General features: G+C 41.1%; 1 protein-coding gene across 1 annotated transcript; it reads right to left on the bottom strand.

The window, feature by feature from the left end:
* Positions 1–29,880: 29,880 nt before the first annotated feature.
* Positions 29,881–35,024, bottom strand: LOC148039905 (protein LYK5-like). The gene has a single exon (XM_087695067.1). It carries the CDS (start codon positions 34,786–34,788, stop codon positions 32,824–32,826), a length of 1,965 nt encoding a protein of 654 aa, XP_087551193.1. The 5' UTR covers positions 34,789–35,024; the 3' UTR covers positions 29,881–32,823.
* Between the last annotated feature and the right edge of the window lie 37,065 nt (positions 35,025–72,089).

Below are 72,089 nucleotides of genomic sequence, written 5' to 3'. Positions count from 1 at the left end.
CGATACCTGTCCGCACCGCACTTGGGACATGTGACCAACAATTCAAACTCTCCCCGGAAGAGAACACAATCATTGGGGCAAGCATGAATGCAATTATAATCCATGCCTAGCTTTTGCAGCACTTGTATTGCATCATCATGAGACTCAGGCATCGTGTTTTAGGTAGGCAAAATGTAAGATTTCAACGTTCTACAAATTGCAATGAAGCACGTTATTAGAGTACTACATAGCACATTTTAATGGCTTTCAATAAAGAAACATACACATTGTAATATACCTGAATAGCTCTGTCACACTCGCATCGCTCCATCCATACTTTGTTTGTATGCTCAATAATGCAAGAAGTGTCTTCAAACGGGATACCCAACTCCCATCATACAATGGAATGGCAGCCTTCGCAATTAAAGAGCTTGGGATTTCGAGTCCGTCGGAAGCAATGATTCGATCATGTCCTCTAACTCGGGCTCCAAAAAAGCAGGAGGATCGTCCATGTCTCCAGCATTCTCACCCATAGAAGGAGGTTGAGAGTTATCACATTCTATGAGACAGTTAGTTATCTCGAACGGCATTTGTATAGAGCGCGGACGAACCCGTCTTACTGGACGCAAGAGATCTGCGGACTGCAATGTATCGACATGGCCCTAACCCTGTAAAGGATGGTAAGGAGCTAACTTCTAAGATAACCCCAAACTGTTATACTTAAATCAATTACATGTCATATAGTATGTAATGAGAGAGAACTTACTGCAATCTCGTAATTCAAGACTGCTTGGTCGATTATCTCAACTTGAAACTCTCCATACAGTTGCACATGCTCTATGGACAAACGACGTTTTTGACGAATGGCCAATTTGCATTGCATGCATGGACAGAGGACACGTTGATTGAGCCAAGCCTCACGATCAATATATATATATATGTTTTGTTTGTTTGTTTGTTTGTGTGTGTGTGTGTGTGTGTGTGTGTGTTTTTTTTTTTTTGGTATATTGGGACCACTCCACTATATATATTTCATGTCTTTTTCTTTTAAATTTTCGTACCTATCTCTTTGAGTTCGGCTCTAAACTTATCTATCTTTGAGGTCGGCTCTAAACTATGCTCACACACATACATTTTCGTACCTACATTGCAAAGAATAAAAACCAACACAAGAAAAAATTCGAAAACACTCGCTTCCATTTCTCTCTCTTTCAACACTTCTTAACCTACATTGCAAAGCAACACAAAGCAACACAAAGATCAAAGAGAAACCAACACTTTCTAACCTACATTGCAAAGCAAAACAAAGATTGTAAAGAAACCAAAACAGGGCATACCATCGTGCTCTCTTCTTCTTCCATGGCCTCTTCGTGCGGGCAATGCTCCTCTCCTCGCGTGTGGCTCGCGGCTTGCTTCCTTGCTCACCTCCCTTGCTCACCTCCCTCTCTTTCTCACCTCCCTTTCTCTTTCTCTTTGCCTTCGCGCGCTCATTTGAAAGAAACGTTCAAGTTTCCACGAAATGTTACCGCAATAAGTTGTCGCTATTAGCGTTGGTATTTGCGTCGCTAAAAACGTTGCTATTTGCGTCACTAAATATCGATGCTAATAGCGACATTTTTAGCGATGCAGATAGCGACGCTAGTACCGACGCTGAAAAAAAACGTCACTACTTAGCGTCGCTATATGTGTGTACCCTTGTAGTGTTTGTTCATTAAAACTGATAATCGGCGGCAAGAAGGCGTGCTGGGAGGCGTCAAATCCGTGGAGGACATGAATATGTCCTAAAAATTCACGACGGATTCAGAAGCTTAAAGCTTCTTAGCTTTCCAAGTCTACTAAGGCTCCCAAATCTCCCAAGTTTTCTTACTTCTCCAAGCTTACTTACTTCTGCAAGTCCACAGAAGTCAAAACAGACTTATCTCAATTACTCCCATAAAGACTGTTCCTGTGCAGAAGCACAGAATTACAGAATTACTCCCTGGAAGACTCTATTCACACACTTAGACTTGCTGAACCAGTTTCAGCAAATGCAGAAGGTCATACGCAGTTTCTACGAAGACAACAAACCCCACAACCGTAAAAGACAAAGATTATAAAAGTTAAAAAAAAACATATAAGCCTTGTATACTCGACTTTGAGCTACGCTCATCCCGCTAATCAGATTTTGAGAGTGTTGCTGAGATATCGAGCTCCACTCGTGATATGCCAGGGTGACCGTTGTGCATTTATGTCACCGACTTGTCAGTTGCAGATGCGGTTGGTACACCGCCCATGAATAATAGCTAGATGATAGCTATCCTTATCTACTCTAGTTCGTGGCTCAATTAGTATACCACCTTAGTTAGTTGAGTTTGGTTTGAGATCCATATATAGGGTTCTTCTATTTCTATGTACTTGAGTTATTTTTGGCTTACACAACTAAGAAGAGGAAAACTGTTTTTAGCCTCCACCTTTGTGTGTATTCCCCCATTGTGCAAGCAAGAAAGCTACAAGTGAGACTCCTTCCTTCTCTCCCACAATCTTGACATGGTATCAGAGCCTTGTTCGTGGTAAGGAGCTCAAGAAAGCAAACCAAGTTCGCGGTGTTCTGGTAAGAGGAAGAGTGTTGCTTTCATTTTTCTGTTTTGGGAGCAAGTCTCTGCAAGTAGCATAGCCAGAAAGTACAAGAGTGCATTGTCTCAGATTGAGACGCCCTTCGCAGTGTAGCAAGAGGGCAGTATATGCTGCGGGAGAGGGATTTAGGCCTTGGTTGCTCTGTTTTTTTAATTTGAGGCCATTTCGGAGCTTGTTTTGGAGGCGGAAGTTTTCTGCACGCACTCAGGAAAAGGCCCTGTTTTATGCTGTGCAACCACTGTTCTACAGGTCGGTGAAAAGTTACTATAGAAATTGCATCGTATGCCTGTGCGCAGAGACATTGGGAGTTACAGAATCAATCTTGTTGCCTGTTGATGCAAAATCGTCACTAGGAAGTGACTGTGTGGTCAAATACCACTTTTGTCAGTTTTGCAGATTTGCCCTTGTGAGGCTGAAGCTGTGTTCTTTTCAGTGACAGAATTTTTTGCAGTGTTCTGCAATGGCGTCTGATTCTCTTTCACAGATTGTCACTGAAAAGCTTGACAAGAACAACTTCCAAGCATGGAAGTTTAGAATGACGAATTTCCTTATGGAAAAAGGATATTGGGATTCGTTGCAGGAAATGAAGAAGAACCAGTTCTTCCTGATGTTCCCAATCAACAGCAAATGCAAGCATTTAAAGCATGGCATGAGAGAGCCAGGAAAGTTATGTACTGGTTGTCTATCAGCATTTTAGACTCTATGATTGTGCATATTCAAGATGGAAGTACGCCAAAGGAGGCATGGGATACTTTGTCAAAAATGTATAGCACAAATACGCAAGCCAAGAAAATGCAGCTCAAGCAAGAGTTGCACAATGTGCAAAGAGAAAATATGAGCATCAATGACTACCACATGAAGGTGAAGAAGATTGCAGATGCACTTGCCTCCATTGGGTCGCCAGTGGAAGATAATGATTTAGTTTCTATGACCTTGAATAGTCTAGGAAAGGATTATGCACAGTTTCGAATATCCATTTCCGTCCGTGAAAGATTTCCTGATTTTGAGGAGTTGATTGCTCTTCTAATTTCTGAGGAGCAGAGAAATGGTGGTGCATCTTCTTCAGGAGGAACTTCAAAAGAAGATGTCTTCTACTCAAATGCTGGAAGAGGTAGAGGCAGAGGTAGAGGAGGCCGATCTGGAGGCCGTGGGGTAGAAATCAGAATATGCAGCAAACTCAAGAAAACCAGTCCTATGGAGGAGGACATGGTAACTCTAGAGGCTGGGGGAGCCAAAGAGGTCGTGGTGGATGGCAAAGAGGCCAAAATGCAAACAACAATGTTGATTGCTACTACTGTGGTAAAATGGATCATATGGCTAAAGACTACTATAAAAAGCAGAATGATATCATGAATGGAAAATTGCAACAAGGGAATTATGCATCTTCTAGTAGACAGGGCAATGACAGAAATGAGCATTTGTTTATGGTGCAACACATGAACAATTCTGTGACAAGTGCAGAAGAAAGCAACGATGTATGGTATGTTGACTCAGGTGCATCAAACCACATGACAGGTCATGCAGAATGGATGGAGGATACAAGGAAAATGGAAAAACCAGGATTTGTGGAGACTGGTGATGATACTACACATCCTATTGTGCAGATTGGAAAAATTCCTTTGTCTATGCAGGATGGGAAAAAGAAATACATGTTCGATGTATTTCATGTCCCGAATATCACCAAGAATCTGGTTTCTGTTGGTCAAATGGTTGAGCAGGGCTTGCAGGTCAGATTTAATCCTCATGGATGCTTTGTTGAGGATATAAAAAATAAAGGTTGCTTGATAGCAAAAGAAAAGAAGAAGGGCAGAATATTTACGTTGGATGCTGACATGCCTGAATTGAGTGCAGCAATGTTTGCACATGGGACCGATGTAGTTGCAGATATTGATATCTGGCATAAATGCATTGGTCATGTTAATGTACAATGACTTAAATCAATGCAAGCCCAAAATATTGCTCCAAGATTGCCTAAATTCAAGGTTGCAGAAATATATAAGGTATGTGAACCTGTCAATTTGAAAAACAGGCAAGAAAACCATTTCCTAGACATGTTCAAGAGAGTAAGAAGCCATTGGAATTAATCCACTCTGATGTGTGGACTACTAAAGCTGCATCTCTTGGAGGCTGTCATTATTTTGTCACTTTTATTGATGACTATAGCAAAAAAGTTTGAGTGTATTTTATGAAAAAGAAAAGTGAAGTTTTTGAGCATTTCAAAACTTTTAAAGCTATGGTTGAAAAAGAAACAGGCTTGCAAATAAAATGCCTAAGGTCAGATGGAGGGGGAGAGCACCTCTCAAATGAGTTTGCAAGGTTCCTGTAGGAGCATGGCATAAAGCAGCAATATTCATGCGGTCATACCCCACAACAAAATGGAATTGCAGAAAGGAAAAATAGGCATATTGGAGAGGTATCTTGTGCCATGCTCAATGAAAAAGACTTGCCAGATTTTTACTGGGCTGAAGCAGTTGCTACAACAGTCTACATAGTGAACAGGACTCCCACTGCAGCAATACATGGGATGACTCCAGAGGAGAGGTATACTGGTAGGAAACCAAATATTTCTCATTTGAAGCTTTTTGGTTGCATTGCCTATGTTCATGTGCCAGATGAGTTGAGATCCAAGTTGGATCCAAAAGCTGAGAAATGCATCTTTATTGGTTACTCTCTGCACAGTAGAAAGGGTATATATGCTATAACCCTTCTACTCGTAAGTTTACAGTGAGCAGAGATGTTTTTTATGAGATGAGTAGCTGGTATAAACCAGTAAATGTGATTGATGATGTAGATGCACAAAATGGCAATGCTGCACAGAATTCATAGCAGCAGTCACAAAATATTAGTGGACCTGGAGCGTCCTCTAGCAGTGGTTCACATTCTTCGCCATGGACAGGCAGATTGAGATCAAGAGAATCTTCTCAAAGCAATGCAGATAGTGGTATTCAGGTATCACAAAAAGGAAAAGAGAAGGTAGATCAACCCATGTTTGATGTGAATGCATGTCACTCTTATGTGGATGGTGAATCCAATGGCTCAGAACAGAGCATTGATGATGAGTTGGGTATTCCTTCTATTGTTACACCTGGAGTAAGGAAGACTAGGGATGTTTTGAGAGGACCTAGGAGTGAACCTACTTTGCGCAGGTCTACCAGAGCTAGGTATCCTGTGGATAGACTGAAATATGATGGATTTACAGCCATTCACTATGCCTATATGGTCAAAGTGATACAGGAACCAGAACCCACTTCTTTTGAGCAAGCCATGGGAAAAGAAAAATGGGAGAAGCACAATGCAGATGGTTCTGTGAACAGATACAAGGCAAGATTAGTAGTCAAGGGGTATGCACAAATATATGGTATTGATTATGAAGAAACATTCAGTCCAGTTGCAAGGATGGCAACCGTAAGAGCAATCATTGCTATGGCTGCATCAAAGGGATGGTCTTTACATTAGATGGATGTAAAGAATGCCTTCTTGCATGGTGATTTGCAAGAAGAGGTCTATATGGAGCAGCCACTAGGTTATGTGCATGTTGTTCATCCTGAGTTTGTTTGCAGGTTGAAGAAAGCCTTGTATGGCTTGAAGCAAGCACCTAGAGCATGGTCTGACAAGATAGGACAGTATCTTGTCACTATTGGCTTTCAGATTTCCAAGGCAAATTTCTCACTTTATGTGAGAAAAACAGAGAAAGGTATTATGTTGCTTGTCATTTATGTTGATGACTTGATTATCACAGGTGACAGTGATGAAGATATCCTTCATGTGAAAATTCTATTGAAGCAGAAATTTGAGATGAAGGATTTGGGAGAGCTACGTTATTTCTTGGGCATTGAGGTGATTAGATTACCAAGTGGGATATGGTTCTTGCAGAGGCAGTATGGATTGGACATGCTGTCCAAATATGGGATGATAGGCTGTAAGCCTATTTCAGTTCCTTTGGAGCAGAATGTGAATTTGAGCACAGATGCAGGTGAGCTTCTCGAAGACCCTACTATGTACAGACGCATAGTAGGAAGTTTGATTTATATGACTATTACCAGGCCAGATTTGAACTATGCTATTGGATTGGTAAGTCAATTTATGCAAACTCCAAGGAAACCACATTTGGATGCGGCTAGACGCATACTCAGGTATGTGAAGTCCACATTGCAGTATGGACTATTTATGAGACTGGGGTTCATATACAGTTGCATGGATACACTGATGCTGATTGGGCTGGTAGTATTTTTGACAGACGATCTACCAGTGGATATGTGTTCTCTTTTGGGAGTGCTACAGTCACTTGGAGCAGCAAGAAACAGCCTACAGTTGCCTTGTCGAGCACAGAGGCTGAGTACAGGGGCGCAGCAATGGCTGCATGTGAGGTAGCTTGGTTGCATAAGCTACTTTATGATATGCATTAGCCTACAGATGGGCCAGTTGTCATTTATTGTGACAACATGAGTAGTATACACTTGGCAAATAACCCAGTCTATCATGCTAGAACAAAGCACATTGAGGTGCATTATCACTATGTGCGGGAGAGGGTTTTACTAGGTCTTATTGATCTAGTTTATGTCAGCACAGAGGATCACGTAGCTGACATATTTACGAAGGCATTGGGCGCAGAGAAGCTACGCAAGTTCAGAGACCTACTTGGTGTGCAGGAATTGGGATTGAGCTCGAGGGGGAGTGTTGAGATATCGAGCTCCACTCGTGATATGCCAGGGTGACCATTGTGCATTTATGTCACCGACTTGTCAATTTGCAGATGCGGTTGGTACACTGCCCATGAATAATAGCTAGATGATAGCTATCCTTATCTACTCTAGTTCGTGGCTCAGTTAGTATGCCACCTTACTTAGTTGAGTTTGGTTTGAGACCCATATATAGTGTTCTTCTATTTCTATGTACTTGAGTTCTTTTTAGCTTATACAACTAAGAAGAGGAAAACTATTTTCAGCCTCCACCTTTGTGTGTATTCCCCCATTGTGCAAGCAAGAAAGCTACAAGTGAGACTCCTTCCTTCTCTCCCACAATCTTGACAAGTGTGAGGTCTTTTGGATTTTTACAGGATGACGGAACAAAATATGGACGATTTGATGGGCTGAAGGTGATCTTCCTCAACCAACGATGGAATAAAAATTGGATTTGATTATGATGCAGCTTAATAAAGAACGAAGAGCCCGACAAGCCTTGCAAGTTCAATTGGCCAATTTGCAACAATCTACCACTGACAAAGATGGACCGCAATCCAAAGATCTTATACGACGTACCATCGATGCGACACTCAAAGCTCAATCCATCCGCAAAGAAACAAAGATAAGTAAAAGAAACTTCAAATTTCGTACTTTCAATGGATCCCGAGATGGAAAGACTGTACTTGCATTTATCAGTCAGTTTGATGATTACTTTCATGAAGAGACATATGCTGAGAAAGACAAAATTAAATGTGTCACTAATCATATGGAGCATCTCTATGGACTGTGGTTTGCAAGAACATTGATTGTCCCACTACCTGGGAGAGTTTCCAAAAGAAGTTTTTGCAGAATTTCCTTCCTCCTCAATTCCATGAAAAAGCCATAAAGCAATGGGATCTTCTACAGCAAAGAGATCGTGAACCTATTTCCCAATACACTGAACGTTTTTGGAATGCCCTACTGCAACTACGCATGCTCGAAGATGTACCTAAAGCGACTCACAAACACAAGTTTATGTCTGGCTTACTTGGACATTACTATGCTAAAGTCAATATGTTCAAGCCAACAACCCTTGAAGATGCAATTTCTTTGGCTCATGACACTGAAGACAAGATTCGAGGAAGAGACAAGCATCCACAACAATTTCAAACTAATGGTAACTATGGTTCCAAGCAATTCAATTCAAATTTTAGAAGATTCAATCAAAGTCGTTTTCTTCCATCTTCATTCCGTAAGTCTTGGACAAGACCACTTGCTTTGCCATCAAATACCAATCCAAACCCTAAGCCATCCTCACAGCTAAATCCCAATATTCCTAGACTTCCTGCCATTGCCAACAATGTATCTAAAGCCAAACCTATAGTTTGTTACAAATGCCATCAACCTGGACACCTAGCAGCCAATTGCCAATCAAAGAAACCACCTGTCCATATTAATTATCTTGGAACAATGGAAGATGAAGAACGTGAGGAAATGCCTGAATTTACAGAAGATGAAGACGACATTGGTACTACTTCGGATATTTTGCCAGGTATGCCAACTCCACATTCTTTGTTGACAATGAAATGTTTAGTGCATGGTAAAGAAAATATTATTTTGCATGATGATGGTAGCACACATGATTTTATTTCTGCAAAGTTAGTGAAAGAATTGAATTTACAAACTGTTTCTACACATTATCGCATTAAAGCAGCATTCTTAGACACAATATATAATGGAACACAAGAGGTACATAACTTAGAAATTAAAATTGGTGAATACACTGAACGTAGAAATTTTCTAGTTGTACCTTTGCAGTCTAGTGATATTATCCTAGGTATGCCTTTGCGTCTTCAGTATAATCCTGACATAGATTATTCTACTCATTCAATTAAAATTTATTTTCAAGGAAAACAAATTACATTGCATGGTATGCATGCATCTAATAATTTTCCACTACTTACTCATACTCAAGCTAAACGTGCATTACGTAAAAGTAGCAAATCTTATTTAATTTGGGTGAATGAACTTTAAGCTAAAGAAAAACATATGCATCCTAGGCATACACAATTTCTTGCTCAATTTAAAGATTGTTTTGCTGATGATTTACCACTTGGATGACCACCTTCACGTCCTGAAGATCACAAAATAGATTTAATTCTTGGTATACAACCACCATGTAAAGCACTGTATAGGCATAACCAAATTGAACAGAAAGAAATTCAAAATCAAATAGAGGAATTGTTAAACAGAGGATTAATTAGACCTAGTAGTTCTCCATTTGGCACACCTGTTTAATTAGTAAAGAAAAAGAATAATACTTATCGCATGTGCATTGATTATCGTGCTCTAAATAAAATTACTGTTAAGAATAGATATCCAATTCCTAGGGTAGATGATTTTATGGATAAACTACAAGGTTCTGCCATATTTAGTAAGATAGATCTTAAATCTGGTTATCATCAAGTGAGATTGGATAAATCTGATATATTCAAAACTTCATTTAGAACACAATTTGGACATTATGAATTTCTAGTGATGCCTTTTGGTTTAACTAATGCACCTGCTACATTTAGTCGAATGATGAATCGCATATTTCTGAAATATCAGCATTGTGTTATAGTATTCTTTGATGATATATTTGTATTTAGTAAAAATGAGAATGAGCATTATGAACATCTATCTTTAGTTTTCAAGTTGTTAAAAGATAATCAATTGTATGATAATCCAGAAAAGAGTGAATTCTTTCAAACAGAAATTGAATATCTAGGACATATTCTTTCATCAGAAGGTATTAAGGTTGACCCTAAAAAGATAGAAGCAATTTTAAATTGGCCTATACCCAAAAATATGCATGAGTTACGTTCTTTTCTAGGTCTTGCTAGTCTTTCCAGAAAGTTTGTGGGAAAATTTTCATTACTTGCATTGCCTTTGACTAAACTTTTTAAGAAAGGTATTGTTTATGACTGGTCTGATAATCAACAAAAATCTTTTGATTTATTGAAATATGCATTAACCCATGCTCCTGTATTACAACTACCTGATTTCAATAGACCATTCTTTTTAGTAGTTACTGATGCTAGTGGATTTGGAATAGGAGTCGTACTTATGCAAGATAATAATCCCATAGCCTATTCTAGCTGTAAACTGAAACCATCTGAACTTAAATATTCTACATATGATAAAGAATTGCTAGCTGTAGTACAAGCCTTACGTCAATGGAAACATTACTTAATGGATTCTGAGTTTATAATTAAGACTGACCAACAAAGTATTAGACATCACCTTAGTCAACCCCAAATATCTGACCAACATATTAAATGGGCAGCTTTCATTCAAAGTTTTCATCCCCTTATACAATATCAACCAGGAAAAGAGAATGTAGTAGTCGATGCTTTAAGTAGAAGACCGACAATTCATAATATCTCTGTCATATCATTTGATTCCCTTATCCTTATGAAATATACTTATCATCAGGATATTACTTTTCAAGCTAATTGGAATAAATTAGTTGCAAATAATTGGATTCCTATTGATTCACTGTCTTACAATAATGGATTCATGTTTTATGAAAATAGATTATGTGTTACAGTTCCATTTAGATATTTTGTTTTGAATGAGATTCATTGTCCTCCATATCAAGGTCATAGAGGTATTATATCTACTTTGCGTACATTGACTGAAGATTTTTATTGGCCACATATGGAGGGGACGCCTATCCTTTTCGGGCGTTTTGTTAATTTAGTGTGTACGTGGGTGATTCCATAGCGGGTGATTCCGCAAAATACATATTTAATTAATAAACGTTTATGAGTTTAGAGTGCGCACTCATGATAAATTAAGGTTAGGATTGATTTCTAACCAATTGATTTATTTATGTAGCTGAAGACTGCTAGGTATTCACTTTTGTCGGTTTAATTGTATTATTTTACTAATGATTGTGAATGCTTCAGTTGATGTGTAGAGATAGCAGCAGTGGCGGAGGAAAGCATTGGAGGATAGCGTGTATTCCAGTTATCATCAATATTTTGATGGGTGCATACCTTAGACATGGCGCCTATATTTTGTCGCGCCTATTTATCAAGGTGTTTGATATTTATTTATTATTTTTGCATGCGCATGGGCGCACGATTTAGATATTTTTATTTGGACATTGTATTTGGGTATGCTGACTTCTTGGGCACCCATTAGCTTTATTCTCTATTTGGCACAAAAGCAAACTCAAAAGCTAAAGCGTGCTATTTTATAATTTGGGCTATTATTTGAGCTTGAAGATGATTAATAAACATTTATGAGTTTAGAGTGCGCACTCGTGATAAATTAAGGTTAGGATTGATTTCTAAACAATTGATTTATTTAGCTGAGACTGCTAGGTATTCACTTTTGTCGGTTTAATTGTATTATTTTACTAATGATTGTGAATGCTTCAGTTGATGTGTAGAGATAGCAGCAGTGGCAGTGGAAAGCATTGGAGGATAGTGTGTATTCCAGTTATCGTTAATATTTTGATGGGCGCATACCTTAGGCATGGCGCCTATATTTTGTCGCGCCTATTTATCAAGGCGTTTGATATTTATTTATTATTTTTGTATGCGCATGGACGCACGAATTAGATATTTGTATTTGGACATTGTATTTGGGTATGCCTGACTTCTTGGGTGCCCGCCTATTAGCTTTATTTCTATTTGGCACTAAAGCAAACTCAAAAGCTAAAGCGTGCTATTTTGTAATTTGGGCTATTATTTGAGCTTGAAGATGATTAATACATAAAACACATGCTTTGTGGAGCGTTCACACAAGGCATGGGGGGAGATTGCACCCAATTGGCACTACAACAGAAACGAGGCATAGACGCGCATGTTAGATGCGCAAAGTCGGGCGCGTCTATCACAATGTCTATAAGTGCGTGTAAACGTGCGTGTAAATAGACTCGAATTTTGCGTCTATATATCCGCGCAAATAGACGCTAGTATAGACGCAGCAGCAGACGCACAATTATTTAACCACCTAAAATTAGAAATTCACATAATTAAAAAACCAAAGTTAATAATTATTTAACCACCTGAAATTGATTCTTGAGCATGCACATGTGCGCATGATAAAAACCATAGAATTAAGAATACACATTGAATCATTGAATTAAAAAAATAGAGTTAATAATTACTTTTTCATTGTTCTCTAATGAATGGCAGTTCCTCCAGTTGACAAGCCTGATATAAGTAATTAGCGGCAAGCGATAGAAACCTTACATTTAGTAGCAAGCTTTGTAATATTTATCTCGTAATTTCTCTACGTACTTGAAGATGATAAAAGATACTTCATTTTTATTATGGAAAATTCAATTTAGCTTTAAAATTGACTATTGATTCTTGAGTATGCACGTGTGCGCATGATAAAATCCATAGAATTAGGAATACACATTGAATCAATAAGCAAATTAAGTATGTTACAGTGAATGATCCATCTCATCTTCAATGAGATCAGCCCTTGCTAAACTATCTACTTCTAGGTGTATGTTACTAAGAGGTAACGAAACAAATCAGTCTATCCCACTATTAGATGTGTTGCTATATTGCTCAATAACTTCATCAATATCATCGACAATCACATTATTGTCTTCTTCTGCGTTTCCTTGAACATCCTCACGAGGTTCATCTTGTACTACATCACGCATATCATCCATTATGGTGTCATCATGCACATCATCATTAATTGTTAGATTATCATCTGCTATCTCCATGTCGGTAATATTACCATATATTGGTTTTGAACGATTAGATATAGGGATGACATACCACCATCGGTTATTGTTTACCATTGGATGATACACAACCTGTATTTGAAAAACAAAAGAAAAAAACTTAAGTACTTATTATATTGTGTATATGTATCACATGTATACATTGCATATATATCTGCTCGCATTGTTGAGGCAGTACTAATGTGTCATTCTTGTTTTGGTGAAATTTTGTAGAGTCAATGATTAGAAAACCACTTGGATGACGTCTGATTGTGCAATGCTCACCATTTGTTACCACTTCTTTAAACCACTTCACATCCAGTACATATATAAAAATTCATCTGAAGTCAAGCTTCAGAATATCTTGGATCAAGCCACAATAACCTTCCATGGTACCATTGGCATCCTCGAAGTGAGCAAGGACACCACAATCTTGGGTATTTCTCTTTTCATCTATACGTTGAGTTCGAAGATGTTTACCCTCACACCAAAGTGCATTGAATAATGTGCACTAGTAGTAAAAGATAAAAGATCAAACATGTCAATTATTTATATAAAATAAAACTTATAGAAACAAATTAATTAATAGTATGTCTTACCTTTGATAAGCAACCTCGTTTGTATTCCCACTCTTCTTGAGATATATTAATTTCCTCCTCTTTTTCCATTCTCTCCATTTCCTCATGTAACCAATCTATATCAATATGACGTGGGAGCGCATTTAGATGATCTGGAAATTGAGCAGACACAAACTATTTAACTTACGAAGTTCTTCTTTTGTTAGCACTTTACTCAATTCCTTTTCCTTGAGGTACTATAGAGGTCATCCTCAAGTCTTCATCATCTTTCCATAGTCGTGGTTGAGAGCGATCCACTTCAGCAAGATATTCACAGATATAAACAAGGGATGATTGCACTAACCAACCCTCAACCATGCTTCCCTTAGGCCGTGCTTTTTGCCTCACAAAATCTTTCAAGGTTTTCATGAAGCGCTCAAGAAAAAACATCCACCTTACATGAACTGCCCCACAAAGTGCAATCTCATCAATCAAATGTACGAGTAAATGTAATTGAGTAGTCAAAATGGATCGAGGAAAAATTTCCTCCACCAAACAAACCACCTCAATAGATAATACTCGAGCATCTTGCAATGTGTTTGGATCAATTTTCTTCGAGCTCACGTATCTGTCAAGATGTATTTGAGAATTGTTTATTTTTGTGTAGAAATTCAAAGATATATAATGAAAAAATACAATGTATACACACCTCAAAAGCTCTCCCATCTTGTAAATGATATCACGTACATCTTTGGATACACAATGGGATATGCTAGTAGGAAGTACGAACTGAATGTAAACAATATTCATAGATCAAATGATTAGTTGAGGAAAAAGTCATCATACCCCAAAGTTTACACATAGTTACTCCACTAATTACTATATTCATGGTTAGAGATACCCTTACTTGAATCATTTTGTGCCAATCGTGGGACTTCAAACCAGATAGTTGCTCCACACCTCTTTTCTTTTTCTTTATGAAGGCTCCCTTGAGACAGCTCATACATCCTGTGGGTGTTTGAAAGCTATATATTTGTTCCTTCACTATTTTTTCCTCATTCTTTGACAACATCCAAGGTGCATGGGGTAGCTCAATCTTTCCTCTGGGTCCAATGCGTGGCCAAGCTCGTCTCATGCGACTAATGTTACGTAAATCCTCCCTTACATTAACTGAATCACGAGCCCCTATCAAGTGGCCCCATAATGTAGATACAACATTTTTGAATATGTGCATGGGGTCCAACAGGTGATTGATCTTGAGTTCAGTCCAGTACAGAAGACGAAAAAATATAGAGAACCTAACAAACAAAGAATATATTATGTAAATAATTCATCATGCTAAATACTTTAAAGTCAATCGAGAGAAATGCACTTCTTACCGACTCATGCCGAGTGGAGGGTGGCTGTCGGCATTAATCCATCTCTCCTTCCAATCTCGAATGGTTAGAGATTGTGGAGTCATTCCATTAGTAGGGAGAATATATTTGAGATGGTCAATAGGAAGAAATCGATGATGATTGTCGTAGATAACCTTCTTTAAACGTGCCGGCCTAGAGGAAACTAGAGAGGGACCGCAAATAGGACATGCATGATATTCTGACGTGGTTAAACCTGAAAAAACAAGTGAATTAATAAAATGCAATTGATTCAAGTCTTGAATTTCAAATATAGAGTTATATACATGTACCTGAACACTCTCTGTATCCTGGAAAGTCGTGCATGGTCCACAACAACATGGCCTTCAATGTAAAATCTCTAGAGGATGCAGATGCACTTGTATCTTGCACCTCAATACCTTCCCATAACATTTCTAACTCTTCAATCAAAGGCTCTAAGTAAATGTCCATGTTTTTTACCTTGTGCTTTCCAGGAATCAGAAGGGACAACATCACATGTCCCTTTTTAATTGCCATGGATGGAGGAATATTATGGTTCACCAATCCCACTGGCCATACACTGTATGATGTGCTTTTGATGCCAAATGGATTGATTCCATCCATATCTAAACCAAATCTCAAATTTCTTGGCTCTTCTTTAAAAACAGGCCACAAATTATCTATATGTTGCCATGCCGGTGTGTCTGCAAGGATCCTCCATTTTCCATCACTTGAACGATGACTAGCATGCCATGACATGAGCTTTCCAATAGACTTACACTTGAACATAAGTTTTATACGTGGAACAATCGAAAAATGTTGCAAAACCTTACGAGGCAGATCCATTGACTTCATCTCCACTTCGTATCTTGATTCGCCACAAATAGGACACTCTCGTGCGAACTCATGAATCCCACGAAATAAGACACAATCATTGACACATGCATGGATCTTGACATAATCGAGGCCTCCCAGAGATGTCAAGTAATGTCTTGCTTGCTCTCTCTTAGTTGGCAATTTGTTTCCTTTTGGAAGCATTTGTGATAATAACCTACATATATTTTTAAAAGTGAGTTAAAAAACCACCAACATATATTTCTGTCTGATTTCAAAATAGAACAATTAATATTATGATTCATAAGCCAAACTGAATTGATACCTACTTCAATAACGCATCCAAACTGACATTACTCCATCCATAAATTGTTTGCAAGTTAAGTATCTCGAGGGACGCACGAAGAACGGAGTACTTACAACCTTCATACAATGGAGTAGATGATGCTACATATAGTGGATCATCTGGCTTCGTAGAGTGACCTTCTCCCTGAACCGGTTGCAAAAATAGATGGTGTACCATGTTGTCCAAAATCTCATCCTCTACGACTTGATGGGGCATTTCATGAGGGCTACTATCATGGTCGTCAGTCTCTACTCTTCTTGAAGACTCTGCCTCCTCGCGTCAACGTTTTGCAGCCTCTCGACACCCGGGAGGGAGCATCTGAGGATGTGGCACCGCATCCTGCTCAACCACAAAAGGGAGTTTCATGTACGTTGGTATATAATTCCCGTAACATAGACATGCAATCTTAGTGGTAAAAAAAAACAATGAATACCGGTGATTTTTCTCGGTCCCATTCTCCATACAAGCTAACATGTGACATTGCAATTCGACGTGCTCGAAAAATACACCCTCGACAACGATCACACATGCATTTAATTTTTCGTCGTAGCCATGCATCTCAATTATGAAGACGCAATGTTTCATCCTCACTTGAGGATGTGCTCATTGACTCATCAGCTTGCACCACACCAGTGATGACGACGTCGACATAATTAAACCTAATTCATGACAAACATCAAAATATTTGTCATTCATATGTTTACATAAGATTTCAATTTTAAATACACAAAAATCATTATAAATACATTAAAACTTATGATAAGAATTCACTATCAAAACTTATCTTAAAAACAAAAAATTATGATAAAGCCCAAATGCGTGTCTATATCCGCGTTTAACTACGCGTCTATATTGGTGTCTATTTTCGCATCTATATTCGCGTCTATACTCGCGTCTATCTGAACAATAGATGCACATATACATGCGAAAATAGACGCACACGTCAAAATTCAAACCATACTTAAATCATTTCTTTTCAAACTGCGCCTTTCCTTTCCTGCGTTTTTTGCGGTTCTGAAGCTTGAGTTTAGCCGGCATGCAGTCTCTTCATGCCTCACCTCCTCATGACTCACCTCTTCTTTCATTTCAAACACACAAGAAGGGAAAAAGGAAAGCCAAGGAGAGGAAGAAAGAGAGAACAAGAAGAAGAAGCAAGTAAGCAAGCAAGCATCAAGGGAGGGTAACTTACCAAGGAGAGGAAGAAGGAGAAGGAAGAAGCGCCACCACCCGCCACACCAAACACCCAAGGTGAGTCTCTCTCTCTCTCTCTCTCTCTCTCTCTCTCTCTCTCTCTCTCTCTTTGTTTCTCTCTTCCTCTCTCTGCTCTGTCTGTGTATTTAGGATTTGTGATTCCATTATGTATTGCATTTTGTAAATCATCAATGGCGGTCGTCGGTCTAAAATCGGCCGACTGAGCGCGTCTGATAGCGTGTCTACATCTCAGTGTAGACGCAGACATAGATGCGAAAAATGTTTCCTCTCAGAGCATCTGAGAGCGCATCTTAGTGTGCATGTGCTGGCGTGGTACTCTGCAATGTACACGTGATGATACACGCGCTGCACAGAAGGTTGACCTGCAGTCTACACGCGATTATACATGCGCATTGACCTGGAATGCGCATCTGACAGCACATCTGTGCTGTATCTTAGATGCGCAGATAGACGCGCTGGACAGAAGGTTCACTCTGGGGCGCATCTGAGGGCGCGTCTAACCTGCAATTTAGACGCGGGGATACACGTGCCAGGTCTCCCAGTTCTGATAGTAAACAATATATTTTTGCAATGATAAATGTGACCAATCCCATGTTTGTGTTTTTCAATTTTCTTGTTTAAGAGAAGCATTAGCACTTAACTGTTATGCTCAATCTAAAGAAAGATCTTTGAAAATGTTGGTAATATATGATTTTTTGTATGCAAATAAATTTGTCTTTTTCCTGTGTTTTTTTTGCAGATGTCGTATCCTGGTTCATCTAGCAATGACCCGGATGTGGATCGCATGAATGATACATTGGCCTCCTTTGGCAGGGGGGTCAATGCATTTTTTGGAGGTTTTCCTAGTAGGGAAGACTTCATGGGAGAGATGACCAGACACCTTGGCCGCTCTCCCACAACAGACCAGGTGTTCAGTGTCATGTCTGGGACGCCTCTGACGTCTTTTCCTGGCACTACTTCCCAGACTCCACATGCAGGTACTCCATATGCATGTTAGATATGATCAATGCCCCACCCTCACTAGGTGCTACCAATGATCCATGGTGCTCAAAGTTGTAAGGCCCCCATTATGAGGAGAAGCCAAATGTGAGCCCGGACATTGGTTGAGTCCTGACTTGTATATCAGATGAGGTCTATGTGACCGGATGGCAAAAAGGTGACTATTGTGGATCTAATCTTTGGGTTAGACGGAGTGGTTAAGCTAGTAGCAACTCGAGGCACATTGCATTGAGTTGCGTGGTAAGGGAGTTAAAAGAGGCCCCTATTGTGGGGTCCGGGGGCCGACTAGTGGAGGCTCATATGGTAGGTCGGCAACCTAATGACCTTCACGGGCTATAAAAGCTAAACCCCTTCACAGCCATCACTCACTCATCTTTCACCCAGTCAGAGTTGTTGTTCTAGCTAGCCTTAAGCTCTTCACCTATCTTCTGTCTAGATCGCCATCTAAGCTTCACACAGTGGAAGCGCACGGGTGGACAGAGCCATCTTTGTATCAGTTGTTTGGAGTTAAAGAATTTACTGATTCTCCTCTTATCTGTTGTGTACTCTCTATCTCTTTCTTAGATTCTGTTCGCTGCGCCGTGTAATATTTTACATGGTATCAGAGCCCAGGGGGCTCTAGAGATCGGAGAGCGTGCAAGAGGCAAAGGCTTCAACAGCAAAGAGAAACGATGTCGACTCCGGGAAGCTATTCTGGCGCATCAGGAAGCGGTGCAGGAGGTGGTGCTGCTATACCGATTATTCAAACACTGAGGATTCGTCCACCAACCTTCAGCGAAGGCAAGTTAGAAGGTACAAACTACACCTTGTGGAAGTTCAAAATTACAACTATCCTTGATTCTTATGAGCTTCTGGAGACTGTGCTGGGGACTGATGCAGAACCACAGCCTACCCCCGACCCATCAAATCCTAGTGTGATGATTCCTCCAAATGCAGATCTTCTACGAGCTTGGAAATGAAGGAATGCAGATGCATTGTGTGCCTTAGTTACAAGCTGTTCTGACAGTGTTTTGACTCTGATTCAGCATACAACCAAAGCGTCAGAGGCTTGGAATGTACTAAGGAGTCAGTATGAAACACGAAACCAAACAAGGATTCAAAACTTGGAGAATCAACTAGCAGCGGAGAAGTTTGCTGAAGGAGAGACGGTTGAAGCATTCATCACTCGGATTAAGAATCTGCGCGACTAGATGGCTGGCGCTGCGAAGAGCTAGCTCGGAGGTGTCTTCGGATTTGTCCACAAAAGTTTGATGGACTAGTAACTGCCCTTAATACTCAGGTGAGACCTCAAGCTTTGACTTTTGAGGAGTTTTGTGCATTATTAATGGAGGAGGAGTTGAGGCTGAAAGCCCGAGAAGGAAGCAACAATGGAGATGCTGCATTCTCTGCCAATGCAAAAGGCAAAGGTGTTTCCTCCACCAAAAATGATGGTGACAAAAAGAAGAAGGGCGACAAGAAGAAGTTTCAAGGAGAGTGCTTCTACTGTAAGAAGAAAGGACATGCAATTGCAGATTGTCGTGTCAAGAAGGCAAATGAAAAGAATGGTACCCTTAAAAGTAAAGGGAAAGAGACAGCCAATACGGCTGAAGCAAAGTTGGAATTATTCATGGCGACCATTGAGGAAGTGTGCTCCTCGGCGCAAGAAGAACCTACCACTGACTCTTGGGTGTTGGATAGTGGGGCCTCCCGTCACATGACCAACAAGAAAGGTCTATACAGTTCTATGCAGCCTCTACAAGAATCCATCACTGTGACGGTTGGAAATGATGCTAAATGCCTTGCTGCGGGCACAGGTACTATTTCTTTTGTTGCTGCAAATGGTGAAGTCAAAAAGCTTTCAAATGTGTTGTATGTTCCCGAAATCAGGAGAAATCTCTTATCAGTTGTTGCCATAACTGATCTTGGTCATGAAGTGAGGTTCAAGAAGACAGGTGCAGAAATTATTGATAGTGCTAGCACAATTGTTGGCAAAGGAGAAAGAAGGAACAACCTGTATGAGCTAAGTGCTCTTACAGCCACCGTTGGAGTGGGCACAAGTAAGCTTTGGCATGAAAGATTTGGACACATCGGATTTGCAGTATTAAAGGAGATACAAAAGCAAGGTATGGTTGCTCACCTACCTACAATAACTGAATTGAAGGAACCATGTGAAGCTTGTATGATGGACAAGCAACAAAGAAAGGCATTTCCACAAGAAAGCAAGAATAAAGCACAGGCTCCTCTAGAGTTGGTGCATGCTGACTTGTGTGGTAAGATGCCTACACAGGTCTTGGGGGGATCTTCTTATTTTATGTTGATTGTCGACGACTACAATAGGAAGATGTGGGTGTACTTCCTTCGTGATAAGGCTCAAGCTTTTGGTAAGTTTAAAGAATGGCTAATACTTGTTGAGAATGAAACAGGGAAAAGTGTGAAGAAATTTAGAACAGATGGTGGTGGTGAGTTCAACTCAAAGGAGTTTGAAGGCTTTTGCAAGAGCAAAGGGATCAAGCGTCAATTGACGACGCCTCACACACCTCAGCAGAACGGTGTTGTGGAACGCAGGAATCGCACCATTGTGGAGATGGCAAGATGCATGCTAAAGGGCAAGGGATTGCCTAACCATTTTTGGGCTGAAGCTGTTAATACTGCAGTCTACATTCTGAATCGGAGCTATACAAAGGCTCTCAAGGGAAAAACACCTCATGAGGCTTACACTGGTAAGAAACCATCTGTCTCACATTTCAGAATTTTTGGATGTGAATGTTATGCACATGTTCCAGATGAGAAGTGAAACAAGTTACAACCAAAAAGCAGAAAATGTATCTTCTTGGGTTATAGTGATGAGCAGAAGGCTTACAAATTATATGACCAAGAGGCAAAGAAGATCATCGCGAGCCGTGATGTGGTGTTCAAGGAGGAGCCGCATACAGTGGAGGAGGAGAAGGCAAGTTCTTCCACTTTATCATCAAGCGAAGAAGTAGTCCACTATAAACCTGTCCCGAGAGCTATCCCTATCCTTAAGGAGGAGGAAGCATCATCTTCAGATGATGAGGAAAAAGTTCACCAACCTGACATCACCCCACCGGAAAAGCCATTGCCGCGCTGGGTGAAGCAGCTCTATGACCACAATAATCCTATGCCTGCATCTGTTGAGGAGAAGGCAGACGGACCAAGGAGGTCTCAGAGAATAGAGGAGCAAAGGAGGGCTGCTGCTCACATAGTCAATATGGCCTTGATGGTTGAGATTATAAGAGAAGTAAAGGAGCCAACTGACTTAGAAGAAGCACTTGCAGATCCATCATGGAAGGCTGCTATGCAGGCGGAGTATGACAGCATAATGAAGAATGACACTTGGGAGCTAGTGGATCGACCAGCAAAGCGGAAGGTTATTGGCACCAAGTGGATCTGGAAGGTAAAGTACAAGGCTGATGGTACCTTAGAAAAGTACAAAGCTAGACTAGTTGCCCAAGGATTTTCACAAGTTGAAGGGTTTGATTTTCAAGAGTCATTTGCCCCAACTGCCAGAATGACCACTATTCGCACGGTACTTGCAGTGGCTGCCCATAAGAAGTGGCCAGTGTACCAAATGGATGTTAAGTCAGCATTCTTAAATGGTGACCTCAAGGAGGAGGTGTACGTGGCTCAGCCACCAGGGTTTGAGGCCCCCCATTCTGAGAACAAAGTGTGTAAACTGAAGAAGGCATTGTATGGGCTGAAACAAGCCCCCAGAGCATGGTACCAGTGGATAGATAGGTTCTTTTTAAACCTAAACTTTAAAAGATGTGCCTCAGATGCTAACTTGTATGTTTACAGGGATGGTAAAAAGTATGTAGTGATTGTCCTATATGTGGACGACCTTCTTATTACATGTGACTATGAAGATATGATCAACCAAACTCGAAAGGCTTTGAGTTCTGAGTTTGAAATGACAGGCTTGGGCTTGCTACACTATTGTTTGGGGATTGAAGTCTGGCAAGAGCCAGGAAAGATCTTCATCTCTCAGAAGAAGTATGCATGGGAGATCTTGAAGGCATTTGGCATGACCGAGTGCAAGGAGATAGCTACACCTATGGAGGTGAATGCAAAGTTATCCGTCGAGGATACATTAGCACTAGCAGACATTGGGAGGTATAGGAGGTTGGTCGGCAGTCTGATCTACTTGTGTAACACCAGACCAGATATCAGTTTTGTTGTTGGTGTTTTGAGCACGTTCTCAAACAAACCTCATGAGAGTCATTGGAAGGCTGGGATGCAGGTGCTCAGATACTTGAAGAAAACTCTTGACTATGGTATCACATACAGTTTCGGAACTTCTCTTGTGGGGAACTGTGACTCAGATTGGGCAGGAGACATTGATTCCAGGAAGTTAGTTTCTGGTTATTGTTTCTCTTTGGGTTCAGGAATTTTCTCTTGGATTAGTAAGAAGCAACCAACAGTGGCATTGTCTTCTACCGAAGCAGAGTACAAGGCAGCTTGTTTTGCTGCATGTGAGGCCGTATGGTTGAGAAGGATTCTATGGCATATGGGAGTGCAGGATGAAGAACCAACTGTGCTGAGATGTGACAATAAGAGTTGCATCGCCATTGCCAAAAATCCAGTGTTTCATGCACGCACCAAACATATAGAGATCCAGTATCACTATGTGCGTGATTTGATGAAGGATGGGATAATGGAATTGGTCTACTATCCAACAGAGGAGAATGGAGCAGATATCTTCACCAAAGCACTTACGAAGGATCTGCTTCAAGTTCATCTTCAGAGACTCGGCATTGGGCCGAGGAGATAGTTCACCTATGGGTGGACATTGAGGGGGGGTGTTAGATATGATCAATGCCCCACCCTCATTAAGTGCTACCAATGATCCATGGTGCTCAAAGTTGTAAGGCCCCCATTATGAGGAGAAGCCAAATGTGAGCCCGGACATTGGTTGAGTCCTGACTTGTATATCAGATGAGGTCTATGTGACCGGATGGCAAAAAGATGACTCTTGTGGGTCTAATCTTTGGGTTAGACGGAGTGGTTAAGCTGATAGCAACTCGAGGCACATTGCATTGAGTTGTGTGGTAAGGGAGTTAAAAGGGGCCCCTATTGTGGGGTCCGAGGGCCGCGGAAGCGGCCCCCGGCTGGGGGGTCCCAAGGGGCCAGCGGCCGCCCCTGGCGGGGGTTCGGGGGCAGCGCCCCCGGCCTGATGGTAAAGGGAATATTCTCTGGAATATTCCCTGGCCGACTAGTGGAGGCTCATATGGTAGGTCGGCGACCTAACGACCTTCGCGGGCTATAAAAGCTAAACCCCTTCGCAGCCATCACTCACTCATCTTTCAGCCAGTCAGAGTTGTTGTTCCAGCTAGCCTTAAGCTCTTCACCTATCTTCTGTCTAGATCGCCATCTAAGCTTCACACAGTGGAAGCGCACGGGTGGACAGAGCCATCTTTGTATCAGTTGTTTGGAGTTAAAGAATTTACTGATTCTCCTCTTATCTGTTGTGTACTCTCTATCTCTTTCTCAGATTTTGTTCGTTGTGCCGTGTAATATTTTACAATGCAGGTACTCCACGTGCTCCACGTGCATCAGCTAAAGCACAAGCATTTGCAGAAGCTCGTGCGTCCAGCGAGGCAAAGGGTAGTCGACAGAGAGGGAGGAGAGAGAGTCGAGGGGGAGAACGAGGCTTGTGTGGGGGTTGCCTAGGAGGTGGCGAGCGATCACCCTCACCAGTAGATCAGGTAGAGGAGGTTGTACGCCATTACAAATGCTGGTGGCATCTTTCATGATGATGAGGGAAGAGATGTAATGGCGTACATGAGGAGTGTCGTGCATGTGACGTATAAAGATTGTTTCATTGCCTTCAAAAATCAGAAAAGCGGCTTGTGACAGGAGGTGTTGAGGGCAGTCCATAGGAGGTATCCAAATCCTGAGGGTCAGCGATTCTCAGATGATTGGGGACGTATAAAAGTGAGGGATATGCTTCACAATAAAAGATCCCACCTCATGACACGGGCCAGGGACTCATTGCAGAGGGTGGATGAGGGGCGTGGAGCCTATAGCCAACCACCTATGTGCCACCGCATAGAGTGGAAGAAAGCCAAGAAGAAAGCAGCTGAGAAAGTGAAGAGTCACCAGTACGCAGAGGCGCGACGGATCCAAATGGAAACCATGGGATCGTCGCATTATGGATCGGGCGCCGGCAGAGAGTCGTGGGAGGCGGAGTTTGTAAGTATATTTTGATTTCTAGTTTTTTTAAATTTATATTTCTTTCAATTCTTTATATATTTTAGTCTAATATATTGTGACTCATAATTGTTTGTATATCTCTAAATGTTTTGCAGACTACCATCGTTGGTAGGACACCTATTCCTAGAGAGGTAGGTTACCATCGAGGCCATAACGGCGCAGTGACATGGCTTCACTTTTATGAGGAGGGTCTCATCACTGAGGACCAATACAACCGGGCCATGAGGATTCGACAGCCAGAGGAGGTATGTTTTTCTTACTTTCCTATTAAAAGTATAGCTAATTATAACTTTTTCTCCACCTTGTCTATGCAAGCAACCCTGATGTTTTGTGCGTGTAGGCGAACCCGGATGTGGAGCATAGCGAGGAGGGGGATAGCGACGCTAGTAGCCATGGTGGTACTAGTAAAGATGTTTCCTCTTCACATTCGTAGAGGAGCACCATACCTCCTCATGAGGCCTTCTTTTCTTGTATATGTATGATATCTCTTTGAGCCTACTGCTTGCGGCCACGCTTTAGGTTGCAAGCACTTAAACTTCCCTTGTAAATGCTTTTGATATATAATGAATACATGGACTTTTATTTTCAATTCTCGTGCCCGTAAGATACATTGTCTTTTTCCCAAATACACAATCCAATGTATGGGAGGGGGAAAAAAAACCAGAGATTTTTTTTTCGAGTTCTGTTTTGCGTGTCTATCCGTGCATCTATATTGCAGAAAATTCGTGTTTATACGCGCGTCTATAATGTAGACTACACGCGCTTATACACACGCTTCATAATTCAAATTTAAAAAATAAATTAAATATCTTTTTTAAAAAAGAAAATTTTTTGTTTTCCGTTCGCGTCTACCAGTGCTTGTAAAAGCGCGTCTACCAGCATGTCTATATGCGCGTGTATATGTGCGCCTATTGCGCGTCTATTTGTGCATGTCAATTCGTTGATACATGCGATTGTAGACGCGAAATGGTAGACGCACAAATAGACGGGCGGATAGACGTGCCCATAAGAATTTCTCTATATTCAAAAATCGCATCTAAATGTGCGTCTATGAGGCCTTTTTGTTGTAGTATGGTCTCTTGTTCATGTCGTGCAAGTCTTCTACATTGATTTGTGTGCAAAAAGTAGAGTTCTTTTGTTCTTGGGGACCTTCTGACGCTCACTACACGCGCTCACGGCATCCGACCTGTGCACCATATAGTCACAATGTGACATCATACTATCATCTCGTAGAAGAACGATGCATCTATAGAAGAAATATGAGTAACAATAGTTTTGTCAAGCATTACTCTCATCCTTGCGTGCCAACAACACGGAGTCAACATGATGATAACAAAATGCTAGCCATGTCTTATGAAAGAAGAAAGAAACAAATACATGGTCTCACTCTTACCAGTCTATACAAAATGAATTCTCAATGCGAAGTCGTTACAGCTTTAACTCTTGAACATCATTGATACATCCATCTCAACCTCCAAAACGACAACGGTTGCGAATGAAACCCTAGACCGTCGACTTATTCTCAACAACCCTCTAGTCTCTTGGAATGATGATCGCTTTCGCAATCACCTACTAGAATTGACTTGATTATATCTGATATTGTGGATGTCTTTGCTTTCAACAAGCTACATAATCCACTAATCCAAAAGTACGGGCTATAGTAGAATATCCACATCCAAGGTAGGGCTTTGCATCCTTGGTAGGCAATCTATCAAAAGGATTCTAGAGTTCTATCGTGAAAGCTCTCCATTCGACCCAATGCTCCAAGGAGAAACACAAGAATGAAAGAGGTTACAGTTTGATCAACAATATAGTTGAGCTAAGCCGATGAGATGTATTTCAATGAGCCATCAACATGAGTTCACATGCATCATATTGCAGAATAATAACTGTCTTGTAGAAATAACAATGACATTTAGGGCGGATGAATTGCTTGCAAGAAGCTCGCCATGCCTAGATACCTTGGTAAATGAAGTGTTTCCATTTCTATTCCCACTTGGCCATAGTGCCTACAATGGCAATATCTATCTTAGTGTATACATCAAGACGACGAGGGCATCAACCTTGTTCTCTGTGTATACATTACACTACAACAGAAACGAGGTATAGACGCGCATGTTAGACGCGCAAAGTCGGGCGCGTCTATCACAGTGTCTATAAGTGCGTGTAAACGTGCGTGTAAATAGACGTGAATTTTGCATCTATATATCCGCGCAAATAGACGCGCTTATACACGCAAAAATAGACGCACACGTCAAAATTCAAATCATACTTAAATCATTTCTTTTTAAACTATGCCTACGTTTTTTGCGGTTCTGAAGCTTGAGTTTAGCCAACATGCAGTCTCTTCATGCCTCACCTAGTCTCTTCATGCCTCACCTCCTCATGACTCACCTCTTCTTTCATTTCAAACACATAAGAAGGGAAAAAGGAAAGCCAAGGAGAAGAAGAAAGAGAGAACAAGAGAGAGGAGAACAAGAAGAAGCAGCAAGCAAGCAAGCAAGCATCAAGGGAGGGTAACTTACCAAGGATAGGAAGAAGAAGAAGGAAGAAGCGCCACCACCCGCCACACCAAACACCCAAGGTGAGTCTCTCTCTCTCTCTCTCTCTCTCTCTCTCTCTCTCTCTCTCTCTCTCTCTCTCTCTCTCTCTCTCTCTCTCTTTGTTTCTCTCTTCCTCTATTTGCTCTATCTGTGTATTTAGGATTTGTGATTCCATTATGTATTGCATTTTGTAAATCATCAATGGCGGTCGTCTACTGAAATCAGCCGACCGAGCGCGTCTGATAGCGCGTCTACATCTCAGTGTAGACGCAGATATAGACGCGAAAAATGTTTCTCTGGGGACGCGTCTTTGAGCGTGTGTGCCGGTGCGTGTGCTCTGCAGTGTACATGCGATGATACATGCGCTGACAGACACCCACAGAGACGCAAGTATAGACGCGCACAGAGACGTAGGTATAGACACTGTATGTAATATGTTTTATCTACACAGGGTAATATGATTTTTCTTGTGTAGATGTGGAATCCTAGATCCTCCAGCACCCCATTCAATAAGGAGCAATTCATGGGGGAGATGACCAATTATCTTGGTCGCCCTCCCAACGTACATCTGCAGAGGCACGTGTATCGAGTGAGGTAGACGGTAGTGCACGTCGAGGGAGGAGGGAGAGTGGTGCGGGAGGACGAGGAGGTCGAGGGCTTTGTGGGGGTTGCCTAGGTGGTGGCTCTCGATCACCCTCACCGGAAAATGAGAGAGGTGAGCCTCCACAAATGTACTACTCTATCACTGATGTTGGTGGTATCTTGCATGACTTTGAGGGGAGGGAAGTGATAGCCTACTTGAGGAGTGTCGTGCATGCCACATACAAAGATTGCATGATTCCCTTCAAGCACCAAAAAAATGGTTTGTGGCAAGAGGTGTTGCGGGCAGTACATAAAAGGTACCCTAACCCCGAGAATTCACGATTCTCAGATGATTGGGGACGGTCAAAGGTGAGAGACGCGCTTCATAACAAGAGGTCTCACCTTATGATGCGCGCCAAGGAGTCATTGCGGAGACAAGAGCAGGAGCGTCTTGGATATGGCCAACCACCCAATTGCCACCGCAAGGAGTGGAAAGAGGCCAAGAAGAGAGCAACGGAGAAAATGACAAGTCGCCAGCATGCAGAGGCGCGACGTATCCAGATGGCAACCATGGGATCATCACATTATGGATCGGGTGGCAGGGAGTCATGGGAGGCTGAGTTTGTAAGTATTATTTGATTTTTTAAAAATTATTTTGTAATTTGTTTCACTTCATTATGTAGTGTGTTTTCATACGTTGTATGTTCAAATTGTTTTGTAGTTTCATATCATTGGTAGGATGCCTACTCCTAGAGAGGTAGGCTACCATCGAGGTCATAACCGGGCGTCCACTTGGCAGCATTTCTACGAGGAGGGACTCATCACGGAGGAGCAATATAATCGCGCCATGAGGATTTAACCACCAGAAGAGGTATGTTTTATTTTTTACATGAAAAGTATAGATAACTCTAATTTATTGTTTGTAATGGTATTTATATACCTTAATCCTTTGTGCAGGCGAACCCTGATGTAGTTGAGGATAGCGAAGGGGGGACTAGCAGTAGTGGTGGCGGCAATGACAGCGGCACAGGCAGCGGTGGTGGTAGTGATGATGATGCCTCTTCTGAGGAGATATAGAGGAGCCCCATGCATGCATGTCTCCCCTTGGCTTGTAATTTTCATTTTTGATATGTATTACTTTCAGCTAGTGCTTGCGACCATGACGTCACAAGCACTAGAACTCATAATGTAAAAACGTTTCATCTATATATATGAAATTTCGTGTGCTACATACATTGTTTTGTTTTCAGTATCCAATCTTCGAAATAATCTTTCTCTGTTTTCCCTAAGCATATAATTTGATGTTGATGGGGGGAAAAAAAACCAGAGAGCATGTGGCTTGCAAATGCTCTCAGTTTTTTTTTTCATATCTCTGTTTTGCACGTCTATCAGCGCGCCTAAATTGCAGGATAAATGCGCGTCTATTCTCGTCAAAAACTTTCAGGGTAAACGCGGTTTTAGGAGCGTAGATATACGCTTGTATAGACGCACAACATGAATATGTCCACTTTTTTATAAATATGATTATATATTTACATAGCGCATTTATACGCGCGTCTATAGGCGCATCTAAGTGTGCGTGTAACTCTGATCATAAGCGCGCTTTTAGACGCGATTTTGTATACGCGTTAATAAACGTGCCCGACATTTTTTTTCACGATTCAAATATTGCATCTACAAGCGCGTCTATGGAGCCTTTTTGTTGTAGTGTTACACAAGCCTTACATCCTGATTCTATACCAACTAAAACAGGATGTCTTGATCGCGAACAACACAAGCACGACTTGCCTACAAAGGGACATTGACAACTATATGTGCACAAACAAGCATAGTTCTAATGAGGAGGTCATCAGGCACATCCTCCACTACAGTATTCCCGCTTCAATATCGAGATCCCCATCTTGACACCGACGTAACTTGAAGGACCTTATCACAATGGTCAATGTATGGAGCATGCCTCATTTCGTTCTTACGTTCATTGCTATAGACGAGTTCAAACTCATGATCAATGACTTGAACTATATAAGTATACATATTCTCCTTTCAAGAGACTCTATGTATTTAAACAACGCTAAAACTTATCTACAAACGTACTTCACTTTAGAACACATTACATGTCTAGACACCATCAGTAAAACTCCTACATAACAAACATGCAAGATTTGCATATAGAACTTCAAACTCCTTTACTAAATTGCATCTGTCAACCTAGTTATAGTATTCTCGGAGGCAGAGGACAAGTATTATGTAAAAAAGACTGAGGACTGCCCATGGTTGGGATGTTCTTTTCTATGCCTTCAGCTTTTTGAAAGGAGTCATCTAATTTTGCAGAAGCCTATGCTGAATTTAGGATGGACGAGTTGATGGGGGGAGAGGGCCGTAAGAAAAAAATGGTGGTTTGCAGTAAGAGGATCATCATGTGAGGTAGAAGAGGGAGGGTGCAATCATTGGAGACTGCTACAACAACGTGGGAAAGGAATCCATCAATATTTGGGAGGATCTATCGAAGAACAGAGATGCCGAAGCGCGAATCATCATCATCATCATGAATCACCAAAGAGATAATGGACCAGGACAGTAAGAACTATTTGAATCACAGACGAGGAGATTTTGATCAAAACTGCAATGCCCTCAAGTTCCCCATTGCATAGAGTAGCCACGCTTGATAATGAGCTATGGCAAGACAAGCTGGAGTACTACCATGCCATCTTGTTGCAGGTGATAAGATCAGTCTCAGGTGTGATGTCACTTCCGTGATTTTCACGACTACAGCATGGTCCTGGGAAAGAACAACTGGCGATATATATTGAAGGGATGCAGTCGTCAACCTGACTGATTATGGCTTTGCAGGCGGAGCAGCAGCGTGTCTCGGGGGTCTGCATGTTTTGAAGATGGCGGTTGGGACAAACATTATTAACATGAAGCGATCCATGTCGAGGAAGAAAGGCGTGTTTTATTATCATGAATGAGAAAGCCTTGACCGTGGAGGGTGGCCATCATCAAATGACGACATTGTGAAGTGTGAAGGGTGAAGCTCTGCGTCATTATTTCAGCGTTCATGCAGTGGGCGATTGTGACGGGTCTATGAGATCGTGTTGAAGGCGGCCAACTTCCCATAGCTAGTGGCAACCGGCATCACTTTTGAGATTGTAGCCTCATCAAAGCTCGGGCAAAGGGCAAGCTCCCATGCTTTTCGGGTACACCGTGCAGTATTTCGGAGAGGGCAAAGTCGAATAGATGCTCAGAGATCTTTGAACATCCTGCATTGTTGTGTTGGTGCTTTTTGGTTGTGTGAATGATATCATGGTGAAGCACATGATGTTAAGATCCAATTAAAGAGTTGGGGGACTTCACTGCATGGATGATGGGAAAGGAAAACATTCAGTATGCTAAACTGATTATAGGGGTTAACTGTGTTTGCAATGTTGTCATTGAGATAACCACTTCTATCATTAAAGAGTTTGGAACTTTTTATGTATTGTTGTAATATGGGTTTAGGGTTGCAAAGAGTATGTATATGCTTCGGCTTGATGGTGCTTTGATTGATGTAATGCCTTGATCACAATGGCTTGTTTCCAAATGGCATCTTTACATTGTCTCTTGAGCTTTCATAATACACAAGGACTCTTACTTGGCATAAATTGCTTTCCTTCTTCCATCTTGCTTTGTCTCTTTATCCCCTGCAGGTTGTGGCTTATCACTGAACCCTTCCACGTTGTTATCCAAAGGGGAGCAGGAACCATGGGTGCGGCGGAGATATCTCAGCTTCCCAAGCTCTAATATATAAGAGAGTAAGAAGCAAGGGAAGCAAAGTTATCATGCCATAGTATGGGAACTTTACTTCCCTCATGATGAAACAAACCAGTGATGAAATCGGATTGACATTGTTGATTTGTTTTTGCATTGATTAATGATCCATGCATCACTTAATAAAATTAGGCTAGCTATAATATTAATTTCCATTAATAGCAAGCTTTGCATTAGTCATCAACATCATGTTAGATGTATATATCAAGCCAGAATACAATGGGCAAGAATGAAGTTGAGAAAAGCGAAGCACAAAGCAACTTTGCTTCCCCCACAAAGTTGCTTTGCAATAACAACTTTGCACATGATATGAAGTATCCTAGCACATGTAAAACATGAAGGCTACCATTGGGAGATGTCTTTGGAAAAGTATCTAGCAGTTATTCTCAAAAACAAAACAAGGTGGTTGATTGTGACAAGTGAAATTATTGTATACTTCAGACTTTATCTACTACTTTAAACTTGAGCCTCAAGATCAATTATTTATACATTTTGTATCAAAACCTAAAATTAGAAATAACAAAATAGCACAAATTTATAACAAAGCCAAAATATCAAGAATAGCATGGACATTATTCATACAAAACTTGAATTATTCAACAAGGTTTTAAGTTAAACAAACTTTGCATGTGAAAAGTTTCAGGTAATCACATTGATAATTATTTTTAATCAGTTTTGAACCAACGAATCAATTGGTATATATCAACACCTTAAAATTTTAAGAAAGTTATATAGCACCAGTCAATTTGGGGTAATTTTGATCGTCCAGAACACACAAGATCCTTCACAATCGCAAGCTGCAAGCCTGCATGCCTTCATATACTGGTAAGATTTTGATTTGGAAGCGCCAGGAGTGAGTGATTGATACCATCACAAGTACTGCTTGCATTATCGGCCGTGACACAAAGCATAGACCATGAAATCAAATGGTCTGACATGACGGTGGCCTACTTACTGAATGGGGACTTGAATAGATTTCTTAAATAAAAGCGTTATGGCTTAAGAACAATGTATCGACAAGAACCATGGCTCACCCTTGTCTGAGGCATGGACCCTCCCTTCTTAAACTCGTACCAAATTCACAATCTGGCATCAACCAATCCATGGCTTGGGAAGAAGACCATAATAGACATTGTTCTTGCAGGTCTTAGGGTTTATGATTAATGATTGGGAACAAGGGTAATTTATTGTACACAAGATTCCCCCACCCATCCAAAGTCTAAACCACCCATTTGGGATTACTTTAAGCATTACTTTCTGCTAAGCTTCACCTAAATATAGATTTCATATGATACAACACTTCTTAGTCTACACTATTTCCTACTAAATGATTCAACTGATGTGCCACTTTTACCCTCCTTACATCACCTTGCCTCTGGAGGATGAGGTGGGTCCATATCACCAGAGGGTTCCCACTCCAAGGACAGCTCAAGCAGCTTGGTAAGAGCAAAGGCAAGCTCACCTGCATTCGGCCGAGCACTCGGGTCAATGGCAACACAAGAGCGGGCCAGGTTAGCCACACTGTATGCACAGTCCAGGGGGAAGGCATTTTGGAGGCGTGGATCCATCCATCCTTTGAGCTTGTCCTTGGCACTCTTGTTGCCATCACTGCTTAGCACACCCTCCATGGCCTCAGAGAGAAACCTCTCCTTGCCCACCTTGTCTCTCATCATGGCCTCCTCCCCTGATAACATCTCCAGCAGCACAACCCCAAAGGCAAAGACATCTGTCTTTGTTGACACTATTCCATCTATCACATACTCAGGTGCCAGATACCCCTGTGTGCCTATTATATGCCGGGTCTGTGAAGCCTCCTCTGCTAATTTTGCCAATCCAAAATTCGCAATTTTGGCCCGGAACTTCGAATCCAGCAGTATGTTGCTGCTCTTGATGTCCTTATGCACATAACTTGGCTTTGTGTGGTCATGGATGTACTCCAAGGCTGTTGCCACATCCAAGGCAATTTGAAGCCTGTTGTTCCATGTCAAATTGCATACCGAGGAACCACTTGAGCTCATGCTAAAATCATTCTCATGTAGCCAATCACTCAAGGAACCGTTTTCAGCATACTCATATATTAGATAGGATATCTCAGGAGATTCTATATTGCATACTCCTAGAAGGGTTACAAGATTTGCATGGTGTACTTTCTGGAGGATCTGAAGCTCTTTAGTTACATTCCTGGTCATGTTCTTCACAGCCACCACCTGCCCATTGATGACTCCACGGTATACCGCACCTTTGATAAGATTAGTAGGGCTAAAGTCCTGTGTTGCCTTTCTGATCTCGTCTAGAGAGTATATGGCCAGCTTCTCAAAGCTGGCAAAGGCTGACATACCATCATGGAGATCTTGTTGCAGCTTGCGGTTCCTCAGGTAAGGTAAGATCTTGGACGAAATGAGACGCTCTTTAGAGGCTCTCCTCCTCTTAATAGCAATGAAAGCACCTATAAGAATCAGGGACAAGGCGATGATGATCACTGCAGCAATAATTCCAATGAAGACACCCGTTCTGGATCTGCCATGTGATGATGGAGAGGTTGCAATGGAGCCCCCAGAACTGGGTGAGGGGTTCTGGACCATAGGAGGATTGGGAGGGATGATGGGCTTGGCATGAAAGGGCACCAGCACAGTGATGGCTGGAAATAGCTTCTGCGTATCATTGGGCAGCATATTGGCATCGACGAATTCCTGCGTATTAATGCCGAACTTGGTGACTACGGCCGATACGTCCTCGAAGCTCCCGACCGGGTACGTGAGGAGCATCCTGATGCCCTGGAGCAGCTGCTGGGGGGAGGGGCAAGCACATCTGATGGGGATGACAACCCGCTGTCCGACGACGAGCTTGGTTGCATCAGCGCTAGGATTTGCCTCCTGTATGGCCTGGCATGTGGTCAGTCCCTGATATGTGACATTGCCCATCTTGTAGAAGGCGTCCCCTGGGGAGATCCAGTATGCGACGTCGTGGTGCGAGTGGTTGCCATGGCACCTGCAATCCAAAGGGATGAACAGGCCCTCCCAGGGGGTTAGCGCGGCGTTGGGGGAGAGGGCACTCACCGAGGCGATGTCAGACGGGGTGGTGTTGAAGAGCAGACTGGCTATGGTGCTGAGGGTGTCGTAGGGGCCGGGCTGGGCCCGGAAGTAGGCGAGGGTTTGGCAGCGGGGCATGGAGGGCTCACAGAGGTAGCCGGCATTCTCAGGGTGGTAGTTTCCACAGTCCATGGTGAATTCTGAAGGGGGGTAGGACTGTTGGGCAGAGACATGGGGTAGGGGGAGGAGGGGGACGAAGATGAAGAGGATAAGCTGGAGGGGGGCCATGTTAGACATCATAATCACTGAATTATAAGGGTAGGGGGAGGAGAGACACAGAGAGAGAGAGAGAGAGAGAGAGAGAGAGAGAGAGAGAGAGAGAGTTAAGACATGGATGCGCAGCTGTGAAACTGGAAGGGCGGACTCCGGAGAACTCTAATAAGGCCTGAGTCCTGACTCTTCTGCCTGTTTCCAGCTCGATGATCTGCTGCTGCAGCAGGCGCTCTCATGAGCTATGGCGACATGAGAGAGAGTCCCTGTCGACGGCCAATATGTTTTGTTGCATTCTAAAACCACTATTATTAACGAGCCTCCCACCTCGAAATATTCGCAGCAGCAGCACACGTTTGATTCCTTCTCTCTTCGTTTTGGCGCTTTGTGCAAGTGCAAATTTTTCAAACAGAAAATACCTTCAAATTTTGAAGAGATTCATTTTGGACGCAAAAGAAATTTTATTTTATTTATATTATGTAATGAATAATCTCGATACAAGTTAGCATAGGCATTTAGCCAAACAGACTTCTGAATCTAGCTCTTCTCCTATGCTCCAGCTTGCCAATCATACATGAAATATTCAGAGAAGACTTTGCTCTCTGGCATACAAATATCCATGATATACATTCATTTAGATTTCTTTTTCTATTTGATATTGCTATCGAAGTGGTATTTGCAATTGCAAATTCTAAGATGTTATGGGGATGCCAATGGGGTAGTGTCGAAGTGGATTAGGCATGGGTTGAGTTCCTGGAGTGCGTGAGTTCAATCTCTATGACATGAGTCCCCCTAGCATTGCCAAATTGGCACGCATTACAAAAAGATGCTATGGGATAAAAGATGCAACCCCTAACTCTTCCAACATCGGTTACGCACATGCCCGAACGGACATTTGAATGCCAAAAAGATGCTATGTGGATAAGAGACGCAAACCCTAGCTCTTCTAACGATAGTTACACATATACCAGATGGACATTTGAACACCAAAGTAGAAGGGGCATTGTGCTGACATGGCGGCTAATGATTTGCTCTACGAATCACATGTGATGGACAAGTCTGGGAAGGGGAAGTCCCCCATCCAAGGCACAAACCCCGCCCAAGCGGAATAAGGACAAACACATTCATTTGAAATGCAATTCACACTCGTTAGGATTTGAACCTCCATCCAATTGGCATGTAGTTCACAACACTTACCATTAAGACAAACGCTCTCTTTTGAGAGATTCTTCCACGCCCTATGTGTAAAAAACATATTGGACGATTTTGAGGCTAGGCAAGGGCTTGTCCCGAGTGTGTAACAGGCCTAACACACTACTCTAGTCAAAAGCTTGGGGATACAAGATGAAAGCCCTAGTTGTTCTAAAACACTAATTTTCTCAAATGTCTCTGATGGACGTTGAAATTTTGCCTTGTCCTCGGTCTCTTAAAGAGTGCCAAGACTTCTCTTACAATTATCCAAAAGACACTATTGGCAAGCATCTGACTTTCTTAAGCCATAACAACATTGTTTCTATTGGCCCAAATTGCTTTCAGGGTAATCCCTCTCAGGAAATTCCATAGCTTGAGAGATTCATCATCTAACTTGCCTCTGTCTCCCAATAGTGCACTCTTCATCTTCAGACCTACGTCTAGGCCTACTTTATGGACCCAATCCTTTACCTTCTTCTAATTGTTCTAGGCAACTGGGTAGTTCCAAAGCACATGAGGAACGATGTCGCGCACGGTTATGTTATTTCTATTTGGACATTGTATTGGGCGTGCCAGACTCTTTGGGCACCGTCCATTAGCTTTATTCCTATTTTTGTGTAAAAGCAAACTCAAAAGCTAAAAGCTTGCTATTTTGTAATTTGGGCTATTATTTGAGCATGAAGATGAAATATACATAAAATGCATGCTTTGTGGAGTGCTCACACAAGGCATGGGGGGAGATTGCACCCAATTGGTCTCTTGCTCTTGTCGTTCATGCTTTTTACCTTATAATTTGTGCAAAAAGTAGAGTTCATTGTTCTTGGGGACATTCCAGCAATCACTACGTGAGCATATAGCGTTCGATCTGCGCATCAGTGGTATCAGAGCAGAGCTGAGATCAAGAGCTTCCAATCGCTACCCATCTCGTGCGAAGGCGGAGCTCCTGGAACGATCGGGCTCTACGGTCAATCTTGTCGCGAACTGTCAATACAGGCAGACTTTTGGCAATCAAGAACCCCTGTTTCTGTCATTGGATCGTGAAGGACCGGGCTACAGAGGCGGAGGACCACTTCCCACTCTCCTTCATCAAGTCGTGGAAAAACAGTGAGAAATCCTCCATAGCCCATCTTTTTAATAAGCTTAATAATAAAGCTTATAAGCTCTAAGAAGCTTAAAAGCTTCGAATTCAACCCGCGAGGTCTCTGAGGACATCGCGATTTTTCCGCGACGTCAGAAAAATGCCCCCCCCCCCCCAAATGATTACGATTTTTCAAGGCTAAGCTAAAACCTAAGTTGCAAGACACACAAGTCTCTCAGATCCAGCAAGTACTGCAAGTCTGCAAAGTTCAGATTCAGCAAGTATCTTCAAGTCAAATTCTGCAAGTCAGTTAAATCGACTAAGTTCTGCAAGTCTGCAACTCTGCAAGTCACATAAGTCTGCAACTCTGCAAGTCAGACTAGTCAACTGGAGTCAGAACTGACTTGTGCTCAAAACTCCTAGAAGGGCTGTTCCTGCGCAGAAACTCCGAACTGCAAAGTTGTTCATTGGAAGGTACTCTACCCATACACAGGTTTGCTGAAGCATTTTCAGCATACGAAGAAGGATAAATAGCAGATTTTCTGAAGATTGAGAAAGCTATACCCAAAAAACACATAAGCCTTGTATTCCCGAACTTGAGCTGCGCTCATCCCGCTAACTTGATTTAGAGTGAGAAATGTCTTTTTAGTTTTGCAGGATGACGAAACCACATATGGATGATCTTATGGTTGAAGGCGACTTACCTGAGCCTATGATGGAGCAAAAGCTGGACTTAATCATGATGCAATTGGAAGAAGAACGAAGGGCTAGGCAAGCATTGCAAGCTCAACTGGCAAATTTACAAAGAGCGTCTACCGACAAAGAAGAACCTCAAGCTGAAGATCTTATTTGGCGTACCATCGACGCAACTCTTGAAGCTCAAACCATCTGCAAGGAATCAAATATAAGTAAAAGAAGTTTCAAATTCCGTACTTTCAATGGCATACGAGAAGGAAAAATTGTTCTAGTATTCATTAGTCAGTTTGATGACTATTTCCATGAGGAAACCTATGCAGAAAAAGATAAAATCAAGTGTGTCACTAATCATTTAGTAGACAGAGCATCTCTTTGGTAGACTGTAGTACGCAAGAGCATAGATTGTCCTGATACTTGGGAGAATTTCAAGAAGTTCATGCAGAATTTCCTTCCACCATAATTTTATGAGAAAGCTATTAAGAAATGGGATCTTCTCCAGCAACGGGATCGTGAGCCTATTCCTCAGTATACAGAGCGTTTTTGGAATGCACTACTCCAGCTACGCATGCTTGAAGACGTGCCTGAAGCGACACATAAGCGCAAGTATATGTCTGGACTCCTTGGGCATTACTACGCTGAAGTTAACATGTTCAAGCCTGCTACCCTTGAAGACGCCATTTCACTAGCTCACGACACTGAAGATAAGTTACGAGGTAGAGATAGACATCCACAGCAATTCCAAGCCAATGGTAATTATAGATCTAAACAATTCAATTCTAATTTTAGAATATTTAATCCAGGTCGTTTCTCCTCATCATCATCTTTTCGCAAAAATTGGGCAAAACCACCTGCATTACCATCCAATGTCAATCAAAACCCTAAGCCTATTCCACAGCCAAATCCTAATGTACCTAGACTTCCTGCCATTGCAAACAATGTAACCAAAGCCAAGCCAATAGTATGCTATAAATGCCACCAGCCTGGACATCTAGCAACAAATTGTCATTCAAAGAAGCCACCTGCCCATATTAACTACCTTGGAGCAATGGACGAAGACGAACATGAAGATATGCTTGATTTCACTGAAGATGAGGATGACACTACTACACCTTCGGATACTTTACCAGGTATGCCTACTCCGCATTCTTTATTGACTATGAAATGTTTGGTGCATGGAAAGAAAAAGATTATTTTGCATGATGACAGTAGTACTCATGATTTTATTTCAGCAAAATTAGTAAAAGAATTGAAGTTACAGACTGTACCTACGCATTATCGCATCAAAGCTGCATTCTTAGGCACTAGGTATAATGGTACACATGAAGTGCATGACTTAGAGATTCAAATTGGTCAATACACTGAAAGAAGAAATTTCTTAGTTGTTCCATTACAGTCGAGTGACATTATTTTAGGTATGCCTTGGCGTCACCAGCATAACCCAGATATAGACTATTCCACACACTCAATGAATATTAATTTTCAAGGAAAATCTATTACATTATATGGTATGCCTGCATCTAATGTTTTTCCACTGCTTTCGCATACCCAAGCTAAACGTGCATTACACAAGAGTAGTAAATCTTATCTCATTTGGGTGAATGAATTGCAAGTAAAAGAAAGTCATATACACCCTAAGCATAAAGAATTTCTTGCACATTTTAAGGACTATTTTGCAGAAGACCTACCACCTGGTTTACCTCCTTCACGTCCAGAAGACCATAAGATAGATTTGATCCCTGGCACACAACCACCTTGCAAAGCACCATATAGGCATAACCAGATAGAGCAAAAAGAAATTTAGAGTCAAGTTGAGGAATTACTAAATAGAGGATTGATTAGACCTAGCAGTTCTCCATTTGGTGCACCTGTTCTGTTAGTCAAGAAAAAGAATAATACCTATCGTATGTGCATTGACTATCGAGCTTTAAATAAGATCACTGTAAAGAATAGGTATCCCATTCCTAGAGTTGATGACCTTATGAACAAACTGCAAGGATCTGCTATATTTAGTAAAATAGACCTTAAGTCTAGTTATCATCAGGTGAGACTAGATACGTCACACATATTCAAGACTGCATTTAGGGCATAGTTTGGTCATTACGAATTTTTAGTGATGCCATTTGGATTGACTAATGCACCTGCTACGTTTAGTAGAATGATGAACCGTATATTTCTGAAATATCAGTATTGTGTAATTGTCTTCTTTGATGATATTTTGGTGTTTAGTCAAAATGAAAAAGAACATTATGAGCATTTGTCATTGGTTTTTCAGTTATTGAAAGAAAATCAACTGTATGCAAATCTTGAAAAGAGTGAATTCTTTAAAACAAAAATTGAGTATTTAGGTCATATTGTATCATCTGATGGAATTAAAGTTGATCCTAAGAAAATAGATGCAATATTAAATTGGCATGTACCTAAAAACGTGCATGAGTTACACTCATTCCTTGGTCTTGCTAGTTTCTATAGGAAGTTTGTACGTAATTTTTCATTACTTGCTTTACCACTGACTAAACTTCTAAAGAAAGGTATTGTCTATCATTGGTCCGAAAATCAACAGAAATCCTTTGACTTATTGAAACATGCATTAACCCATGCCCCTGTCCTACAATTGCCTGATTTTAATAGACCATTCTTTCTAGTAGTGACCGATGCTAGTGGATCAGGAATAGGAGCTGTACTTATGCAAGACAATCATCCTATAGCCTATTCTAGTTGTAAGCTGAAACCTTTTGAACTGAAATATTCCACATATGACAAAGAACTATTAGCAGTTGTACAAGCGTTAAAACAGTGGAAACACTACCTAATGGGTTCAGAATTTATGATTAAGACTGATCAACAAAGTATTAGACATTTACTTAGCCAACCTCAAATCTCTGACCATCATATCAAATGGGCCTCCTTTATTCAAAGCTTTCATCCTATCATTCAATACCAACCCGGAAAAGAAAATGTAGTGGCTGATGCATTGAGTAGAAGACCTGCCATTCATAATATTTCTGTCATATCTTTTGATTCTTTGATTGCTATGAAAGATACTTATCATCAGGATATTACTTTTCATACTGATTGGAATAAATTAGTCCAAAATAATTTGATTCCTATTGATTCATTGTCATATAATGATGGATTTATGTTTTATGAAAAGAGATTGTGTGTTACAATTCCATTTCGATCTTTTGTTTTGAATGAAATTCATTGTCCCCCATATCAAGGTCATAGAGGTATCATATCTACCTTACATACATTAACTGAAGATTTTTATTGGCCGCATATGGATGCTGATGTATCTAACTTTATTTCTGAATGTTTGATTTGTCAAAGAGTTAAGAGACATCATGGTAAACAGTATGGATTACTTATGCCTTTGTCTATTCCATCTAAACCTTGGGAACAAATTTCTATGGATTTCATTACTGGTTTACCTAATACTAAATCTAACCATGATATGATTTGGACAGTAGTAGATAGATTTAGTAAACAAGCATATTTCATTCAATGTAAGAAAACTTTAACAGCATCACAAGCAGCACAGTTGTTTTTGAAAACTATCTTTACTAACCATGGATTGCCAAAAGTTATTATTTTAGATCGTGATTCTAGATTTTGTAACAACTTTTGGATTACTCTGTTTGCTAACCTAGGCACAAAGATTGATTTCTCATCTGCATTTCATCCAGAAACTAATGGACAAACAGAAGCCACTAACAGCACAATTCTAGATCTTTTACGTGCATATACTATCTCTAAACCACAAACATGGGACACACATTTGCATTTATTACAGTTTTCATATAATAATATACCACACACATCTACAAAGAAAGCACCGTTTGAAGTGATTTATGGATATAGATTATCTACACATGTTGCATCTTTGTCAAATAGAATTCAGAGTGCTGATGATATTGCTAGTATGCATAACACTATTTTTGATGAGGTTAAAGATATGATTGCTAAAGCCTAACAATCATATACCAAACAAGCCAACAAGAAAAGACAAGCAATGAATTTCAAAGTTGATGATTATGTTTGGCTGAGAATAGAAAAACGTAGACTACAAAGTGTAGATAGACATCCAGTTGTCAAATTAGCCCCCAGATTCTATGGACCATTTAGGATCATTCATAAAATTAATGACAATGCATTCAAGTTAGAATTACCACCTCATTGAAAAATTCACAACACATTTCACATTAGTTTATTGAGACCATTTAGAGGCCAATTACCTGTACACCCTGTTTATGAAAACCCACCTTTATTAGAGGAAGAGACTGAAATACTTGAACCCGAAGCTATCATAGACACTGACTTTATAACCACTAGAACTGGCCGAAGATATTCTAGATATCTAGTTAAATTTAAGAACCATCCTGTAGAGAAGCACAATGGATGCACGCTAGAGACTTAAATGCTTTCCCCACTCTGTTAGCTCCACATTGAGCTAATAGCAATTGAGGTCAATTCCTATCCTACCCCGGGGTATGATGCCAGGAGACATATTTCACGGTGGATTCCGTGCCATGGTGGATTCCGTGAGGTTTTACGATGGATTCCGTAAACTTTGATGACCGGGGCTCATACACAAAGTGGATTCTTTGTGCGAGAAGTTGATGGGGACGCCTGTCCTTTTCGGGCGTTTCATTAATTTAGTGTGTACATGGGTGATTCCATAGCGGGTGATTCCGCAAAATGCATATTAAATTAATAAACGTTTATGAGTTTTGAGTGCGCACTCGTAATAAATTAAGGTTAGGATTTATTTCTAACCAGTTGATTTATTTATGTAGCTGAAGACTGCTAGGTATTCACTTTTGTCGGTTTAATTGTATTATTTTACTAACGATTGTGAATGCTTCAGTTGATGTGTAGAGATAGCAGCAGTGGCAGAGGAAAGCATTGGAGGATAGCGAGTATTTGATTTATGGATTATATTTTGATAGGCGCCACGCCTATATTTTGTCATGCCTATTTATTGAGGCATTGATTATTTATTATTATTTTGTATTCGCATGGGTGCACGGTTATGTTATTTCTATTTGGACATTGTATTGGGCGTGCCAGACTCTTTGGGCACCGTCCATTAGCTTTATTCCTATTTTTGTGTAAAAGCAAACTCAAAAGCTAAAAGCTTGCTATTTTGTAATTTAGGCTATTATTTGAGCATGAAGATGAAATATACATAAAACACATGCTTTGTGGAGCGCTCACACAAGGCATGGGGGGAGATTGCACCCAATTGGTCTCTTGCTCTTGTCGTTCATGCTTTTTACCTTGTAATTTGTGCAAAAAGTAGAGTTCATTGTTCTTGGGGACCTTCTGGCAATCACTACGCGAGCATACAGCGTCCGATCTGTGCACCAAGGATGCTGAAGAAGATTCTAAAATCTTCATTCTAATCTTTTTATTTAGAAGTTCTAGTAATTTGGGCAAATGCGCCCTTGGAACAGGAATAGGCTTGAGGTTCCAAGGCACATGTGGGACCGTAACAATGACCATAGGAGCCACAATATTTGGATCCACATAGCCTATTTCACTTGGTTGAAATGCAAAAGCTTTTCCATGTTTCATTAGCATTTGCATAAAAGAGTGTTTTCAGTCGGTGAAAGGAAAGAAATTTCACCTATTTTGAGCTCCTTTATACTTTCATATGTGAACTTGTGACCAATGTTGGAAGGATCACGAAGACTTGGCTGATTTGCTGCCCTATCAGCTAGCCCTTCACTTTCAAGAGGCAGTGGGATTGTCACAGGTTTGACTTTCTTATCCACCGTCTTGTATTTTGTCCCTACTAGCGCTTCAACCTTGTTGAGTAAACCAATGTCTTCTTGCTCAATAAATTCTTGAATTGTTTGATAAAAATCCAATGTACATACTTCTATGGACTCATTTTTTGCTTAATTTTCTACATGAGCAGCTGCATATATTTCAACCAATGTGTCAGTAGTAATCAGTCCAAAAAAAAGCCCGAAATATCTTCAATTTTAGCTGTCGTATCATAAGTTTTTAGTTCCCTTTTTACATGACATAAATATTTTCTTTCAGCCTTAATCATGGCCGGAAGAGACTTATAACAGCCCATACTATTGGTTGTACATACATACAAATTTGCTAGAGAGACAGTTTCTGTATCATGAGGAGGTTCAATCTTTTTACATGACGCACTACCATAGCCTCCTTTTATAGTAGTGCAGCCCAAAAACCCTTGAATTCTCAGGCATTAGGAGGCACAGGATAATCACGCAGTGGATCCCTGTTTCGATGATGGTTAACACACACAGTAAGAAATTGGACAGCCCGTTCATTATCCTTGCTTCGGATTCGAGCATAGAAAGAACCATCATCAAGAGCTTTTGTTTCCAAGCGAGCTTTAGAAATGTAAGGTTGCCCAAGAATGATAGGGTAACTACAAGAGTCTTGAATAAAAAAGTGAAATTGTCTTTTATGTCTCCAATAGTTACCTGCACATTAGGACATGCAGCATATAACTCTCCAGAAGAGTTGTTTGTAGCTCCCATTCGCCATCCTAAATCAACATCTATAGGCCATTCGCCATTTTCATAAAGACTCCTTGCCATGAAGTTTATCTTGGAGCCATGATCTAAGAGTGCAATACATGGTGTTTCTTTTTCTCCAATTTTGACAACTGTCTCCGTTGTTGCTCTTGCCCAATGCGTACAGGAGTAGTGACTGCTTGGAATGAACTGAGCCTCTTCCTCCTCATGCATGTGCTGTAGACGGCCTTTTTTTTGAGAGGTGGGCTGCCCAACTGGTTTGGACCAGCCGACCATTACATTTTCAGCTTTCACTTCTTTAATTTTTGCATTCATGTTTTCTTTATCTTCAGCTTCAATTGCTACGATTAATTCTTTAACTGCTTCAAGATGAATTCCTTGTGAAGTCAGCTTCTCTTCATCCTGCACAAAAACTCTAAGAACTTGCAAAAAAGCATGCACTGTTTCTTCAGCTTCATCACCAACATATTGTCTTTTCCTTTTGATTACATTAATAATTACATCATGGAATTCACGTTTGGCAATTCCATGAATTTTGTCTAAGGTGAATTCAATTTCACTTCCTAGAATTCGTTCTTCTAGGACTTGTTTGAGATCGGTTGCAAATTCTATGTCAGACTGCAATTTGTAGCCTGGCTACTTGCCTTTCTTCTTTCCTTCGGTCTTCTTTGTTTGTGGCGCATCTTTCATCTCTTGATCTGGGGTTATATTTTCAGCAAGCTTTGGTTATTCAGGTGTTCTTCTAGTTACCCGTTTTGGAGGGCCAAAAGAGAAAGGCTCTGGTTCATCTTCTCTTCTTCTCTTTTCTTCAATCAAGACTTCTTTATGATTGATGTCAGTCAAATGTGCAAATGCGAAAAAAGAATCTACTAGTTCTTTCCAACTAGTTATTACTCGAATGCACTGACTGGCGTTAGCCAAATCTTCTTTGGCTGCTTTACCACGTTCCGTTTGATCTAGTGCTTGCATCCATACTTTAGATTGCACATTAGCTTTATATGCTTTCAAACTTGTTTTAGTTGGCTCAATTTGTAGCCCATAGGTAGTTACATCAATTGTTGCATAGGTATTCTTTACAGCTAAATCTTCTAATCTTTTCTTCATTTCACCATTGCCAAATTTTGGCTCCAGTGGAAAACCAGTTTCAGCTACATGGATTTTTCCGTCTTTCCAAAAGAGGAGCTTCTATGCTTCAGCCTCACGGAAGGCAGAACACTCCCTCTTGTCATGTTGTTGGCTGTCACACCAAATACAACGCCTCTTAAAGCCTTTTCTCATGGGTCTTTGAGTTGATGATCGTCCTCATTCTTCAACTTTGATATCCAGCTTCTCTACTTTGGAACTAATTTCTATAAGATTCAAATGAAGGTCACGCATGCTTTTAATAAGTTTATCCATGACATCATTTTTAGAAGGAACAGAAGAAGAAAGAGTTAGTTGATTAGTCAAATGAATAGGGGATTTTGAAGGTGGAACAAGCTCCATCAATGGAGTTGTTGAAGTTGAAGTGGAGCCCAATCTTAGTCGCATCCGCTCTCTTCGAGCAATCATGTTAATTGCATCAATAATATATGTCCATGCAGTCTTGACTCCTGATTCGGAGGTAGCATCTTCTAAGCGATCATCAAGCTTTTCTTGCAGAATGGAATCTGCAGCCTTAAGGAATAATTCAATCTTTTGACCTTCCATACTTTGTTGGTCTTCAGCATTAAGTTGTCCAAATTTACTTTCAAATTCATGGTATAGAGCTGTTGCAACTAAACCTTTGTTGGGTTTTTCAACCCATCAGTGAAACTTTTCTTCGTCATAAGGCTAGAGCCTTCTAAGAAAAATTCTTCGCGTAGAGCTTTTTTGAATGCAGCCCAATCTGCATCTTGTTGGAAAAGACCATGGATTCTTTCTTGAAGACCATGCTTGGCTATTCTGGTAAAATAACGGCTCCATGCATGTTGCGGTACACCAAAGAAGAGCATTTTCTCAACATACAAACGAATGAAAGTAGAGACATTTTGACCATTAAATTGTTTTAATTTACACCCAATTTCTTCTAGGGCCTTGATAGCTGTGGAATCAATCTTCTCTTCTTTTTGCCTTTGTTGTTGTTGTTGTAACATTTGGATTTGTTATTGTTGAGTCTGCTGCAGTATGCACACCAATTGTTGTAGAGTATCTCTTGAAGAATCCCCCATCTTGGAGTTCTCTTACACTGACCTTCACGTAGGGTTCACCAATTTCATAGCGCGTAGGGTTGAAGGTCACCAAAGGGGTTTGGCAAGAGAAGAATGTATGGGGGTTCAAGAGCTTAGACTCCAGAGATGGTAGAGATAAGAGAAGGGTTGAAGGTTTCAAGCCAAGTTCTTGAAGATAAGTGACAACAGGGTGAAGGTAGATTCAAGAAGAGGAGTAGACGGAAGAGAAGGGGTTCGAAGAGATTGAAGATGTAGAAGAATACTTAAAAAAAAAAGAAAATATAGAAGAATACTAACAGAGATGAAGCCTGTCAGTTTCTTTCAACATTATGAGAAAATATAACTCTAACAGACAAAAACGTATACAAAATAATACCTTCCTCTATGCTACTCAGATTGCTAATCTGATCCTTCCAATGGCTCCGAATGGGGGGTTAAATATCAAGACACCTGACCAGAATCCTGCTAGATCACTCCTTCTTCATCTCCCACTTTCGGAGTACTGTTCACTGCCTGAAAACAACGATCACGTGATTTCGCTAATCTCTTTTTTTACATAAAATCCTCTCAAATTAACTGAAAGCTATGTCATGCTTTCTTTTACATGTCATCCTAATCTAGAAGTTATCTATAGTTTTGTAGATTTTTTTTTACAAGAGATAATATCTAGAATATTAAAAATTGACTAAAATCTAATATTTTTGAACCATGGACACTAACAGTAATGTCTAAAATGGCATTGGCTCTCTAAATCTAAAAGAAAGCCACACTCTAGATTTTTTTACACGGTGTGTGCATAGCGGCACGACAACGCTTTACTTCACCTTTAGATACATCATACATAGTTTGCCCACTCTTATGAATTTGGCTAGTGTATCTTTGGTTGCTAACTTCAAACCTTCCAAGGAAAAGGTTGATCTTGTTTGATGGTGTTGCTTTCCACACCCTCCTCGTTCTGCACCTTCAAGTCTTCCAATGTCCTCTCAAGAACATTGTCTTCCACTTTTCTTGCAATTTGACAATTTCCTCATTCTTCAATTCATCAAAGTCTTTCCTCCCCCTTGCTAGATGCAATCTCTTCCATCTAATTGTTGTTAGTGATTTCCAAGGATGATGGTCCCTACTTATTGTTGACATGGGCTAAGGGTCCTTGATAAATACAAATGTCTCCTTTAGCCACTCTACTCACTATTGTTGAGCCTAAAGTGTCTAATGATTTACTTAGTAAACGTGAGCTCTCCTTTCTGGGCACCTCACACATCAAGCCAGTGCTTGATCCCTTTCCTTTGATCTTCTCTTTCCTTTCGAGTGCCTTTGATCCATCGAGCCAGTGCTTGATCCCTTTCCTTTCGAGTGCCTTTGATCTTCTCTTCTAGTCATGTACAAGGGACTTCTTGTTTTGATACATAAAAGGGCAAAGCCAAACATGTTTCAAGAGTGAGTTGTCTCCTCCTCTTTCCATCCAGTTAAACCACATGAGACTTCATGTGGGTTGTTTCCAACTCCTTAGTAGGGCATTACCTATGCTCGATTGTGTGATTGCGAATTTCATGTTTGAGCATAACATGTCTTGCCAAGTCAGATCACCCCAACTCCCCTTTGTTGGCCTAGCCATGGCAATCTATCTAACCATAATTCTTCCCCAAGGCTAGTCTTGTTCCAATCAGGGAACCAATCCTACGATTAGCCTAGCTACTTTTTCCAACATTACCTCACAAAGTCACAGCCCCTGATCTTAATTTTTTACCAACATGCTTTTGAAAATGCATTTGGCCCTACTACAAATGCAACAATTGGGTTAATAATGACATTTAGGATCACAATCTTACCATTAAGGCCAACCAAGAATCTCCTGAGTACCATTGCCTTCTTTTCTACATTGTCTAAGATCCAGTCAAATATTTTCTTCTCTATTACTTTGATGCCCATTGGATACCCAAGGTATTGAGAGATTTGCCATGGCCCAATCTACTTGAGCTTGAGCTAGTTTAGCTCCTCTTTCTTATGAGCAACAAGTTTGTCTTCTTGATACTTATGAGCGACCCTGAAATAAAGTAAAAGAGATCATGAGTACCAAGGAGAACACCAATACTCTCCTTGCTTGCCTCAACTATGTTTGACTTTTTGTTTTAGGTTTCATAAGCTTCCAAACGGATCTTGCTTGATGTTGTGAAACAATCTAACATCTAAAAAGAAGATGGAGTTCTAGGATCTACAAGCCATTGCTCCTGAAGGATGGACCATCAACAACCCAAAAGAGTCAAGCTCCATCTTGATTTTGAAGTCCCATGTGTCCTTGATGACATTAAGGATGCAACAAAGAGATATTGATGTCCTTTGACCAATATACCTTTTGTAACTATCTATTATGCATCCTACAAGTAATATGCTACTGGAAAAAGCCTATATGCCCATATTGCCCACTTGATATGCTTCTCTGAATCTATACACCCTATGGCACATAGCCCCTTTCATGTCCAACTCCTTCTAGCTACTCCTCAAAGCCCGCTTTTGGATAGTTTAATAGATGTAAATAGCATTTCTATTTTAATATAACTTTATTTCCTTTGGTAAAAAAAAAAAGAGTATTGAATATGGACCCATTCAAAAAAGGAGGGCATTTTAGCACTCCTTGTTGGATCTTGTAGTCAGTCATTCTCAGGAGCAAGTCAGTTATTACTACAAAAAGAAGGGGAACCAAAGGGCACCCTTGTGCAACTGATCTTTGCAACTTGAATGAGTGAGAGATGAGGCCATTAACATTGATTGCTACTATAGCATGCATGGATAAACCCAAGATCATCTTGCAAAAGGCCAAAACCCACCTTCTCAAGTGTGACAATGATGAAATCCCATCAAATCCTATCATAGATTTTATCCATGTCCATGTTAGATCAAATAAAGTATTGTGTCATGGATATTATTCCCCAGCAGGATGTTGTACTAGTCCTTGTGTAGAACCTTGGGTAGTAAGAACTTAATTCTGAAGGCAATGGATTTGGCTACTATCTTATAGGCAACATTTAGCATGTTTAGCAGCGTGCACTATATGTGTGATCAAGATCTTGTTAATGGATTTAGAAATGAGTCTAATCAATTCCAAAGTGGATGTATTTCAACAAGAATTCAACATTTCTGAAGTGATTGGCAAAGTCACACACAAAGGGTGCAATAGAATTCAATTGGCATGTCGTCAAGCCTTGGGGATTTGCTACGTTTCATTTTTTGAATTGTAAAAGCTAGCTCATCGACAATAAACGGCCTAACTATAAGAGATGCAGCCTCCAATGAGAACAAACTTATACATGGTGCCAATAAAGAGCTTAATGTTTTCATATACCCACTTGGTGACTGTGGCTCTTGCCCCAAAATAGTTCACAATTTCTTGATGAAAGCCATGGCAATTGAGAAATCATCTTAGTGAAGCACTCCATCCCCATCTTGTATGGCCACTAACGTTGTCACGGGATTTTTAACATAGAATGTGAAAATAGGGTATGCTTTGTCTTGTGGAAGAATTCATGCTTTGTCTATAGAATTGTAAGTGACACACTTCTTGGTTAGTGTGCTTCTCTAACTTGCTCATTGTCATGATAATAGGAGTTACTCAAGTGGAATCTTGGGAGTTAATGACCATGTGGCTTTGAGTAGTGATTAGTAGTCACTTAAGTGACTTGTTTTGTGGGCTATGTTTTGGAGAATGAAGCATGAGATAAAGAGGAAGAGTTTAGTAGCACTGATTCGGGGTGCCTTTTGGCTATAAGGACTTGCTACAATCATGGCCATCAAAGTGGAAGCTCATGCCATGCTAACTCAAGTGAGAGTAAAAGGAATGGTGGATGATCATCTCTGAAAGGTAAATGTGATTTTTGTTCATGCATTGTAGGGTGGTGTGGAGTCAATAATGGGATGTATGGATAGGGTTTGACAAGAAAAATCAAGCCAACAAGCTCTTCGTGTTGTTTGGCACCTGTCTTTGAGCTTTTCATGAGGTCTATGACTTAATTCATGCTCCCTATCATTGGAAAATATCTTGTGGATCACCAAAGGAATGCTTTGATTGGCTTAGGAGCTCGATGTGGACTATTATGTGATAAGGAAAACAAGGGAAAATAAGGTAGCAAGTTGTCCCTTAATTTCTTCATCTATATCAAGCTCTTTTATGTGGTCTATTGATTGAATCTTGGTCTCATTCAATGGAGGAAGCTTCCTTGGACATCAAAGAAGAGTTTTGATGGGTTTATGCTCTTTATGCAAGCTATTTTATATAATAATAAGAAACATGGCATGCTAGAAATGGAGTTTTGAGGCTTCTACAATGTTTCTTTGAAGGTCGAAAGCAAGATGCATGGTCTCTATCATGGTAGACATAGTCTAGGTAATAAAGACCGAGTTTTTCTAAGGCTTGGGGCGGCATATGTACCATGATATGCTACTGTAATAAACTATAATTATAGGGTTGAAGTGCTACTGAAGCCATGTATAGGGTATTATGCATTCTTCTTCATGTGTCTAATCAATAGTGGATGCTACTTATTGTCTATCGATAGAAGATTGGTATATGTATGAGAATTTGAGGTGAAACCTACATCTATTGGATTATGTTCAGCAGAGATTATTCATGTATCAGTGTGTTCTCAACCATAGATTGAGCTGTGTTGGGTTATTGTCCCAAGTGTATGTGTCTGCATTTATCTTGGTAGTTCTATGGGATATATCAAATGTATTGCACGATGATTATTTTGTTGAGTTGAGCTGAAAGAAAGTAGCATGGTTAGATTCACACTCAGGCTCAAATTTTGCCTTTATTTGTACCTTGATACGTTCAATTCAACATTTTTTTAAAGCTTTAATGAAATGTTCAAGATCTTGTGGGAGCGAGACAAGTATATAGGCTAAAGAGCAATAGCATCAAGTATCAAAGCATGGCAGTGAGTGGTCAACTCCATGAGAGCTTATGTAGTTCTAGCTCTACTTCAACCATAAGGTATTCAATGCATGGGATTTGTCTACCTCACAAATTGTCATGTGCAAGTCTCCCAAGAGTATTGTTGGACCATTGGGGAGTAATCAACTAGTTCTTTCCATTTCTCCATTCTCTTACTTGAGGAGTTAGGGGCGTAGACCGATACCAAGTGTAGCTCCTTGTGACATGCCCGCTTGAGACATCCTTGATGGCACGATTTGGTGGTCCATCGAGATTTCTTTTCTAAGCAACACCACTTGATAATGTTTTGAATAACATGAGGTTTGCTACTTAGACTCTCTAGAGTCCACTTCACAATGAAAGATCTTGGTCGTTCCCATGAGAATTGACTTGAAATTTGGTTTCTAGGTAAGCTAAGGTCTCCTATTTAGGGTTAACTAGTGCCAGTCTTCGAGCAACTGCTTGTGCTAGATTGCTCAACTCATATTGCACTTGGTTCAAGGAGAGTGAGAAATGAGGGGGAGTATGTGTACATCAACCTCTCTACACATAAGGCAAAGTTTCACTTCTTTCCCCTAAAACAATACGAAGTCAAGGTCCTAATTGATTTTAGGAGTCAAAATTTCCTATGCTCTAACACATCAAATTTGTGAGAAGCTCTCGACTTACTGAGACCACCCTGCCTAAGGGCATAATCTATCAAGGATCACACTCTCTTGCTTCCCTCAGTTGGATAGTTTTAGTTATCTACTTACCTAACACATTTAAGTTGTAGACATAAAATCAACTTCCTTAATTATCCATTTTAATCATAGTATTTGCTTATGTAATTTTTAAAAAATCACAATAGACAAACAATGAAAACAAACCTTTTGAAGGATAGCTTCTTTATTTAATAGAAATTTCTTATGCAAGTGTTCACTCTTTGCTCATATGGAAGAATGGTATGAAGGCCTTTATTTCTCTAAGATTTCTACTCATAATTGTTCAAGATTCAGAGGGAGAGAGAGATAACAACATTGGAGCTTTAAAGAGAGTAGTGTACTCTCTTGTTCTCTTTATCTCATTATTGCATAATGCTTACTAAAGTCTAGTTACACATAATTGAAAAACACACTAGGTCACTAACTGACCGTACCACTAACTGTGGTTGAGATTGACCGACTCAGTTATTACAACACACATGGAGAGTGATAGCTAAGACTACAACTGTCTAGATACGATTGGTCATGTTAGTGATACTAATATATAAGCTTGATTCTCAACACTCCCCCTCAAGCTCAAGCGAATTGTTGTACTCCAAGTAGTTTCCTGAAATGCAAAAACTTCTATTTACCAAGTGATTTGGTAAATATATTTGCTACCTGGTTGAGCGGTAGATTTTGTAGAAAATGGCCAGCCACTTGAGAGTTGAAGGGGTGCCACCCTTTGGGGGGCCTTGGGCACCCCCAAATTTGATGAATGGGATAGGGGGAGGGGGCATTTTTCGTGATGGCGTGGAGAAAAAATGACGTCTCAGCACACGCGCCGATTTTTTGAGGGAGAGGGGGGACTATGGAGGTTTGATACAACCCCCCGACTGACTACATCCCTGATCTACACTTTGGTTTCGCTCTCCATCACCATTCTCCACCCGTCCAATGGCTACCTGGTTTGATAGATTAGAAATTAGTCTTTCTCTCTCCTCCCTCTCTCTCCCCTCTATGGGCTGTTCATGTGCATTACCTTGAAGGAAGAATCGAGAAGGAGATTGAAGCAAATGATGATGGAGATTAATGGAGATGCTGAAGCTTGATGTGTAGCATGGAATTGAGAGCAATGGAGGCTCCGTCCACTGATCACGTAGTCATTCAATGCATCTCAGGTTTCATAGAAACACGGTATGACTTTTTTTAATGAAGGAAATTAAGCTTTTTTGACATTTTATGATGGAAATGATGTTCTTATGTGATGAAAAATTGTTTGAGTGCTGGTTGCATTATGTTTAATTTTTGTCTGTCGGAAAATTTTGATTTCATAATGAAAAAAGAAATATGCTTCATAAAATTTAAAAAAATATAATGAGTGTTTATGAACATATGGTAGTGGTGGAGCATGAGGTTTAGCCTCAGTTTGCCCTATATCATTGTCAATGTTTGTGATTTATCACTTTTCATCATCAAAACATGACAAAATGAACCCCTACACTTATTGCACAGAAGCACTACCTAAAAGTAGGGGGTGAGGTGTTTGAATGATGCGATTTGGGTGATGTTTATTGTTGATTTTGCTTATGCATATCATGATATAGGGTTCATAGTATTTTAATTAAGATGATAGTAGCATAAGTGTTGTCTCTGTGCTATCCTTACATCGCCACAATGGATTAGTAAATGAGCATTGGAAAGCCTGGTTATGCACGACACATTTCTGATTGAAAATTATGTTTGAGCACATTAGGATCATCCACTTTTGCATGTGCATATCAATCATGGTATCGGAATATAAAGAACTAGATGCATAGCACCTGTTTTCCATTATGATGACCTATGCTTGAGCTTGAGAGACGACCTAATCTGTAGGCTAGTCGATTGGTTTGGGGAATTGTTTGGTAAGGACACATGGTATCTCCTAGAATACCTTCAAAATGAAAGAGTGGAGCTTGTATTGTGTGTACTTTATGTTGGAGCGATGCATCTTGGGGCCAATCCCCGAGGTGTAGGAGAGTCATAGTGGAGCCGCGGCAGTCAGTCGAGAGGTGCTTCCCTATGTTTGTGCTACAAGGTATTATACCTATATGTTATGGGATCTCCCTCTAAGGGGAAGGGAAGGTAAACATTGGACTGTGTCCTATTACAAACGCAAAATCGATATTAGGGTTTAGTGTAGTGTAAGCCTTAGACGCTTCTATCCGTGAGGCCATGCGGGGTGTCTTGTGTGTTTTAGAGATCCGGCTAGTACTAAAGAGCCAGTGTCAGGCCCATTTTAGGTATCGACACTGGTTTTCTGTCTCTTCACATGGAGTAGATTAATCTATTCAACAAGTACAATCTCTCTAATGAAATGGTAATGAACTTCTATGTGTTTAAATCTAGCATAATAGATAGGGTTGCTAGCCAGCATTGCACTACTGAGATTGTCACAATGCAAGGTGACCTTCCTATCTAATTGTATACCCAAGTCATGTAGCAGTTTCACAAGCCAAATTGCTTTGCATGCCACTAAGGGGCTACACCCTATATTTTACCTTTGTACTAGATAAAGCAACAGTCGGCTGCTTCTTACTACTCCAACTGATCATACTATTACCCAGAACGAAGGCATAACCATTGGTTGACTTTCTGTCATAGGCACAACTAGCCCAATTAGCATACGTATAAATAGTCAAGTCAAATGACTTTCCACACTCATAAAATAGCCCATAATTAGCAATACCATTCACGTGCCATTACAAGGCTTTTGCATAAACTGGCTAATCAGCCCCACTACATAATTGAGGTCATGACAAGTGATAGAGATAAATCAGGCTGCCCACCATCTGTCAATACATAGTGTCATTCTCTATTTCATTCCCAACATTAACCGTAAGTTTGACATTCTGATCCAATAGTGTTTCCATGGCTTTTCACTCCATCATGCCATATTTCAGCAACATATCATGAGCATACTTTTTTTGCAACAACCATATACCTTGAGGTGTAGACACAACCCTCGAGGAAGTTATTATATATATATCATCTACATCATGTGTGTTCAAGGCCTATTTATAAATATCCTTATCTATGAACTTTTTGTTAATAAATTTAACCTTTTTCTATTCAATCTATAGACAAAACCTTTATATTGTACCCTTTTGTATATAAAAAATATATAAAAATGGTATTTTAAAAATATCTTATTTTGAACCCACGTGATGCACACATATATTCATGAGTAACTTACCTCAGACACAACCTCAGTATCAAGGAAGTATTTCAGCTCTCCAAGATCCTTCATCTTGAATTCGGCTTGTAGCCATGACTTAATTTTAGTAATCCCATGATCAATATCTCTAGTGATGACTCAGTGATGATCAAATCATCCACATAAATCACCAAGAAAACATAACCATTCTCTATCTTCTTTGTAAACAAGCTATGATATGCATGACCCATCTAAAAACCAAGCCGTTGTAAATAAGTACTGATATAAGCATTCCATGCTCTCAGTGTTGGTTTCAGCCCATACAAGGCCTTTTTCAGCCTACATACATATGTGAATAGTTAGGGTGTACATAGCCCTCAGGCTATTCCATATACACCTCCTCAATCAAGTCACCATTCAAGAATGCATTTTTGACATCCATCTTCCATAACTTCCATCCCTTAGAAGCTGCTAATGCAATGACTATTCTTATAGTTGCCATCTTTGCAGCCAAGTTGAAACTCTCCTCATAGTCTAAGCCATATTGATGTGCATATCCCTTTACAACTATCCAGGCTTTATAACTTTCCAATGAGCCATCTGCTTTGCATTTCACTTTATAAATCCATTTATAGCTAATGGGTGTTTTCCCTTCAGTCAAACTAACCAAATCCCATGTTTCATTTTCAACTAGTGTTGCGTATTCTTCATCCATGGCAACACACCAATTTTTATTTGCAACTGCCTCACTGAACTTAGTAGGTTCTTTGTATCCCATCACTTTTGTCATGTATGCATAATATTGAGCAGAAGACCCACTTTATGTAAGTCTATCAACTGGTTTGTTGACCCTTTCTAACCTTCTTGATTGCGGTTCACTATGCGATTGCCTCTCATGAGGTGGCACATGCATACTTTGCCTTACACCAGACATCATAGTTGATCGTATCCCCAATTCACTGTCAAGATTGTCACTGCCAGGTGACTCATATCCAACTATAAGTGGGCTAGTTACATCATCAAGCATCTTTTCTTTACCTTTATTTAATCTCCCCCTCATTGACATATCCATGCCAATGGATGTAGAAACATGACTGTGCGTAGTTGTCCTGTCCAAGGACTAATAGTAGAAGTGCCATCACTTGTAGGTCCACTGGTGGTAGTACTAGCTCCAAGATAATTTTTAGCATGAGTAGGGCTAGTTGGTCCATCAGAAACCACTGCATTCAAACCACCATACCATGATGCCTTGCCTTGGAAGCTTCCATAAGTACATTATTCTTTCTCTCTACCACACCATTTTGCTGTGGTGTGTAACTACATGTGAGTTGCCTTTTTATGCCATATTTTGCAAAGTACCTATCAAACTCTCTAGAGATATATTGTCCACCTCATTGTCCTTGTGTATTCGAACTTTGCCATGCATTCTATTGCTATTGTCCATATATATTTTGAGTCTCTCCATGACCTCAAAAAGCTCCATGATCTCTGCCACCTCTAGCTTGCTTTGACTAGAGTAAAAGAGAGTATCTTTGCTTTGAGAAGTACTCGAATCTATATTGAGACCAAGTTTGACTTCCTCATGTAGTAGAAATGCAAGTAATTCATTCCAGTCAGGGGGATCTACTCTCACAAAAATCGAAGTATCAAAAGCTTTATACTCCTTGCCTAGTCCATTCAAGGAAATCGCAATCATGTCATCCTCTGAGACTTTAGAACCAATAGTAGCAAGTTGATTTGCTATGGTCTTTATCTCTATCATATAAGCTTGAATACTCCTATCATTTCTAGGGATATGTTATTAAACTATTACTTCAGCCGTATCTTTTTAGCATGAGCAACATTACCGTAAATCTTCATGAGAATATCCCAAGCATCCTTTAGGGACTAACAACTGGTAATTTGCATAGCCATCACATTAGAAATGCATAAAGAGAACCAATGTAACACTTTGCTTGCTCTTTTTGGCCTCGTTGTTAGTGAGCTCTTTGCTGATCATGAGTCGGATTCCAATTAGGCAATTTGGGTTTCGCTCCCTCACCCCACGTGGTTTGAGCTATGTTGTAGCGCGTTCATAGCTTCACTCTCCACCCATGACAAAGTCCTTTGCTATGCCTCTAGCTATCTTGTAAATGCTTTCTTGCTATGAATATGATGTGCTGCCTTCAAGATGGGCCCTTGTGCAAACTTGTGAGTGTGTTATGATCCGTGTCATGTTCTGTGCCATGTTTCGTGTTGTGTTAGAGTGTCTTGTGATGTGTTGAGGTGTCGAGATGGCAATGTTGGGCAATGGGTCTAGTGCTTCTCTGGAGCCTAGACGGGGTCCTAAGAGGGTCTCCTGTAGGTATCTGAGGGCCGCGGACCATCACACTTGGTATCTAGTAGCCTCTGCCAATGAAGAAATTTTGCGTCCTGAACTTCCATAGAGCAAAGTTCTTCTCTCTCCCACAATTTGAGTGATATTGTTAGTGCCTTGAGCATTTGCCATATTTATAACTAAGGTATTCAATGCTATATGCAATTTGTAAGTGCCTGACTCCCTGCAGTTTAGAAACATATTTCATGTAGTTTAGAAACAGTCTTCATGCAATTCTCAGGAATAGTTTCTTGCAATTCAAGACCAGTTTCTTGCAATTCAAGACCAGTTTCTTGCAGTTCAAGACAATTTTGTGATAACCTGCTTGCTGTAAACTATATTTTAGCAATGAAAAAACATAGTCAACTGAGCCAAGCTCAAATCAGTTCAAATATTCTATCTTAGTGGTAGAATATCCTAGCAACAAACTATGTCCTTACAAGCATCAATAGATGCATAGAGCTGATGCTGACATTCATTGGACTTTTCCACAATTTATGACAGGCAAGCACCTTGTTATGACTAGCAGCATAAACTCTACAATAGCCAAGGTATTCTTAGCTTTAAAATATCCTCAAACCACCATAGACATGTCCTACTACATTGGGGGTTCAATACGTCACCAAACAAGCATCAATGTTTTTACTGTATGCATGTAGCAATGCTAAATACTCTTCCCATAGGATGTTTACAGCAACCAATCCACTGCTATAACCAGCAATATTTCAGCCCAGATCTAAGCATTCAATGCTCATTTACATCCACAAAACATCTTATATTCATTGGCAAACATGCAAGCATTTATGGGTACCAAATAAGTGTCAAGATGCTCCAAAACTTCATGTGTAAGCTGTCATATATTCAGGATAGATTTTAGTGTGCATTTTGGATGGATAGATTTCGACCCACATTTTGGACGGATTTCAACCTACTATTGCCATTTAAATCTGAGTGTTGAACTCTTCAAAACCATACCAAAATGCATAAGAGTAAAGGCATATACATTGCCAAGAATCAATAGAAATCAATATAGCTCCCAATGAGCTACAACCAAGTAGATGCATGATGTCCCTGTATAATTAATAGCAGACCTGCTCTGTTTTCTAGCCAATGTTTGATTTGAACATCCCACAAATGAGTTGAGAACCAAGATACCAATGCTATGAAGCTTTCTTCAATCCCTGAGAAGTTATTATCAATAGGAGAGTGTGTTTATTAATGCAACTTCCACCTTTCTTAATATTTGCATGATTTGTAAATACCAAAAGAATTATTCTTAAGGTAACTTTCACCTAATGTTTACATAAATTGCACATGTTAAAAGAAATATTCTTAATGCAACTTTTACCTTTCCTAAATATTTACATAATTTGCAAATGTAAAAAGAAATATTATCAATACAACTTTTCACCTTTTCTAATATTTGTGCCATTTATAAATGCCAAGGAATTCATTCTTGATGCAATTGTTTGTTTATAAGGAACTTAAGATAATATATTCAATGTGACGTTATGCAATTTATCCTAACTTCAAATTATATAATTCTAATTCACTAGTCTTTATTTATTCTATCATTTCATTTCGATATAATTTCTTTATCGTATTGAAACTTCTTTATTTACGTTCCTAGCCATGTATTGAATGAACATTAATTTGTGAAGAAACCTAGTCTTGTGCTGTGTGTGATAGGGTGTCAACCATAGTTGTGATCATATTGGTAACTCCGATGCTCCTCGCTCTAGAATATCGCCTCTTTGGGGTCATCATGAGAAGATATCTATAGCACTAGCTCCAAGCTTTGATGGTCTTGAACTCTAAATGGTTTGGCGGCTTCTTGCAAGAAGACATTTGTGGCACTAGCTCCAAGCTTTGATGGTCTTGAACTCTAAACAGTTTGGCAACTCCTGGTGGGACTAAGACTTCATTGGGAGAGGAAGGACTTGTGTTGAGGAATTGAAGGTACGAAGGTAGATGAGACCTTTGCGAGCTAGAGTGGTGCTCCTGTTTGTGATTGAAGATGATCTCCTCTTACTCTTTCATCTCAATCCCTCTCTTTCTTCACTCTCTTCTTCTCTATCCTCATCTTCTTTTCATCTACTTCTTCCTTTCTTCTTTTCTACCTTCCCTCTTTCCCCCTCCTCTTCTCTTCTTCCTCTCCTCTTCTTGTCTCTCCTCCTCCTCTTCTTGTCTCTCCTCCTCCTCCTCTCTTCTTCCTCTCCTCTTCTCGTCTCTCCTCCTCCTCTTCTCGTCTCTCCTCTTTCCCCCTCCTCTTCTCTTCTTCCTCTCCTCTTCTCATCTTTCCTCCTCCTCCTCTTCTCTTCTCCACCACTTCTTCTTTACCACCTCTCTTCTTCTACCTTCTCTCTTCTTCTCGTTCTCTTCTCTTCTTCTTCTTTCCTTCTCTTCTTCCCCACCTATCCACTCTCATCCTCTCTTCTTCCCCACTTCCTCTTCTTCTTCCTCTCTTCTCTTCTTCTTTTTCCTTTCTCTTCTTCTCCACCTATCCACCTCTCCTCTTCCCCGCTTCCTCTTCTTCTTCTTCTCTTCTCTTCTTCTTCTTCTAGACTTTGCTTCTTCTTCTTCCTTTCTCTTCCTCCCCACTTCCTCTTCTACTCTCCTCCCTCCCCCCTCTCTCTCTCTCTCTCTCTCTCTCTCTCTCTCTCTCTCTCTCTCTCTCTCTCTCTCTCTCTCTCTCTCTCTCTCTCTCTCTCTCTCTCTCTCTCTCTCTCTCTCTCTCTCTCTCTCTCTCTCTCTCTCTCTCTCTCTCTCTCTCAGCCTCAACAACACTTGGTGATGGAATAATTGCATTTTCCTAGGCTAAAGCTAAGGCTAACTTTAATAGCCTATTAGCCTATCGGCCTATTTGGATTATGTGGAGCCCCCCTTCTTCTCAGATCGATCCATTGGAAGTTGTGCAGCTTGGTCGATGATAGTGTGGGTTGGGGTTGATAGGCACTCGATGAATTTACCTCTTTTTCTTCTAAAAGAAAGAAAAGAATCTAAGGTTTTTTCCTTTACCTTACAATTTCAACTTGCCCCCCCCCCCCCCTTAATACTCGTTCGTCTGGTGGAAGGGGGAGAATATTATACCTCTTTTCACAATGTGATATTCCCCATCAAATAACTTCCCTTAGACTCTTGCTAGATACATTTGGGCCTTAGCTCTTCTTTGATTAACAATATTGTACCTCATTTTCTCCTTCTGCGTGTTGCAGTAAAGCACTTGTAACCTTTGAACTCTCCTTTGCTCCAATCTCCCTCTTGGATCTTCACTTCTTGTAAGGCCAATGCATATGATTTTCTTCTCTTATGCAAGCAGTTGTGCCCTTTCTTCTTTGTTGCATTAGAAGCACCATGAATGTTCCATGCGATTAAGGTCATCTTTGTGGATCTACTCATAGAAAAGATCTCTACCATCATCCACATTCTCTTTGCCATCTAGAATAACATACATATTCCCGTCAACAAGTGGTGTCCTTGTCATTTATTTGAGAGAGAACTTCTTACCTTGTTGAGGGTACTATGCTATGCGGGACACTGAGGGGAACATTCTCATTCCCTTCTTGGGTGTTATCAGCTTGTTTGCCCTTCACATTAACTTGCACTTTCTCCTTATTCTACTTCTTGTTCTAATTGATTTGTGCAACTAATGTGGAAGGTCTATCTTTATTTGATTTTCCAACCAATGATGTCTTCTTCTTAGCTTTCTTTTGCATGTTGATAGGAGTATGTATCTTTTCTTCATCCTTGGATTTGGGTTAGGTCTTGATATTGTGGTCCTATTGTGGTTCTTTCTATGGGAATTCTATAGCATTATGACCAAGTTGATGGGAAAAGATAGCATATGTCATGAAAAAAAAAGAAAATTTAACCTCCACCATTTTTTTGAGATCATGCAGATCAAATACCTCAAGGAAGTTAGGGCCTTTTTTTTCTCCTATTCGACAATATACATGCTCTCTTCTCTACTCTAATGATACCATGAATTGCGATGGGTATGTAGAGAACCTTGCTAAGTGCCTTTTCTAGGGTGTTGATCTCCTCGTCCATCCAATTTGGAAGCCCAGGGAAAGATATCCAAATTGGGCACTTGTGTGAGACTGTCTACAAGTGAGAATCTTGGTGAATATGGTAGTACATATAAAAAGTTTCATTCGTAATCAACTATTGAAAACTTGAGGATCCAATCCTACTCTTGTCTTGATCCCACAAGCATGAAGAAGAACCCTCAACCCACAAATTTGTATTGCTATAGGGTTGCACTACTAAATACGTTGAGAAGAACCATTGACCAAAGTCCTTTTCATTGGGTAAATTTCCCCTAAAAAGGAAACATAACCGATAGAAGAGAAGTTTGCATATGTTCTCTTAATCTTTTGGATGGAGAATGCCATTGGAGATTTGAATACTTTCTTCTAGTCATGTATTTGGTTTCTTCATTTGTTTGGGAAAGGCTTTAAGTTCTCCTTGCGCCTCCTTCTCCACTCCATGTTGACATGATTGCTTTTCAGAACCCCCTCACCATTGCTTCTTCCTACCTTCTATGATTGCTTCCACTAATTGCTTGCTTTAGTAGAGTGTTTTCCATGGTTGCTAGTTTGCATGAGAAGAGAAGATACACATGGCAATGCGATAGGTTGCCACATTTAATTAATGCTTAAAATGGTTGGTAAAGCCTTAATTCCCACTTACCACCAATGTGTCGAGATCCCCTCTCTCCTCAACTCCCCCACCACATCACTTCATTTTGATTTTTAAAGATCAAACTATTTCTAGCTTCCCACAAATCTTGTAGCACTAAAATGTATATCTTCTAAATGCTTGAGTTCATAACTCTATTCTCCCCCTCATCCCATGTTATGTATGAAATTTTAGATCACCTTGCTCCTACAAACTCATCCAAGGAAATATTTCATGCCAAACCTCTAATGCTTTGCATCCATCATGGAAGACATACTTAAGAGTTTATTCTCTTCCACATGGGCACTTGCTATCAATTAATCTTCTATTTTTTAGCTTATTTGTTGTGAGCCCATTGTAACCTTCCAATATTTAATGTGGAAGGGCATTTCAAGTCGGCCTTTAAAAACTAGGATTCAAACACACGCGCACGTGCATGCACGCAAGTGCGCGCGCGTGCGCACACACACACACCCCCCATGGGGGATTCATTGTAGTAATAAGGAGATGTCACATGTGTGTAAGAAATATATGAAATGCCCCTTATCTACCCGCCCCTTATCTACCCCCTATTTAAGGGACCTTACTTTATAAAATGTACCTTCCTTCCCTTAAATAACCCCCCTCCCTGACACTCACGGGGTACCATACGGTAAACCCTAGTGGACCCCTCGGGGACACACACACGCACACACACACAAATCAAGAGAAACTAAGGAGCTATTTTGTTGGGATTTTTTGAGGGGGTTTTCAAAAGGTTTTTAAGGAAAACAAGAAATCAATCCAAGTCATGTGGAACAGTTTTGGATTTCTTTGAAAATTTTTATATTCTCTAGAAAATTGCTTGCCATTGTGTTTCAACCAAAAACCCTTCTCTATTTAGGGAAAAGAGCAAAGATATGGGTCTCTTTTTTCTAATAAAAGGAAAAGATCCATTGCAAATTCAAGAAAAAAATATTTATATTTATTTTAAATGTTGTAGGTTTTAGAAAAACCCTTATGTTGCTTGAATTTGGAATCAAAAACTCTTTTTGGGATGGGTCATTCTAAAAAATATTTTCTTGTGGGGGACCCCCATGAGAACAACTCCTAAGAGCCTAGCCCCATGCATTTCCAAACTTGCACATAAGAGTGAATAAATTCCAATGATGTAGGCCCACATAACCTGCACATAGGAGAGAGAAGGATTTTGCAACCTTAGCATAGGAGAGAGACTAACTTCTGCGGGGAGAGACCCTACGTGCAACCAACACATGTTTGCCATGTAATGTGGACTTGGTACACTAAGTATCTCCAATTTTAGATGTACTATCTTGACTAGTTAGATTTGCATTTTTTCAATTGTCAAAGTTTGGATCAAATAGCCACACACTATTAGCTTGTTCTTTGATGACTCATTCAAGTCAATTTTACTTATATGTGGCATGGGCCTAAGAGTTTCCATTTCAGTTATTTACTTAGCATCATTTCCCATCTATATTGAAAAACATAATTTTCCATTTGTCGTGCAAAAAGATGATTTGGTGGTTGTGCATTTGTCATGTATACACAAAGTTAGAATCATTCATATCCCTTTGAATGTTAAGTTGTGTGAGGAAAATTCCACCTTGGGCATGCAAAGGCAAATACTACAACATAGCCAAAGTCGTTTCCCCTTGTGGTCTTGACTTGACTATGCACATGTATTAGATCTTCTACATTGGCATGGCCTTGATCACTTTGAGAACACACCCTCACCATGACTTTGGATACTTGCAAGAGCACACCCTCACTAAGGTGCTTGACCACACACACACACACACACACACACACACACACACACACACACACACACACACACACACACACACACACACACACACACACACACACACACACACACACACACACACACACACACACACACACACACACAGATCTCTCTCTCTCTCTCCATAGCATGCATTGTGGACTACTTCCCAAGGACAAGCTCCACTAGTGCAGCGATGCATGTGCAAAAGCAACTACTTGAGAAGTTACTAATGAGTATGTGAGCTTGAATTAGGCTCTCTTTCCTTCATCCTTCTCCTCTTCTTGGTGCTACATTGTAGAAAGATGACCTCATAATCTAAAGAGAATGCACACATGATTAATATACGCACCTATCTTTGTTTGTTTTAACCATAGTTAGATTTGGAGAGGTTGAAGGAAGCAAAACAACTACATTTCTTGTCTAAAAAGTCCATATTACTAAAAGCTAGTGCCATTCTCTTTAACACTAGAAATTGAACGAGAAGAGAGGGGGACACAAAGTAAGAAGATGGGCTTACAATAGGGGAAGTATAAACTAAAAAAGGACTGAAGGGGAGCTACAAGCTCTACCCCGAGACCTACGGACCGCTTATTGATCAAGCGTTTCAAGCCGAGCTGCCATGTCTACCTCTCACATAGCCTGAGACCTACAGACCGCTTATTGATCAAGCGTTTCAAGCCGGAGCGGCCATGGCTACCTCTCACATAGCCGATGTGCCATGCCTACCTTACGAGTGTAGTGAGCTTACCTTGATGCTCAATCGAGTACCCTTCTCTCTCTTGCACACCGGTAGCTCCACGATCCTTGTGGCAAGCTCAAGCAACCTCAATCCCTCTCCCATGAGCTCCAACCTCCATAGCCACGCATGAGACAAGGGAAGAGAAGAGAAGAGAAGAAGATGGAGAGCATCTTCTCCATGATCCCTCACTCTCACACACTCACTCCCTCACCCTCTCACACTCCCTCACTCCCTTTCTCAAGCACAAGCAAGAAGGCAAGAAACAAGAGAAGAAGAAGAAGAAGCTTTAGCCACACACAAGAATGAGCTTCTCATTCACTTTTGAACTTTATATACATGTCCTCCCTTCTTTGGGCAGTCATCCCCTTTTTTACATGGTCGGCCATTGGCCTAAGCCCATTTCTCATTTCCCACCATTCTAATTTATCATATTCCCAACTAATGCATACAATTTGCACAGGAGCGAGCCTGGCACTCTTTTACAAGGATTCGGGAGCATTTCCACATTTAATGGTGCGCTTTTTACTATTTTGCTTTCTCGGGGCGACACTGAGACTTTCTGGGGGTCGTGCCCGAACATTTAAATTTTTCAGGGTCTGCTTACCGGTCAAGGTGCCTTTTCCTTCTTTTATCCTGTGCCTTTTTTGCTATTTCCTTTTTTCCATTTTCCCGCTCCTCTGCTCCATTTTCCCGCTCCTCTATGCTGCAGTAAACACGGTAAACATTACCCTCTCCTAGCCAAGTGCCAGTCCCATGGCACTGCGGTGAGAAGTAGTGGGATAGTTGGGTTTGTTGCTAAGCGGAACTGGTGGGTAGATGACACTGATTCAAAGGTGAGGGTGTGAATGAGAGGTGATGGAGTTTAATGATGATGACCAGGAGGGATTCCGGCGTGATTTAGGCTTCATGAAGATGCTCAGCATTTCTCACACAGTTGTGGCTTCCATTCTGCGACGGCTGATAGGGGTTCCAGTTGGCTGGTGAAAAATATGTAGCCGGTCATCCCTTGAGCATCAGAAACACTTGATCAATAAGCAATCCCTTAGGAGGATGGTGTTGGAGGGATTTATCCTGGAGAAGCCCCCCCGAACTCTGCCTTGACAAAGATATGCTTTGTCTTCGCATTGAAGATCTGTGTCTTTGATTTGAAGATCTTTGTCTTTTATTTGAAGATCTTTGTTTGTGATTTCAAGATATTCAGTGCTGCGTTGAAGATCTTCAACCTTGCATTGAAAATCTTCAGGCTTGTGGAATCAATAAGCGATCCGTAGATCTTGAGGCGTTAGGCATGCATCTTTGGAAGATGAGGTTCCAAAATCTATGCCAATGGCAGATCTATTATTGAGTACTCCTTTTGCTTGATTTAGTTTAGTCATGGTAGCCATCAGCAGGCAGATGGTTGGCGACATGAAGCATGTTGGTCCATCCAATCCAATGCAGAAAAGCTCCTGAAACAACAGCAATGGTATCATGTCCGACACATGGAAAAAGTTTTGGTCATTAAAGGATGCCGTGGATGATCTTCTTTAGCGGAGTAGCCAGTTCTTGAAACATGAACATAACCTGCAAGAAAAGTTGTGCACTCCCTATGGAGTGTGTCTGCCTCACCGTGTAGTGCATGGTGCCTGTGGCAGTGGAACTGGGAGATGGGTCTAACCTTGGGCAAGCCCTTGGTAATGTCCCACACTTGAAGACCCAGTTCGTGTGTCGTTGGAGGTGCGGTGCAAATCTTAGGGTGACAGGTCTGAAAGTCCTGCCCTTGATGTGCCCTAAGTGTGAAGTGGGGAAGGGGCTAGGGAGAACCCTAGATGCAGTGACTGTGGTACACAACAAGGTGAAGGGAAGTTGCAAGCTCATCATGTGAAGTCTTCTCTCTCTTATCTTTGCTTAGTAGTAAATTCATCCCTTGGCTTTGCTATTCTTTGCTGTTGTCTCTTCTTTCCAGTTTACCTTTTCTTTTGTTGCCTTGTGGCTTTTTTTTTTGAAGAGGCTATACATAGATGCATGTGATACAAGGGCATGATGGGAGTTTAATCCTCGTCATCCGAATGGCGGGTAGGGGATGGTGGAGGGCAAGGGGCTTTGTTAAGGAATCTGCGGCTCAGCATGTAGCCCTTGAGATTGAGGTGGGTCTTGAGAGTGGTGGTGGAAAGGAAAGGGTGGTTGCACTGTGTGAATTTACTATCGCTCATATCCTCAAGCAGTCCAATACAGAAGGATGGCAGAAGAGTAGCGCGCATCATGAGGCGAGTCATGGTGCTACTATCTATGGCATTGGGGTCAAAGTAAAGGGGTGGAAGGTGGCATTCTTGAGGTGCAGGCTCTTGGTAGATTAGGACCCTAATTAGTCTAAGATAATTACAGGTTGTTATGAAGGCGGGGTCAGGATAGGATGTGAACTCACTAAGGAATCTATCTATGGAACTGTACAAATTAGGGAGGGTAAATACAAGGGCATCTTTATAGGAGGTGCTATTGGCGTTATAGATGATAGGGAAGTCAAACCTGCCATGGATGGACGGATTAAAATCCATGCCTACCCTTCGAGGATACGGCATGAATGTGGGGTCGTTTCTCTCAAAAGGAAGGGTGTTACAAAACGCCATCCAAGCGTCAAGGTTGACATCAAGAATGCGTCTTCTCCAAGTGGGTTGGCAATTGTAGCCCTCCACCGATCTAGGCACCTGGAAGACTTTATCATGCCAAAATTCGCGGTCCTTCTTTGGTTCCCCAAGTAGTTGGGTTGGCCTCTCACTCCGCTAGCCACTTGTCCTTGAGCCTTGCACCCATAATGATTACATCGTTTACAACTTCAATGGGCATTACTCTATTTAGTTTAGTGGGAAGCTTGAAGCCCAAGTCGAAGGGGTTGTGGGCACATTCTTGCTGTTCCCAGATGATTAGCTCTGCATGGAATCCAATGGGGAGGTCATCAGGGCACGGTGGGAGAGGACCAGGTTGCCTTGGGACAGGTCTAATGTTCAGCTTCTTCCTTGCCTTCTCCACCATTTCTCTTCTGCGCTTTGCCAGGGCTGCTTTCCTCTCAGCGGATGTGTCAGTGGGTTGCACTTCATCTTGTCGTGGAGGAGAGGGTGGTGGGACGTAGTCCTCCTCCTGAGGTCCCAGATCAAACTTTGGTCCACCCCCTTATGCTTACACTTCTTCTTGCACCTTCTCTTATGCGAAACCAAGTTCGTCAATTTCTTGCACCGTCAGGCCTACCTGTGTAAGGTATTTTCTTTGCTCTTCCAAGCTCTACGGCGGGCCTCGTAGTTGCAGTGGTACATGCAGGCCTACTGTTAGGGCTTTGCGTGCAATGGTGAGCTTCTTCTGCAGCAGCTGATCATTGACCTCGTTTTCTTTTATTTCAGTGGAGTGAAGCAGCGTGTTGAGGAAAGTGTGCTGCTGGGCCATCATAGAGAGCTGGGCAGCCTCTGCCTGATTTTCAGCCAACACTCTATCTCCTTCTGCTTTGGCCAATCGATGTGCTAGGTCTCGTATCCTTCTTTCGTTGTTGTCAGCCCATTCCTTCGCTCTCTTCTCCATATCTTCTAGGCTCTCCCCCTGATGGAGGGTCATAGCCATGAGTCATTGCTCTTGGTCTTTGAGCTCATGGTGTAGGCGGGACTGCTCCTAGTCTTCATTGGCGATCTACGCACTGAGCTGATCCAGCTGCACCTGCATTCTTTGCACCTACTCTTCTCTTAGATTTTCTAGCTCTGCAGTCTCCTATTTGATCTTCTCAAGCTGGTTTTGTGCCTACTGGTTGATTGCAGTGAGCTAGACATTCTTGTGCCGCAAGTGAGTAGTGGTCTCCCTCTCTCCATTGAGGCGATCCATTAGGATTTTTCTTCTTCCCTTCTAGGCAGCATCATGTTCCTTTAGGGTTTTTGCTTCTTCTGCATCTCTATTGCTGGCTTCCTCCTTTAGCACAGCAATCTCCTTTTGGTACTCTGCTATCTGTTTAGTTTTCTCTAGCTGGAGAGTGACTCTTGATTCTTGCTATGTTGCCAACTCTTCCATGGCAGTTCTCTTTCCTTCCTTGGCCTTTTCTAGCTGCGAGAGCAGCTCTTTAACATAATCATCGTACTGGCCTGCTGGAGGTGGGGGATGGGACATGGTGGTAGCGGTGGTAGTAGCTTCTGTTTTCTGTCTTTTAAGCTCTCGGCTTGGCTCCACATCAGCCGTGGCTGCCCTCTTCACTCCTGACACTGGGGTGGCTACTACACCAACTTCTCTTGCTAACTCCCTTTCCACTAGGAATTGCAGCCATGTGACCATATTGCTCTCATCGACCTTTGGCAAAGTTCCTAGGGAGGGGATGGTTATTACGGAAGCAGCAGGGCTAGTTGGCACAAAACTGGTAGGGACAGGCATGATGGCCTCCTTGCCCTTGCCCTTTGCGAACTGGCGGCGGGATGGGATCTGGCACATTTAAGCTCGTGTCCGGGTTCTCATCCTCCTGGGGCGGGGTTTGCTTTCTTTGTCGTAGATGTTGTTCCACAGATAGGGGAGTTGCAAGTTCTATATCTTCTTGTTCCTTCTTCCTCAAGGCTTCTTTCTCCTCCTCAGCCCTTCTTTTCCTCTCCTCTTCTGCCTTTCTAGACTCCTCTTCCACTCTCTGTGCATCCTCTTTTTCTTTCCTTTTCCTCTCTGTTTCCTGGGCTCTTGACACTCTTTGCGCTTTTTGCAGTTCTTCTTTCTCTTTCTTCCTCCTTTCTTTTTCCCTTTGCTGTTGGAAGTGCTAAGTGCACTGCTCTCTTTGCTGTTGCTGGAGTTGTTCTTCTTGCTTTTCTTCTTCATCACTACTCTCGTCAGTTTCTGTTTCCTCGTTAGAGCCAGAGGATTCTTTGTTGTGTGGTGAGGGTGGCGGTCTCTCCTGCTCTTGCCTCCTTTACTGCTTCTTCAATTAGGGCGGTTAGTACACCTCCATATCCAATGAATGATGCTTTGGAGGCGGCCTTCTTCCTATCTTTTGCTGCTGGGGATTCACCTCCAGCAGGTTGGCTTCCCAGATCAAGTGCTACGGTAGCCTTCTTGATTGTGTGTCTTACATAATCATTCCAGTCGATCTCTTCTGGTGCATTGGCCGCGAGGCTTTCGAGCACAGGTACATTTATTTTGCCCATATAGGCAGTGTATCGATGGTTGGAGAAGAGGGTGTGCATGACTTTAGCATGCATATAGGCAGTGTATCGATGGCTGGAGAAGAGAGTGTGCATGACTTTAGCATGCATGCGGATTTCGTCATCAGGGATGTCCTGGATATTGACTCCATCGTTGGATCGCACCTAGCCCCTGTCCATTTTTAGCATGGCAAAGACATCCCTTTTTGGTCTCTTTACGGCCCTTGATTCCAGGCCCAGTGCCTTTTCTACTAGTTCCTTGCTTAAGGGTACCCTGACTTGCCTGCCAGCATCCCCCCTTCCCACAGTCACCGTGGCACTCTTGGAGGCAGAGTTGAAAGTTCGTAAGAACTCAACACACCTTGCAGGATCCACATTTTGCTTCGCCTTCTCCACATACTTGGTCATATTGCACTTTTCTATGGCCTGCTTAGTTGCTTCCTCCGTTCCACGACCCTGGATAGGTTATGGACAGTTCAAAAATTCAACCGTCCGTAAGCTTGAATTTGTAGACTCATCATATATTTTTTGCTTTTCTTCTTTCGTGAAGGGAAGCTTATGAGCGCGTCTTGATGAGCCATCTTGGGTTCCTGCCCAGCAAAAATACTTTTCATTAATCACAAGTGGAAAAGAAAAACATGGCTAAATGAAGCTAAGCATGAAAAATATGCAAAACAGGAATGCAAAGAACTTGAAAATTTTTGCTAACTAATTTTTATTTTTTAAAATTTTTTTGATCACTGAGTTCAACCTTTCAACAATTATTTATGCCTTCTTAGCCTTATTCCTCCCCCTCGGAAAGATGAAGATCCTTCCTAGGATTGAACGAAGTGGTGAGGATATCAAAGGTGATTGTGATGGGGTGTTCAGGCCAACAGCCACTCATAAAATGTAGGGTTGTACTCAAGTTGAGCGTGACGATCGAGTTCACAAGGTTGTACAGAAACTTGGGAGATATAGGTCAAGACATCGTGAAAAATATCTCCGGTATTAAGGTGGCTTGCAACATGCAGTTCTTCTTCCGTAAGGAATTGGTCAATGTAAGGATGGGCTAGGACCTGGTCATCTAAGTGTTGGTTTCAGGTAATGGCCAAAACTCTAAATGAAAGAGGTGCCACATAAGTAGGATCGTACTCAATGGTCTTGATTGCCCTCCTTTGTTCAGCATTTGTCATGATACGACAGCCTTTCTTTTCCCATTGGGTCCGCAAAGTGAACCACTACTGTAACAACGAGGAAGTTGAGCTTGCAAGTTGTGTGAGCTCATGTAATTCTTGTTCAGGAGCAGAACGAGGAGGCTTATGGTATGAGGTGATTAGTCGCCTGAGAACAGCTTGCTCCTTTGAGATTTCTTCATTTGCTATTAGTTCAGCAGCAATCTTGGGGAATTTGATGGCAGTCATAAACTCGTATTCCTCCCAAGTGCATGGTAATGCACGAACATCGGAAGCAAGTGGTTTATCAAGAAGACCTAGGTCCAACTGCTCATAACTCCTAGAAAATGTGGTGAAAGTGTGGTCTAACACCTTAATGCAGGTCACAAGGTCATCTCCCGAAGTTTCAGCAAGGTCTTTAGCCAAGGAAAGGAAAGATCATACCGCATAGGAAGGCCTAAGACCTGCTGGTGGTGATGGTGCAATTGAGCTGGACAGCAGTGACTCCATTGCTGGTGTCACGGGTGTGGCTTTGCACTCCGAAACACTTTGAAGTGCAGTAGGAAGCTCTGGTGGCATGGAAGTTGTGCTGGGTTCTGAGTGCACAGTCATGGAAGTATTCAACTCTTTTGAGTGAGGTAAGCTTGAGGCTTTTAGCGATTGCTTTGGTCGATAAATTAGCTGGGACTTATTAGTCACAGCCGGCAGTGGTTTGCTAACTACAGCCCGAGCGCTATGTTTGCAAGCCTCTCTCATTGGAGTGAGGTTGCTTGGAGATGAGCCTTTAGACTTGCCATTCTTAGGTGCCCAAATCCAAGGGTTGCCTTGATAGTAGCCTTGCGCTCGCAAGAGATCTTTGGGGATCCATCGCGGTGTGGTTGTGTGCCTACGTTGATAGCATCCAAATTGCCTCTTAGGCTATGATGACTGATTGTTTTGGAGTTTAGAAGCACGTTTGGGTGGTCTACCCGGAGGTGGTCTTTGCTACTTTGGCACCCATATA

Source organism: Lygodium microphyllum, chromosome 2 (assembly GCF_053477565.2).
Source record: "Lygodium microphyllum isolate KBCC chromosome 2, Lygodium_microphyllum_v1.1.10, whole genome shotgun sequence".
Classification (NCBI taxonomy): Eukaryota; Viridiplantae; Streptophyta; class Polypodiopsida; order Schizaeales; family Lygodiaceae; genus Lygodium; species Lygodium microphyllum.
Note: the sequence above shows the minus strand (reverse complement) of the source record. Positions and strands in the feature narration are given on the sequence as shown.

Bases quoted from the DNA above. Each gene is read 5' to 3' on its own strand.
- LOC148039905 (XM_087695067.1), bottom strand. From the start codon at position 34,788: ATGATGTCTAACATGGCCCCCCTCCAGCTTATCCTCTTCATCTTCGTC.